The sequence below is a fragment of the Ptychodera flava genome, chromosome 4, assembly GCF_041260155.1.
Source record: "Ptychodera flava strain L36383 chromosome 4, AS_Pfla_20210202, whole genome shotgun sequence".
In the NCBI taxonomy this organism is placed as follows: domain Eukaryota; kingdom Metazoa; phylum Hemichordata; class Enteropneusta; family Ptychoderidae; genus Ptychodera; species Ptychodera flava.
Window position 1 is genome coordinate 45,505,576 of NC_091931.1, and position 72,089 is coordinate 45,577,664.

At 37.1% G+C, this 72,089-nt stretch overlaps 4 protein-coding genes, 1 long non-coding RNA gene and 1 other non-coding gene across 10 annotated transcripts; 5 read left to right on the top strand and 1 right to left on the bottom strand.

Moving 5' to 3' along the window:
• Positions 1–1,219: 1,219 nt before the first annotated feature.
• LOC139131942 (kinesin-like protein KIF3A) lies at positions 1,220–33,237 on the bottom strand. Of its 4 annotated transcripts, XR_011552217.1 has the most exons (17): positions 33,115–33,237; positions 30,745–31,009; positions 29,913–30,057; positions 26,352–26,436; positions 23,066–23,171; positions 20,428–20,567; positions 19,742–19,939; positions 19,140–19,314; positions 17,857–17,892; positions 16,662–16,766; positions 9,869–10,025; positions 8,875–9,055; positions 7,729–7,839; positions 6,757–6,936; positions 6,314–6,501; positions 3,762–3,881; positions 1,220–3,683 (listed from the first exon to the last, which is right to left on the bottom strand). XR_011552217.1 is itself a non-coding variant. In XM_070698268.1 (16 exons), exons 1-16 carry the CDS (start codon positions 33,115–33,117, stop codon positions 3,839–3,841), a joined length of 2,118 nt encoding a protein of 705 aa, XP_070554369.1. In that variant the 5' UTR covers positions 33,118–33,237; the 3' UTR covers positions 1,220–3,838. The 4 variants fall into 4 exon arrangements, 3 of the variants coding, with proteins under 3 accessions (XP_070554369.1, XP_070554370.1, XP_070554371.1); XM_070698268.1 differs by having other exon boundaries at positions 1,220–3,881; XM_070698269.1 differs by lacking the exon at positions 17,857–17,892 and having other exon boundaries at positions 1,220–3,881.
• Positions 9,985–20,501, top strand: LOC139131944 (uncharacterized). The gene is made up of 3 exons (XR_011552218.1): positions 9,985–10,129; positions 17,768–17,936; positions 18,382–20,501. It is a non-coding gene; the product is annotated as an uncharacterized lncRNA (long non-coding RNA).
• A 28-nt stretch (positions 33,238–33,265) lies between the features above and the next one.
• On the top strand, positions 33,266–39,607 carry LOC139131943 (uncharacterized). Its single transcript, XM_070698272.1, has 6 exons — positions 33,266–33,639; positions 34,429–34,813; positions 35,761–36,002; positions 36,367–36,566; positions 36,967–37,129; positions 37,826–39,607. Exons 1-6 carry the CDS (start codon positions 33,412–33,414, stop codon positions 37,970–37,972), a joined length of 1,365 nt encoding a protein of 454 aa, XP_070554373.1. The 5' UTR covers positions 33,266–33,411; the 3' UTR covers positions 37,973–39,607.
• Positions 39,608–39,679: 72 nt separating this feature from the next.
• Trnae-uuc (transfer RNA glutamic acid (anticodon UUC)) lies at positions 39,680–39,751 on the top strand. The gene has a single exon. It is a non-coding gene; the product is annotated as a tRNA-Glu (tRNA).
• A 2,193-nt stretch (positions 39,752–41,944) lies between these two features.
• Positions 41,945–52,868, top strand: LOC139131945 (N(4)-(Beta-N-acetylglucosaminyl)-L-asparaginase-like). Of its 2 annotated transcripts, XM_070698273.1 has the most exons (12): positions 41,945–42,204; positions 42,431–42,581; positions 48,078–48,189; positions 48,499–48,546; positions 48,881–48,993; positions 49,274–49,337; positions 49,911–49,962; positions 50,416–50,524; positions 50,930–51,005; positions 51,326–51,433; positions 51,795–51,928; positions 52,200–52,868. In XM_070698273.1, exons 2-12 carry the CDS (start codon positions 42,473–42,475, stop codon positions 52,385–52,387), a joined length of 1,113 nt encoding a protein of 370 aa, XP_070554374.1. In that variant the 5' UTR covers positions 41,945–42,204; positions 42,431–42,472; the 3' UTR covers positions 52,388–52,868. The 2 variants fall into 2 exon arrangements, with proteins under 2 accessions (XP_070554374.1, XP_070554375.1); XM_070698274.1 differs by lacking the exon at positions 41,945–42,204 and having other exon boundaries at positions 42,274–42,581.
• A 577-nt stretch (positions 52,869–53,445) lies between these two features.
• On the top strand, positions 53,446–57,475 carry LOC139131946 (uncharacterized). The gene is made up of 5 exons (XM_070698275.1): positions 53,446–53,785; positions 54,308–54,428; positions 55,958–56,141; positions 56,396–56,454; positions 56,988–57,475. Exons 1-5 carry the CDS (start codon positions 53,552–53,554, stop codon positions 57,041–57,043), a joined length of 654 nt encoding a protein of 217 aa, XP_070554376.1. The 5' UTR covers positions 53,446–53,551; the 3' UTR covers positions 57,044–57,475.
• Positions 57,476–72,089: the final 14,614 nt, after the last annotated feature.

The following is a 72,089-nucleotide window of genomic DNA, read 5'->3' on the forward strand; positions in this document are numbered from 1 at the left end:
TAATTTAATTGGTGTCCAGACTGACAGTCAGTTGTCAGTGATACAAATGTATGGTACACATACATAGGCTGTGATAGCAAGCTGAATACTAGACAATTCAACATGCTGTAGGGAGTAGAACAAGAACGCAGTTGTAAAACTGAACAAAAATATTGCCAAAATTATCAAAGTTAATACAGCTATACTGCCTATGGTAGTGTCACTATCATTAATGCTCTGCTACTGCAGTGTCACTGTCACTGCATACCTGAACAGGGCAGAGATAGCTCTGACTCTGATGTACATAGTAGTTGAAGAAGAGTTTGGGTCAAATGACGCTCATGACAGTGAAACATACTTGTACACAAGATCAGGCCCAGATAGTAACACATGGAAGAACACACAGACATTTTTGAATTCTGGCATATGAGAATAATCAAATATTAAAGAAAAAAGATGGGGTCACCATGCTTGATTTTCTAAATTTTCACATTCTTGTTATAAAATGATACAGAAGTAAAACTTTAAACAGTAAAGACTAAATGAAGAAATATGTGACCAAATGGAATTATTTATTTTTTAACCAAATTTGCAATTATTACACCCAAAATTTCAGAGATTAAAACATTTATTTGATGGAATAGTTTAACCTTCCAGTATTGTCAATTTGAGTAGCATCTAATTCATATATGTCTTGTAGTTTTGAAACGAATTTTTGGTAGGTCACTGTGCAATATGGCAATTAGCCAGAATTCACAATTTGCCTACTCTCTCATGATTGTCATTTTGTGTGCTCTTCAGCAGGAGCAATTGACCTGGCCAGAGTTGGATTAACTCAAGTTGGCTTTTAGACCAATAAATCTAAAAAATTCACTGATGCATTTAAAGAACTTGCCTTGTGAACTCAATCCATACAAACACCTACTGAAATATGGTATTATTCGAAAGGATCACGGTTTATGATAAACTGAAAGGATCCAGTAGTGTATGGGTCTCTGCAAACTCTAACTCCAAACACTACTCATGGCAGGAGTTGGACTTTGAGGCGAGACATACACAAAGATCTTTAAGTCTTGGTTTATCAGACACACCGCCATCTTTATCACTCATTTGTTGACTATATAATAATAAAACATATCGACACTTTTCAACTGGCAGAATTCTGGTGTCATTCTGGAAAGATTTGACATACACTTGCATTCACATCATACACAATTTCTAAATGAGACTATTGAAGATGTTAAACAGTGAGAATAATTTACTCCTGAATATCAAAAACCAAAATGTAATGCAACATTTTTTTGATCAATATGTACAAATACATAAAATCAGTAAGCCACTGATAACAATACTAGAGCATCTCTATTTTTTTACAGCAAAATTGACAAATATATTGATTCACATAAAGAGTGAATAGGTAGCAATGTACATTGGCCAGAATCAAATATGAACATCCAACCAGCTGCTTATCGGTGGTCATAATGCTCACATACAAAAAGAGCTGATTTCCCAAAACATGGTAAACAATGAATGGATACCCAGTTTACTTAATCCATCAAAATTTCCTTGATATGATATGGCCGACATTGACATGAAAATAAAAATCATACAAAAACTTGCACAAGATAATATTTTTTTTAATGTGAAATGGCTATTACTCTTCCATTGAAGCAGCACTGACATGTGTGTTTATATTGAACATACAGTTCTTTAGAAAGCATAATCAACACACACAATGTAAAGCTGCCTGGGTACTCAAGCTGGAGTACCTAGGCACCTTCCATGAAATAAAGCCTCTAGTGAATTATAGTTGTTTGCGTTGAACAGCTGGCGATACAAATACTAGACTTGTTTCTAAATTGACGAGTTGCAAACACTGTCAAGTGCAACTATCCTATCATCTAGCGGTTATGTCAGTCGATCGCAAAGAAATCAACTCTGAAGAAGTAAAAACATCGACTGAAAGGAAGTCAGACGCAGTCAAACAGCAACACTAGATCCACACACACACACACATCAATTCCGCATGTGTTCCCGACAGTTAGCGAAATGTTTGTGGATATGTACTGTTTTTTTGACAACGAGTGACCTCCCAGAGATAATAATTCAACTTTTGCAGAGTTGATTTCTGTGTTATTGACTAATATTACTACCTAGATGATAATTACACCTCACAGTGTTGGCAACTCATCGATTTAGACAGTATGTCCAGTTTCCATATTGCCAATGTTTCAATGAGAAACAACTGCGTGACAGACACCAGCGCCCTCAATGGCAATATCAGGAAAATGCCAAATGCAACATACATGAATTGCAAAAGATAATTTGATTTCTAGCCCTGATTGTTAACTTCTCACAAAAACGATGTATTCAAGAAAGTTCAAAATGGATGGAGGTATAACTAAATGGATGGATGGAGATAAAAAATAAGAGGAAAACTTTCTCTTTTATGAAAACCAAACATATTTGGTAATTGCTGAAAATTTGGATTTGGAAAGATAAAAATCATAACATCTTTAAATATAAATGTATGAAAAACCATGATGCAAGTCGATGTTAAATAAAGACACCTGGTTCTCAATTCAATAGAGTTCCTAAACAAGCCCCTATTGCAACATTACTATTCATAAAGGGTCAGCTCTTAAAGTGAACTCTTAATATTAACAAGAGGTCCCATTACACTTTGAAAGTGTATTGTACCTAGCTATGAAATACATTAATTCTCAAAACACTCAGTTACACACTGTTTCACACAGGGACATCCTCTTCAAATAATAAAAAAAATATTTTGACAAAAAAAAATAGTCAAATTCACTGTCACTTACCGGAAGTTACAGTTCTATGGTAAACTTTTACCTCAAACACCCCCCCCCAAAAAAATTGGTTTTAACACCATCATTGCTAATACGGTGAATTTGAAGTTTACTTATGTACATGAACCAGGGGGGATGGTAATTTTATTTTTAAATACAAAGAATATTGGATCTCTGGCAACACTATGATGTAAATAATTTCACTGAAACAGCTTTTCTGTCGTGAAGCAATGATTGGAAACCATTCCTGATACTCTGTAACATGCAATGGAAATGTTATTCATTCACACATCCTTTTTATTCAAGTGTAATAACATCACTCTTAAAACCATAGCATAACCATTTCCTGTGGTGAAATGATTAAAATTTCCATTTAAACCTGATAACAAGCATCTATAATATCTACCTATCTCACAATACAATTTGGTCTAACCCTATTATGGTCTATAGTGCAGTTAAAATATTGTTTTTTGTCATATGGAAAGCTTTTAGTGGTTTTAACACCCCCACCCCTACCCCTATCCCCCAACTTATACAGGGTAAAATTGATAATAAAAAGATCACCAGCCGTACAGTTCCTAAAATATGCAGTGAAAATGTCTAACAATGTCTGCTGAAAAAAGACGTTTGTCCCAGAAACAGAAATAAGATGATTTCAAGCCAATGGTGATCACTGATTCATCATTGGGCAATCACTCAGAAATCACTGGGTCATCAGTTACAAATCACTGGGTCACCACTGGGTCATTACTGGATCATCACTTGGTCATCACTTAGAAATCACTGGGTCCGTTGCTAAGTCATCAATCAGAAATCACTGGGTCATTGCTGGGTCATCATTTGGAAATCACTGGGTCATCACTGGGTCATTGCTGGGTCATCACTTGGAAATCACTGGGTCATCACTTAGAAATCACTTGGTCATCACTTAGAAATCACTGAGTCCGTTGCTAGGTCATCAATCAGAATTCACTGGGTCATCACTGGGTCATCAATCGGAAATCACTTGGTCACCACTGGGTCATCACTGGGTCATTGCTGGGTCATCACTGGGCAATCACTGAATCAATGTCCATTGATTTCTTGTTTCTGAAAATGAAGCATAGAAATCATCAGAAATTCAATCTGCAATCCGTATTCCCAGTCAATGTCATAACCACTGCAGTACATCAGAAACTTCCTCACTTGAAGAATTGGTAATACATATTTTTTGGTAATACATAATTTTTTTCATTCCTTTTAAGAAACAAAAAAAATACTGCAATTATATGGTGTCGCTCAAATTTGTTCAGAATTGGTATATATACACCAGTATGGGTTACCAATGATCAACAATAAATGTTGTTTCAATCTGTTCAGTGGAGGAAAATTCTACATTGATGTTATGACAATGATTTCTGCACAGTACAACCAGAAAAACAACAAGAAATATTTAAACCAGAAAAACAAGAATGACAAAAGTAATTAAGGTCTCAAACTTTAGGTACTGGAGGTCAACTTAAGCAACATGCATAGCAGAAACAAGCCCCTCTTAGTTTGAGTATAGACAGTCTTCCCCCCTCTACTATCTATGGTTTCAGCAGGTCTGTTAATATGTAACAGTTCATAAACGATGACAGGAAATGACTCAAGATCAGTGGAGTTGGCCTGTTTCTTACTGGCCTGCATATTTGCAGGATTTCCCTTTTTCTTACCTCATTTGCACATTTTTGACACTGATGTGTTCATTTGAACAAATTCACATCTCAACCCCTTCATCTACCTGTACACCAAATACTGAGATGGTAGCTTTGGCGGTATGGGAGCCTTTGTGTGTGACGGACATACATCCGCACATACATACCCACAAATATACAGACATACAGACGCCACCGACTCATCATATAAGCTCTTTTTGGTATATATATACAAAACCAAATATGAGCTAAAAATGAACAGAAAAACGCACACAGAAAAAAAATGCAAAAAGAGTTACAGGAGAAGGAAAGAGCACAAGCTTAGCATATCCATTTCATTCAATGCAAACGTCAAAAGTTCAATGTACGATAAAAAAAACTTAATTCTTAAAGTTTTGCTCCAACCCCCAACCACCCCTTAGATCTTACAGTACATTTGTTGAATGTTGATCACAGGTTCCCATATTTCCTTGTTGTGATACTTCAAATAATACTTCAATATAGGCAGGATGGGTGTCATTGCAAATAACAACAACATTAAAGTGAAAAACATGTCTTTCTGTTTCAAAAACTTATTGGTATGACAACAATCTCTGTCTGATAGCAAAGTGTCTACTTTGAACAACAACATCAACTTTTCTAGTTATAATAACAGCAAGGTGTTTGGTATTGCCAATGCTTTGCCTACATCGTTGGGTATTGATGAGGAAATGATAATGGTTGTTGACATATCTCTCCCTATTGCTACGTTAAGTAACTTACAATGGACGATTTTGCCGTGACCTCTAGGCTTGCTCCAAAACTGTGTGATTAATTGTGTCAGAATATAAATATACTAGTAATAAGCAAATTTCTGCAAAATATATCTCAAGTGAATGTAGCACCAGAGAAGTGAATACATTCTGACTGATGTTATTGTGTAATAGCCGTGTGATCTCATAGCCAGCACTAACTTACACCTTGCCAAGGCAAACATACAAAATGTAGTGAAGGATAAGAATGGTTAATAGCAATAGAGGTGGGGTATAGTGAAATGGTTGAGAATCTTTATTGAACCATAAAAAAATTGCCAAGCAATAAGTGGGCACGTCTATAAGACCTTGTGAGTTACATGTAGGAGGCTGGCTAACAACTTTATATTACTTTTATATTTTGACTGCTAGAAATGATTGGCAACATCCTGCACTGTGGCGCGTGATTTTCCTATTTGTTGTTCAGATTTATATCCTGGACCTTATTTGTCAGATGATGGAAATTCATATAAGACAGATTTTATACATCATTTAAGAACCATGGTAAAATTTCAGTTGGTGTGCACCCACCTGACATGTCCCTTTTCGACCAACATGCTGTGTGCAACCAAGTAAAAAACTGCATGTGCGCTCTTTTGCCAATGACCTTGCTCCAGGTCTTGTTTACTGGTTGTTCTCGGTTTTGATCGACTTTGCCACGAATGGAGTAAAAATACTAATTACTGCGGCATTTTCAAGAAATCTTTACTAAACCAAAGTAGAATATCCTTTTTGCCCGATGGAAAACTTTTACATGTTAATTCCCCCCACCCCCTACACCTACCCAACACCCCATTTGAAGAATTAACATTTTATCTGACACTGATCTTTTGACGTGGTCCCTCAATCAGAAGATGTCAGTTATTCAGACCAAAGATTCTTTGTTGCATAGTTATTTTAGAGCACAGGTCAGGTGACACATGAACAAAACAATCAATGATTGGCCAACATTTCCACCTCCTCTGTACCAGATCTCTGTAACAAACTCTTGGTGTGAGGCTAAACACCATGAGAGATGATACAGAGCAACGTAAGGAGGACTTTAGCAACTCACTTTTTGCCAGTCTTTGGTCTTCCTGAAGTCCTAACCTTCCCCCGTGTTTGTTTTGGTTTTTGCATGCCGTCACCCATGTAGGATAAGTAGATGGCTGACAAGTCTGGCTCTCCATACTTTTTCTCCTTGTTGTTCTCCGGTAAGGGTGTTTGCTTCCTCATGTTGTTGCCAGTATAAGCCACACATTTCTGTGAAAGAAGAGTGACACCAGTTTAGACAATGAACCGCTCTGCTCTATACTGCCGTAGAGGGCGCTCTTGTCTGCTGATGATGAGAATCTTGGCACTCGGTCATCAACTTTTAAAATCAACCATGAAATATGGCTGAGAATATTGCTGCTTTCAAGATAGGTGAAGAAACCTGAGAAGCAGGAAAGGAAGTTGTTTTGTGCCCAACTTACTGATTTTATTTAAAGAGAAAGAAAAATTCAAACTCCAACTTGCCAGCTGCCATTCACCAATATCTTCATTCCAATGGACATACTGTTCAATCATCTCCTGAAATTCTGGTGGAATAAAACTGTCTATGATAAGCATCTGAAGACGCAGTTCCCGACTCAGCTGCCGTACATTCTCCAGCAATCCCTCCATCTCTCTCTGATGCTCCTGTTGTAAATCAGCCATCTGAGTTTCAGGGAAAAGACACAAAAATCGCCATATTAAATGTGAAAGCATTGACAAAATATACATATTTCTTGGTGAAAAATAATTGCACCACCATAGTGCTGACAGGGACAATGCACTTTACGATTTTCAGAAAAATAATATTTTGATGACACGATAGTATGATCTAATCACTGGGACAGGGGATGGAAGTGCTTTTTAACCCTTTCAACCGCCTGGTTTGTCCCAAATCCATTGTTTTCTATGGTAAAGTTGGACCTGTATACAGGGAACTGGGGGTGAAAGGGTTAAGGGATGCACTGGTTTAAAAAACATGAAGGTATAATTGATTTTTTAAGGGACAAAGTCGGCCATTTTTCATGGATTTTGTTTGATGCAAGATACTACTTATATTGTTTGACATGTTGAAAGATACTGAATAAATGGGTGACCATGCATATATTCAACCCCAGTTTTCGGCAAATTAAATGAACCATCGCGAAAATGAATTAATGATCATGACCATTAATTCATTTTCACGATGGTTTCATGTATCGTGTCTAAAACTCGGGTTGAATATGTGCATTGTTACCCATTTATTCAGTATCATTCAACATGTCAAACAATATAAGTAGTATCTCGTATCAAACAAAATTCACTAAAAATGGCAGACTTTGTCCCTTTAAAAATCAAATAATTAGGAGGCATCAACACAAGTCTGATCATTTCCGCAATATTTTTGCAGGCTGGTTTTGTATGACAACCATTTTATACTTTTGAAACACAACTCTGAGAGACAGTGAAGTAACTCACCTCAGACTTTGCACTCATGAGCATTGTCCAGACTTTTTTCAATTTCTTAGTTTTACCAGCTGCCTCTTCCTGAAGATTGGAATACTTCTCCTCAATGTCCAGTCTTTCAGCCTGTTAAGTACATGAGTGAATGGAAAAGACTCTAAATTACAAGATTGCAAAAACTGGTACTGGTACAACTTTAAAAACTTTCAAGTCATCATTTACCCTTTACCTGCCAAGTTCATATTTCACCATCAGGTCAAGTTGGTTACAACTAGTAAAGCAAAACATGTCCCATATGGTGTATTATAACAAAGACTTGAAGATTTGAAGGTCTCTGAAGACAGAGATACTGTAAACATGATTTTTACAGATTAAGGCTGCTATAACATACTGACTTGGCAGATGGGGAAGTGATACTGTCTAGCAGGTAAAGAGTTAACTATAGACTGCTAGATTTAACAATCAGTGGAGCCAATTTGCAATAACATCAGAGCTTAACAGACAAATTTTCAGTTCCTGTAAGCTTTCAAACATAAATGCATGTTTCCATATTGTGAAAAACTATGTGAAATCTTACAGGAAATGAAAATATTGTGTGTTTTGCTCTCATGTTATCTCAAATTGCCATTACAAAACAAATCCCAAATAATCTTAAAGTTCAGATTTTCCTGCACAACTATAGAGTGCATAAAACTGTAGTACCCACGTACAATTTCAATGGACAGTGGTAGAGAGATACTCTCAACTCATACATGTAACATCCTTTCTAATTTGCCAAATTTACAAAGCTACCTTTAAATGTCAGTAACAAGCGCAATACTTTCCCAGTGTGGTAAAGAAGTCAACAACACCCTTCTATTGAGTAAAAACTAACATTTAAAAGTAAGGTGACTCTGCGCTTCAAGTTTTCGCACACCACATTTCCCAAACCATTCTATGTTGTTGGTGTTGTGTTTATGCATGAGTGAAAACAAAAAATACATCCAAACATGCATAGGGCATGGTAGTATATACAACCCTACATAAATAGACCACTGTAAGCCATAATTTACAGAGTGTGAACAAATGAAGCAGGGTGGGCTGGACCAATGTCTGATGAATGAACACCAAATGACTGGTATTCCAAACAATATATGTACATAATCTGTGATTGAAACACACCTCTTTCTCTTCCAGCTGTTTCCTCAATTCTTCTTCTTTACTCCTCCTTTGTGCCAGTTCCAATGCTGACTCTTCAAGCAATCTCTCCTGTTCTTCAGCTTTCTGCAGCAGATCAACACCGCCGACAATCACCTTCTTCTCAATGGCTTTGAGCTTGTCCACCAATATATCATGTTCTTGACTGTTAAGAAACAGTGAAAGAAGTTTTACTGTGTCCATCTTGTTTCTCAAACTGCTTTTGACATGTCATAAAGTTCAACCTGATCATCATCTCTTCCATGGCATGTTGATCAAACCCCACAACATACTGGTAGTTTGGTAGTGATAGCTTTTCAAAGTACAGAGACATACACGTACTACATCTGTCAGGTAACTGATTCATAATATATATGATTATCTGTCAACAAGAGAAACTAACCTCTTAAGGATGTACGAGCGGTACGCGCGCGTGGAATTTGTCACTTCCCATAGGATTACATTGAAATTTGCTGGAAAATCAATTTCTACTATTGTCATTTTCATGAAAATTGGCACAAAGCTCAGTCTAGAGAAATAAATAATAGTGATCAAATAAAATGATATGGTCACCGCGCTTAATTTTTGAATAAACAGCATTGAATTATTTCCTCCATAGAAAAAGCATCGGTGAAAAAATGCTGACTCGGCATTTTTCTCATAAATGGCAAATTCATGGTCATGTATCTCAAAAACGAGCGCGGTGACCCCTATATTTTATCACACATTTTGATAATACTTACAAAGGAGAATCCAAAAATCGACAATTTAGAGAAATGACATTACTTTTAATTTTACCGATTGTACATCCTTAAGAAAGAAGTCTCAAAGGTTAATGTACACAAACAGATTTGTATGCGTTCATGTTAAGGCAAGTATTGGTAAATTTATAAGATGAACAGTTTCAATGATGTCATAGAAAATCACATACCCTAAAACAGACTAAAATTGATAGCATTTCTCTCTCTCTCTCACTTACTGAGCTTTATGTAGCTCTGCTTCTCTCTTCTCAAGTTCTGCCTGTGCTCGGTTTTTCTCTTCTTCCTCCATATCCTTGGTCTGTTCCAGTGCTTTCCTTTGCTCATCAATTTTTCTCTGCATCTCTTCCATCTTTTCCGGCGACAAATTCTTTTTTCCTGAAATGGAATATGCTAGCGCTCATCAAGTATACTGAAAGATGCTACAGCTCTCCATGTGCTCAGACGAATGTGAGAAGATAGGCACATGTAAATAAGATGTGGTAAGAAAATGCTTACAATCATTCTTTGGAGTCAACAGAGAAGTTTATAATGAATACTTTCAGCCCATTTATATACTTTAAAGTTGCAATATGGATCAAAACTGTCGATTTTTTTTCGTAAAACTAAAGCAAATAGACCATACTACGTTGAAGTACTCTTCTTAGCTAAGCCTCTTACCAATCCCGGCACACAAACACGTTCATTTTGATATGTTGCGGCCGCCTAGAAAAGCTGTTTTGTAAACAAACTTTCAAAACAAAAAGTCATCGTTGATGACACAGTCCCCACTTGTTAATGGGTACTTTGATTACAGGTCCTCAGAGAGGATAGAGTCCTCTTCATTAGGTCTGTGATAAAAATACTTTTGAATAAATTCGCTTGATACATGTGTGAGTTGTAGTTCAGAACATGGAAAAATCGTAATAAAATGGCCACACGGTGGCCATATTGGATCGTATCACAAAACAAATAAATGTGCATATGTATGACATAGGTCAATGTCCTTGTAGCAAATTTGATTAAATTGGTTGAGATATGCCTGAGTTATGGCTTGTACATGAAAAAATCATAACAAAATGGCCGCACAGCAGCCATATTGGATTGTATCACAAAACAAATTAATGTGCATATGTATGACATTGGTCAATCTCCTTGTACCAACTTTGAATAAATTCACTTGATACATGTCTGAGTTATGGTTCTGGACATGAAAAAATGTAATAAAATGGCCACACGGTGGCCATATTGGATCGTATCACAAAACAAATCAATGTGCATGTGCATGACATAGGTCAATATCCTTGTACCAAGTTTGAATAAAATCGGTTGAGTTATGCCTGAGTTATGGCTCTGTACATGAAAAAATCGTAACAAAATGGCTGCACGGTGGCCATATTGGATCGTATCACAAAAAAATTGACGTGCATATCTATGACATTGGTCAATGTCCTTGTACCAACTTTGAATAAAATCTGTTGAAACATGCCTGAGTAATGGCTCTGTACATGAAAAAATCGTAACAAAATGGCTGCACGGCGGCCATATTGGATCGTATCACACAAAAACTTGACGTGCATATCTATGACATTGGTCAATGTCCTTGGACCAACTTTGAATAAAATCAGTTGAAACATGCCTGAGTTATGGCTCTGTACATGAAAAAATCGTAATAAAATGGCCGCCTGGCAGCCATATTGGATCGTATCACAAAACAAATCGACGTGCATCTGTATGACATATGAAGTAATCCTTGTACCAAGTTTGAATGAAATCGCTCCAGGCATCTCTGAGATATCTGCGTGAACGGACGGACGGACGCACGCACGGACGCACGCACGCACGCACGGACATGACCAAACCTATAAGTCCCCCCGACGGTGTCCGCGGGGACTAAAAACATTGGCGTTTCTGCTGTGCACGTGACAAGTACAACCAAGAGTGATGACGTCTCAATAGAGTGCACGTTGGAGGGGCGATGTTGACACGATGACAGAATTTGACATACATAATGATAATTTATTGTAAATTTTGCGTTTGCCTAACTTTGGTAGCATCACAATGTTTCAGAAATATAAGTATATCGATATGATAAAGTACAGGTCGACAAAAGATTGTGTGATTAATTTTTCTCACCCATATACATGTATGTCAGTGCCGCGCCGTGTGCACCTACTGCTGTGTACGTTCGATCGATCGAGCGTCCAGACCACGTACACCGATCTGGTTGTGTTCACCGCGTGCCTGACAGCGTTTCTGCAATCCTCTCCCCGTTGCATGTTGTTACGTTTTTTTGCTCATGTGTTCACACACGTGAGCATATGGTTTAGCGATGTCTGTGTGTGTGTGTGTGTGTGTGTGTGTCTGTCTGTATACCAGATATCTCAAGAACTGCTGAAGTGATGTCAACCAAATTTGGTACACAGCTTTAGGATCTAAATGGCAAGAACTGAAAAGGTTTTGGTTGGCGTGGCTTGGATATTTATGAAGTTATGAAAGTTTTAATTTTTCTGTTACATGGTTGTCTATGAGAGAGCTTTTGCTAACGCAGCGTATGACAAGTGAAAACGATCGACTGTTTGAGGGCGCTGTGAAATGAGCTGGTCCAGGTTGGCTGCAGCTGGATAGCTCTGGTTTCAACCACAGTTCCTCTGTGTTTCAACCTCGTATTGAACGTTAAAAATATGATATTTTATGACTCATTCAACTCACTATTCAAGATAAAATATCATTTAGCAAATTAGCTTTACCCTTGGTGATTGATTGTTTCTCTCACTGCCCGATCGCCAGAAATGACTACATACGTTCTCCACCTAGCCTCATGGCATGGCATTATCACTCGCCCCGATCCCTAAATATGGAAGTGCTGATGAATAATAACTTTGGGTCAAAGGTATCGAAGTGTCCGATCAGGTTCGTGCACAGAGTCCAAGGCCGTGACCTACTTCATGTACTTCTGCCGTCTTTTGATTTTGCTTCGTCAAGAAACGTGCTCGCCATTGTCCATAAAAGTATGTTTGCTCTCCTTTGTAAGCATTTTTAAATTCTAACTGTGTCAGATTAAAAAGGTGAGGTTGTTCGTGAAACAAATTCCGGGATAGGCTTTGGTATGCATACGATCGGCAGTGCATGTAGCGTACCATGCTTGTGTAACTGCCAAGCTCAACCTGCATTCACAGTTGGTACTCATGTACAATCATGATGTGTTCAATTCCGATGAAGATTCATAAGTCTTACTTTTGCAGTCTTTTTTCCGTATGATAATCCCGACAATTTGTGTTACGATTAGACGTGGTGGCCATTTTATAAGTTTTCAATACTGCAAAGCTACATAGCGTCACTATCGCGTGATCAAGGTAGGCCTACAGCGTTGTTGAACGGGATACAGAAACTCTGCAGAGGGAGAAACGATCGTTGACATGAACAGTCAATGTACTTCAGCACGTAGTCTGCAGATTGCGGATTGAGAAAATAAACATGTCCCACTAAATAACGGAATATTATTGTACATTAACTCGATATTAATCAAATTTCCAGCTCATCGCAAAAAATGTATTGCAAAGATTTGTCACTGTCAAATACTGCACTGTACGGAAAAAAACAGTCTGTAGAATAGTTCAAGTAGTACTACAACACTTGTGTTGTCAATTTTGATTTCATTTCACAAACTTCATACTTCATTGTGTATCGCGTATTTCAGCTTTTGTGAAGCCATTTTATTGATATTTTCAATTTTTGTCTTGGCTTTGTTGTGGAACATGTTGAATCGTCCGCGTGGACATGTAGGCACTAGGCCGTGGTGCAAACATTCAGTGGCCAAATTATCGTTTCGAAGCAAACAGTTCTATCACAGAAACACCATCAATTCTCTCTAGCAAAGTTGCGTTAAATATTCAGTAAAATGTCACATAACGTTAAAAGTGTGACGGGGTCGAAGTGACTTGGGTACCGGGGTCGACCAAAACCAGTGTGAATTACTGGGGTCGAAGCGGACAGCGGTCGGGATGACGTGTTCCCCAAGCGAGCTACCTTCAGAAGTCTGTTTCGTCGCAAAAAACATCAACTTTTAAAACCCGTCATTTATTTACTGATGTTATTCTCAGCATCACAAACATATACGCCTCTGCTATGTATCACAGCAAATAGTTATATTTGAGCGCCCCGTAAATGGGATCCTCGTTTTTTTGCGAACCCGGAAGTGTGTCTTGCTCAATGCATTTCCTACCCATAGCAAGGGAAACTGCCCGCTTTCCCATGCACCTTTTTTCAATGCCAGTGCAACGCTATCTGTGCAAAATTTGTGGTGATATGCTCCCGTGTGATGGAAAACCTCTCTTATTCTAACAATGACGTAGTTGACTTTAGACTTCGATTTTGTAAATGTGATGTCCATGCAGTGAGTTTGGGTTAGCACGCTTATAATGCAATCTTCGCCCGCCTGCGGTCCGATATCCCGCATAAGGCATAAGACCACTAGAAAGATTGCAAGAAACCCGTATTTCAACTCTGTTGTCATTTTTAGTTGCCTTCACTGCTTATCGGAGAGGTTTTTCCAGGATTGGAAGCCGTGGGAATGTAAATCTATATCTTTCTCTGTACTACGCCCTTATAGATCGCCTCTAACTCCTGAAAACAACAGTAGAAATCAAAACCACGCGGTCCATTTGCAAGCAAAGAGTTCAAAGATCATTTTCCGCATGCGGGAAAATTTGGCCACCGATGAAATTTTTCGTCTCAAGCGTTAAAGTTGAGTATGCGAAATCTGTGTTGCTGGAAGCCTTTTTGTTTGCCAAGGACCTAAAGTGGGCCACCTGATTGGCCCAAACGATGGCATAGTGTACATACTATGATATAACGTTATTCGAAAGTCATTAACTAGTTTTATTTCAGCCAATTCCTTATTTGCATATGTAATGAACATTTCTAATTAGGGATATATATCTGAATTGACTCAACCAAAGTTGATGAATCTTGCTACATATATTTCAGATACTATAATACATGTTATTGAAATTCGTTAAGAATTTTTGCTTCAGCCAATTTCTAATTTACATATTTGATGAACTTTCTTAATTAGGGATAATTATCTGTATTGACTTGACCAAAGTCAACAAAACTTGCTATGTACATTAAAGATACTATGATACAAGATTATTGAAAGTCATTTGACATTTTTATTTCAGCCGATATTTGCATATTTAATGAACCTTCCTAATTAGGGATATATACTGGGATTTACTTGATAAAAGTTGGCGAAACATGCTGTGTACATTGATCATTATACCAGGTTATAACAGTATTGAAAGTCATTTTGCATTTTCATGTCAGCTAATTCATAATTTGCATAGCTAATGAGCTTTCATGGTTTGCATATAGGGCTTGAAGGACTTGACCAAAGGCAATTACACATGCTATATTGTGATACAATGACAGTACTCAAAGAAATTAATTATTTTTATTTCAGCTAATTACATATTTGAATACTTAATGACCTTTAGAATTGATCTTTGGTGAAATTCATTATGTTGATCATAACACTTTCAATGAAGTTGCAAACATGTAGCAAAGGTTCAAACTTGTACATAAATGCAATATATAATGAAACACATGAGCATTTTCAGTTCATATCTGGTCATGTTAAAGGCGAGGTATCTGCACGCTATATTTATTTGAAAGCTTTGCCCACTTCAGTATCATCCACCACTGCAGAAGTTCGGCAACTGTCTTGCCCCACAGTCTGGTCTTGCATGGCCATGTCAGCGCGTCGATCGACGCGTCATAAATGAGACCATGCCATTAATGATGGAGACTGCAGTTTTTCTTTGTTTCTGAAAAATGCACATTTGACCTGAAGGATATAGATTATCAATGAAAGCTAACAGATCTAAGTTATTTCCTTTCAGAGGGACTACGGCCCGTTTCACATTACAAATCGTGGGGTCTGCATGGTGTTGTTAGGTCAGTGTTGCCCGAGGAAACACCACTGGCTAGCGCAGTTTATCATCAGACAGTGGCGACGTTAGTGTTTTCGCGAGAAACTGTAAACACAGTCTGCCTCCTCGACGTGGAGCAGTAGTCGCGTGTCATTCTTTTTTCTGGTTCCATCTTTCGATCTGACCAAACAATGTTTATTTTGCCAACATTTTTGGCTAATTTCTTCCATTTTTACAAGGCTGAATCAGTCAGCAGAGACCCAGGGCGTGGGCAGAGACCTGACCGCTTGCCCTTGGGAAGGCTAGCTAGGCATGTTGACATGATGTTGCAATTTCGCAAACCTTTACCATGCACCAAATACGCATGCGTACATATTCAAATGGTAAAAATGACGTTTCAAATTCTGCGCTTTACTCTCGCACAACAGTATGTACCAAAACAGCAATTTATTCCGTAATTAAATCAGTTTACTCAAATTAGAGCCATCCCCGTGTTCCTGTTAATGGTTGAATCTGCAAATGAAATTGTTACGGATTTTTCTATAAAGTTAAATCTTCGAAATATGAAGGTCAATTCTGATCCATATTGCAACTTTAAATGGACTATTAAAGTCTAATTTTCACTTGAAAATGTAAAGTTGAACAACAATTTTGTAAGGGAATTGTAATATTACATTGAAAAATGAATATAGAGCAGTTGATTGCAGAAATGAAACAAAAGTGGTATCTTTCGCTGTCTCTCAGAGTAATAATGATGTGCCATTTTTGAAAATGGATTACAATGACTTAGAGAACATAAAGTAAGTATGCCAGGAATGAATTTTATTGTGTCTGTGAACGATTATACACCAACCTTTACAGTAACAGCAGCTGTATTATCTGACAATAGCATTTTCAGGCAGATATCGGTAGCACTTGTTAGACACAAAAGGCCTGGTTAATGCAATAACCATGGCCACAAATTTTTATTTACAAAATCTTACCCCTTTCACCCCGTTCATGATCATCTTTTGGTATAACCCCATTGTTAAGAGTGGTATAGTAAGAACTCTACACAGGAAAACAGGGTGGGATGGCTGCATGAAAGAAAGAGTTGCCTCACCTTTCTTTTTCCTCCTCCTCTTTTTCCTCTCGCCATCAGGACCAATTTCACCCTCTTCATCCTCTGTGTCTGTTTCATCACTTCCAGACCCTGAAAAGTATTCTCCTGAAGAGAAAAACATTTGACAATCCAAATTTTTAATGCACATTTTCTAGATTTTATCGCAGAAAATTTTGACTTTCATTCCTGTCATGCATATACATTATATTGATGAAACTTCTGTACTCAACGGACAAGACAACCGAGAAGTAAAAATTAATGCATTGACTTTTGCATATGACATCATCAATCTCATTAAAATGTGGTACAGTGCAGTGGCGTTTTGATATGTTACTTACTTGGAAACTCTTCATCCATCAATACTCAATCACATGTTGGTTACCATTTAAGGTCAAAAAGCCACTTCACTGTGCACCATTTCAATGAAATTATTCCCAGTGTCATACAGGCTACGTGTAGTGCATGCATTGTGTGAAGCAGCTAGCTGGCAATTTGAATTCTCCATTAAGTTACTCCAATGCTGACAGCTTGAATTCTCATTGGCTGAGTATATCATCACATGACACAATGGCACATCATTCATTGGCAAAGTATCGGGCATACTCAAAACTTCATTTTCAGAATGTCACAAATACAAACAGCTTGATTTAAGAATAAAGAAGACATGTAAATGTTAAACAAATTTACAAGTAAATACTAAAATTTATGCTGCAAGGCCAATTTTACATGAGATTTTGTTTGTTTTTGAATGACTGCGAGTAATTCATTAATGTTTTGCTATATATGCATGACAAGATGAGCATTAACATTAGCACATTATTTTTAATTGCAAAATAATTGTAAATGGAAGATCATGCAAATGCAGTATTCTTGTTATCTAAATATTTTGAGATGAAATTTGAAGTTAATTTGACCTACATGCTATACGGTAGATTCAGTTTACTGACTCTATCATGATAACGCATTACTTTGACTTTAATATGATGGAGTGTTCAAAGAGAAATTATATTCAAAGCTTTGTGTAAAAAATTTCATCGGTGAAAATTTCATTTACATGCTGCATAAGGTAATCTTCCACTTGCGTATACATAAATTGTTTTTCCCAGAAAACACAACATGGTTGACATAAAAAACACTTGCATGCAAGGACGACTGACAAGTTGTGGACAGAGCACGGCACAAGAGCTAATATTACCGGAACTATCTGAGCACTCAGATCCATCAGAGTCTTCTGAATAATGGAATAACGGGAAAGGAGTGGATAGAGAAAGAAAGGTAGAGAATGGGATGAGAATGGATTGAGAATAGCTGATAATTGATGAGAATAGGTTGATGTAGAAAAGATGTTATACTTTAAGTTCAAAGCATTGTAAGAAAACTACTGGACAGACAACAGGGTTTAATTCTATACACATGTACATATTTCTTCCTTTATATGCACATTTACGTTAATTTCTTATTTCTATGACATAGTGTGAGCAGATACACATCTAGTGAGTGGCAAAGAGCAAAACCCATACCGTCTGCGTCATATTACAGAGATCCGATATAGTATGTCATTCAGGAAGTTGAGAGAATAAAAAAACAGAACACCATGTTGAAAACTATGAGTTGTCATCTCAAGTAATCATGAAATCAAAGTGCATGGTTATTTTTATGCTGCATCAAACACATTGTCTAATTCTTCTCAAATTTACTTTGTGCTGCTGAATATGCAAAGATGTGATGCATTGGGGACAAGGAAAAGCATCTATGATATGATTGAGTCACTGTGTGTGGAGGAAGTAAATATCAAACATTACAAGTACATACAGGTAATGTATCATTCGTCACCTGTTTCAAAATCCTAGATGAGCATGCAAGAACACTTTGTTTTCACAAGAAATCATCATACATGTAGATTCATAAGAAAGCCATCCATACCATGCTTGGTGTGTAAACATTTTGGTGTAAAATAATACAAATATAATATTTTGTGTGTACCCTATCCAATTTTTCTTAACAATTAAAACATCATGAAGACTGTACATCTCTGTGGATGATCAATGTCTGATCAAAATTGCAAGCATGGTAGTATTTACAACCGGCAGTCAGGAGATTGCTGATTTCAAGGTAATCTGTAGACAATTGTAGTGAATATTTTGTTTTCTAGGCTTTTGGCCCAGATCTCAAAACTGTCTTTACCATGTGAATGATCGAAACACTCCAAAAGAAACAGATTTAAAGCCATACCACCTTGGCTTTATATTTACATGTACATTTTAACAATTAAATATCCTGAAGGCTGAACGTCTCTTTGGACGATCAATTTCTGATCAAGAAAAGGTCTACATATGGTAGTGTTTACAACGGGCAGTGGATGGAACTGCCAGCTGTGCAGGACCTCTTGTGACATAACACTAGATCATACACAAAATGCTATTTTGAATCACTTGCTGCTTCGACACAGGAAAATAAAACTAAAAACTAACACCTTACCTTCTTCAAGTTTTCTCTTGAGTTCTTCAATTTCTTTCTGGAACTGTCTGAGAAGAGCATCTTTTGGATCTTCATTGATCTTGGCCTTGTTCTTGATGTTCTTGGCACGGTTGGCATACCTCAGTGTGCTCATCGTCTCATCGTAGTTGTAGTCAGCTGGTCCAAAATTGGCACACTGAAAAAAAAATAAAGGTTGTGACACTAGTGTAAACAACAGAAACCGAGTTATCTACCATTGATCGATGAAACAATACAATTCATGAATGAAATAGGACAAGAATGAAAGATGTGAAACTAAATTCTGTCTACCCTTTCTATTCCATGGTTTGGCCAAACTCAATTTTTTACGGTGAGGTTGACCTGTGTACTGAACACTGAGGCTGAAGGACAATAACGCCGAATTGTAAATTTCTTCAGGTAAATTAGTGCATTTGAAAGTAATTCAAAAGAAATGGCAGAGGGCAGTTGAGAGATGCTTGCTTTACATGTAACATAAACCCATGGGTATTCCTGTCCAGGAAACGTAAAACTAAATTTCAACTGTCTGCACAGACAATCAACAAATTGAATAAACTTAATATTTGGATGTGTAATTCACTCACCATAACAGTCTTTGCATTTCCTCCTAAGGAATCCTGCAGAAGCCTTGTCAACTTGGAATTACGGTATGGTATGTGCGTACTCTTTCCATCGACCAATGCGGAGATGACGTTACCAAGTGTTGACAATGACAGGTTGATTTTTGTGGCTTCTTTAAGTCTTTGACCGGTGGCACCCGTCTTTGACTGCCTCTCAGAACCCTGCCATTTCAGGAAATAAAATTCAGTTGACGCAATTGAGATGCTGGGGAAATCTGAGTCAGATCCTTTGACTGTTATGTTTCCCACCAAAATTTTAGTGCAACATTCAACCAATTTTTATGAATTTTGCTGCAATATTTTTGATAATTTTGGATCAAATGGACATCACATTTCATTGGCTATAGTTTTTTATCAACATTTTGGCAAAAAATTAAAAAAAAATTGACTAGGATATATTTTGTAAAGGCAACAAAAATGACTTTGGCACTCAAGGGTTAATCACTGCTTTCACAAATAAATCATAACTTGAACATAAAAATAAATATCAAAAGTCTACACTAAGACTCAATCCAATAGACCTCATGAACTCCCACGAGAAGATACCTCAAATAAACTTTTACAAACTTTCTATTATCTACATCTTGTTAGTTGTTTTTTTTCATCTCACTCCCATACAGGTCATTTTGTGGTATTTGTTTTTAACTTACAGCCAAATCTACCAGATGGAGTTTGCCAACTCTGACATGGTGTTTTTTATCAGGACCTGGCTCACTGCACTCGATGGTGATAGAAAATATTGCATGGGAGCGTGAACTGTGTTCATTCATGTTGGTCGCCCCAGTAGATCCTGTGACAGACATGAAAAAAGAAGTTTTACTCCATGGTAAAAGATATTTAAGAATAAAAGGATAAACATACAGGGCCAAAGTCCCTGAAGCTGCTATAGACATGGATACAAAATTAAGTATTTCCTAACTGTATGAAATTATCTCACTAAGGTCATCGTTGGGACCTGTAAACCAAATATTAAAGCTGTCTGACTAGCGGTTTTGAAAAAACAAGCGACCCAACAGTCGACAGAGCTCTGCTGTGTTATGTAGAGATTAACTTTTTGTGACACATGTATTGATGAAGAAGGTGGATATCTTTGATAGCTCATTTCAGGATGGCCTGACCAAAAATGGAAAAATTAGCTGCAAAACTACAAAATTGATGATTTCATCATAATTTCAATATATTACATTAAGATAAAGCCTAGGAACCTGTATACCAAATATCAAAACTATCAGATGAGTAACTTTGAGAAACAAATATTTTGACCAAAAATGGCAAAAGTTTACCCAAAAATACAAAAATTGAAGATTTCATCAAATTTCGATATATCACACTAAGACAACCCCTAGGAACCTGTATAGAAAATATCAAAGTGATCAGACAAGTAGTTTTTGAGAAATACATATTTTGACCAAAAACGGCAAAAATTGCACTAAAAATACAAAATTGCAGATTTCATCATATATTCAATATATCATATTTAGTCCATCTGTAGGAACCTGTATATCAAAGCTGTCAAATGAGCGGTTTTGTTGAAATAAAGTTTTGATCAAAAATGACAAAAAAATTCCTTAAAAATACATATTTGCATATTTCATCACAATTTGAACAAATCTAAGTTGGGTTATCCCTAGGGACCTGTGTACCTAATAACAAAGCTGTCTGGCCAGCAGTTACGAAGAAGGAGATTTTTTACCCAAAACACCTTTTTTGGTGCTAATTTGCATATTTTCAACAATATCAAAAAATTAAAAACAAAAGTTTCTCATAATCATATTTTTCATCTACACAACAAATATCAAATCAGTAAGTACTGCGGTTCTCAAGATATTTGAGTGGACAGACGCCTCACAAACGGACATACATACATACATACATACATACATACATACATACATACATACATACATACATACACACACACACACACACACACACACACACACATACATACATACATACATACATACATACATACATACATACATACATACATACATACATACATACATACATACATACATACATGTACAAACATACAGACTGACGACGGACGCCGGACAGATACCCATCCCAATAGCTTCTATAGACTATAGTCTATAGTAGTTAATAAAAAGCATACAAAAAAACTCATGATTTGATGAAGTAATATGTGTCTCAAAAATGTTTACTTCACATTTTCCCAAGCATTCTTCCAGAAACTGTAAACCATTTCTTTCATAAGCAAGAATAAAAGAATAAAAATCAGGGGTTCACTTTGCAAAGTTTGTGATTAGAAAAACAAATTACTGAAAATGTACACATATTTGAAATAATTCAAACTGCATGCTACATCCTGTGTTACATGTAGCTCTACAGTTAAAAATAAATTTCATCAATTTTCACGAAACAAGACGACGAAAACTTAATTGATCCACTGGCTTGAAAATGAATCTACACAAGCAATAGACCAGAAAAGTAATGTAAAAATATCAAGTTTTTCAAAACAAATATCCGAAGTCTCATTGTACCCTTGAAAATATCAAAAATTTGCTCATTACAGAAAGTGTAAAATGAACTCTGTACTCATGTAACTTGGTTGTTACCACCGCTTTGCTAATTCACAGTTGTTGACTATTATTTTCAAATTGTAAAATATACTTGCATGTGCTTTTGAAATCTGGCCATAAATAGATTTAATATTGCCTGCGACGACATGCCTATCCATTCTACTTTCTGTTTTCATTCATGTCATATAATTATGCAATACACTCCACTGTGACATTGTGAATCATACAATGGATACAAATACACTGGTATGACAGCATGTGGCAATAAAAGATGACAGAATTGATTGATCGAAACAAAATATTTAGTACGCTAATTAGATTGATGATACAATAGATATCTACACTATAATAGTGAGTTGCAGTGTACATACATATCTGGGGACAAAGGTACAATGAATTGGTACAGTACAAAAAGGAAATATCACATTAGGTCTTAACACGTTAGATCCATTTAGGCCTTTCATTCATTTCATCATGATTTCAATTTGCAGTGGTTTGTAATTATTAATGTAAACAAATCAATGAAAGTTTTCCAAAAAAAATACCGCATAGGCAACTGTAGTTTACCACATTCATGCATTCATCAGGCCAGTGTAAATTGTGTGGGTGTGAATGCCTTATTGTTAGCAGTGTGTTTGCAAGAGTCATCGTGTGTGATTAGGCGATAAAAATGGTGTATGAACGTTCATTATCCGCTGTTAATCTGATTATAAAGGTGTTGGAAAAATGAAATAAGACTCACTGTTTTTATTTCCCAGTGTCATGATTCTGTCCATGTCATCAGCATTGTTCACAACGAAAGCTGACAAATCTTTGACATACACACCAACATCTGGACGCTCTTTGACCTGCAAGGTTAAAAACCGGGATTCAACCATTGATTGAATGACTTTTGATGCTTTCCTTTTGGCTTTGAAATGCAGCGGGCATGAAATGGATGTTAGCTCACTCTAAGTCATGAACATAAAGTGAACTATTCAAGTGAAGGCTTCTCCTACTTTACATTCATATGCACACTAAGTTTTTTTCTTTTCACACACAATTGATTTTGACTATCAAACCACAAGTAAATGCATTTTTGTTTTATGGTGAGATTTGGAAATGCTGATAGAAAGCATTGATGTATGACAATGGCCCAATGTGCATCACTTCACTCAAAGTAAGCGGTTTCAACCCTTTCCAACAGCGCATTGCTTGAATTCCATGATTGAACATGCAGTGCATCAGTTGAGATTTCAAAACACATGTACTGGAAGAGAGAAACTTTACCAATCACATTTGAGTTGTTTTACTTCATGAAATCACAACGATTAATATTGAAAACCAAAATTGCACTTTCACTTCCACAGGTTTCTTTATTTTTTAACATTTAAAAAAATGAAGTGAACTAAACCATAGACCCCAGAGAAAACTGTTTCTCTAGGGTCTATGACTAGACACGCAAAAAAATTAAGGTAGCTATTCATATTGTTCGATTATGCATCAAATTACTATAAACTAACTAACAGTTGAAATTCACATATAATCTCTGAGTAATCATCATTAGAAAACATTAATGATGCGTGTTGATTTCCACCATTTTTAATTAAAAGGTGATCTTGTAAAACAAATTACCTGTGTAAGATATGTTCATTAGATGCACCCTTGGGGAATGGTCAAGGTGTTGTTAATGGTGAGACAATGAAGAGGTAAATTTTATTCCAGTTGCAATTTTAGGGCTGAAGAATATGTTCGTAATTGAGCAATATTTGCCAAGGCGGATTACAACGTATTTGAAGGACATTCAACTTGAAATCTGCAGATGAAGAATTAATTTGAAAATCCTTTTCTTTCATGAAAAATCAAAGTGATATTTAATGACAATGTTCAAAACTGGAATTACTCTTCATTTACAAATTCATGACTGACTTTATCAACTTGCTTCATCTGTATTTCTTATCTTGCAACAACACTGTAATAGGGAGTCAAACCCACGGTTGAAACCTTGACTGCTGTGCTGCCATAATTTCAGATTGGCAAGGATGAAACTAGAATTGAAATTGGCTGCAGTTATTTTCAGGTATGTCACATAATGACTGCAACACAACATCTAAAATGTCACAGCAATCAAACATGTAGAAAAAATTATCTTGTCTGAAACATGAAAAATGATGTATCAAGTATGTAAATTGCATTTTTGAAAATTAGAGAAAATAGGAATTGATCTTATAAAACCAACAAACATGATAATTATCAAGGCAAGATATGCAGTAATATCATCTGGTTTCTGTAATACCTGGGGAAACAGCACTTTCTAGTAATTGATTTATAAAACCACAAGCTCATTAAACAGCTAATAATATCATAAAGGGAGAAAATTGAGTGAAAATTGATATCACTTGACAGTACTGGGTGTCTCAGAGGGCAAGCAATCCTACACCAAGGCGGTTCATCATTTCATTGAAGATAAAGTGAGCACAGGAATATGGAACGGTGATGTAATGTATGTACAGAACAAAGAGATAAATAGGACACCTGCGTCTACATAAATCATATTACTTCTGATATCAAAATGATCAATAATGAAAATAGAAACAATTCCCTTGTAGAAACAATGTTAGTATATTATGATTTGCTAACTTTTACTCAAGCAGGCAATTGATTATTTTTTTGCAAGAATTAGAAAACACAAATTTGATACTAAATTTGTGATACAACACATTCATTTCAATCATATACAGCTAGTACATGATATAGTACATATGATGCCAACATTCAACATTAAAGTGGAATGCAATTGACCTACTTTTGACATAATTAGGTCAGTTTCAATATTTAAACAACAAAATGATGTAGAATTTTTTTTCAGTGACAGATTAACCACCTGGTATGTATGAAGCTTTAATATTCAATATTCGACCTGCCAATTATTTCTAATCAAAGTAACAATTTACAGGATAAATTGCATGTATCTGTGTCAAAGGATCATCAGACACCATACTTTCCTCCCAGCCACCATGGCGATGACTCACCACTCACCAATCCAGTGTTTCTATAATCACAGACTAGAGGAGCTAATCAGGTTTCTGAACAGAGCATTATTGAGCATGGCTGACTCACAACAACAGATAATGAAATGTCACCAAACCAGTGGCAGTCACTTAGGCTATCCCTGAAAGGCATTCCAGACCAATTTCTATCAATTTGATATGCAAATAACTCTGCCAGTTATGTGTCAAATTGACAGCTCATATATCAAAGTTACTGAAATAAATTGCCACGGGTCTGTTTAATTTTTACAGCCTGGTGATAAATGTGACTGCTCTTATGTGTGATATTCCAAAAATGCGTGTATCTTTTTTAGTAAATCATATCTCTATATTTTGATATGATCAGCCTGTGTGCTCTGAAGAGAGTCTCTATACTGGTAAATCACTCTATACTTTCCACAATAGTACCTGGCTCACGTACATTTATCATGAAATCTAATCATCTGGGCACAAAATACTCTTTTGCGTTTGATCAGATTACATATTATCCTGTACTTATTGACTAAATTCTGTTTCATTTTTTCTCATTTTCTGTGTCCTGATGGAGAGGACAACCTTAAATCTCAATTTAGGAAAACAATGGAAAGACATACAAATGACAGCAATTATAATAATATACAGAAATATTAAAGTACTAATTATGAAATTAATAATTTAGTGTAAAGACTTCTAGAGAACTTAATACATTCTATAATATTATAATATTTGTACTTGCGTAAGGAGATATATATAGTAAGGTTATTCTCATAAAACTTAGCATTGTCCAATTTATAATTGTAAATTGTGCATATGGTAGAGTGGCTTAAAAGTGTTGTGATGTACATGTGGATGTACGTGTAGATCAGTGTGACTCTCTGTCATGTTACTTAACAACTTAACAACACAACATGGATAAAGTGAACTTCATCACGTGCACCAACATCAAAGTTTATCACTTATTCCACTAGCATATGATGACAAGGATGTGACAATTTCTACAAATTCCAAATATTTTCTTACCTCAAGCCTCTGAAATTGATCCTTTCCTAATAAATCTCTGACTTCTTCATTGTAAATTTCAAGATATGACACTCTTACTAAAAACCTGAGGAAGGAAAAAAGATGTACAACACCAAAGGTCAAAGGTGAACTACTGAAAGCTCAGGGAAAGCAAGATGAGTACATAAATTACGGAGATTATGACAATTGTAAGTGCCATTACAATACAGGAGTTGCTATGTTAATCAAGACATCTATCTTTTACAGAGATTTTCAGTCTGCTTAGGGTTTTACATTCTCTGTATCATGCAAAATAGTAGACAGTAACGAGGAGATCAGTCTAATTCTTCATATTATCTAGGGTATCTAGGAGGTTTCAATTGTAAAATATCTTCTCTCATTGACACTATGTTGATGTCTGATGCCTGAAATGCACAGAATGTTGAAGACAACAAGTCCACACATAGAATAAATTATTTTAATTCCTATCAGCTTATTAATGACATTTGTACAAAAATACCTGTATCTTTCCTCATAAATTAAGAATGCATTACCAAGTAAAATTCTCCAAATGTACTCATGATTGGCCTTTAGGGTGAATATAAGAAATGTAAGTAGCCCTTATGGCTTTTATTTACAATAATCAATATTCGTAGAATAAAGGGCCCTGGATCTTCCATGCATATCAAAACGGGAAAGGTTGTGGCAGTTTAAAGCAAAACTTGAGGAATGAAGTTTCTATCCAACACATAACTTTTGTCCAAAACTTTAAAGACAGCCTGACAATGATATGGTTAATACCCTGGTAAGACCCAATGTTCATCATGTCTTAAAGGTTGTAAGCGAAGAAAATGGAAGAAAATGAAAAAAAGCAACTTGCAAAAACTTACAACCTTACAAATCTGTATCAGCTGGAAGTACATATCTGATGAACAATAAATGATTGACGAGAGAACGTTTCTATTGCATAATGAATATGATCTGTGGGCAGTCTGATGATTAATAGATACAATGTAGCTAATTTCCCGGCAGAATGTTTTCCTTTATCCGTAATAATTCCATACTTTGTGCATTAGCCACCAATCTGAACCAGGTCTTATCTATTTACACAGAAAACACTATTATTATTCATGCCAAAATATTACCAACACCAGTGATCTCAATATGGCAGTAGATGTGTGATGCAGATGGCAAGCAAAGCTCTATGAAGTTCATGTGAAATGGAATAAACTTCCCTGAAAGTAATTTACGTGTATGACCCTATCTAGCCCTGTAAATCTATGGTACAAACAACCTACCATAAATTTGCAATCATGAATTTTGCAGAAATTGAAGGGATGATAGCTGTATTATTACATTTACAACCAATTTTTTATGATAATAATTTTACAAATGTAATCCCTGTGACAACAGGTATTAGGTTTGTGATGTGAAGTGAAAATGGTTCTTTATATATTTTTGTTTTAGAGAACATATTATGTTGTAGTTATTTGGTACACAAGATACAGCTAAATAGTGGTCTTCCATGAAAAGCACAATACCATTGATAGGAAAGCCTTAGAAATGCCATGCAAATGTATCTGAGCATCTCTTTTGTTAGTGTGTACATGTACATTTCAATTATTATCTTACATCTATAGTTTCTATTTTCACTGATGTGTTTTTGAAATGCTCACTCAGTGTGTCACAATAGGGTCAGGCAAACCTGACAAGTGCCCCATCCCTCAAAACATGCTGTCACTACAACTGGGAATTCAGATGTCTTTTTAAGGATGTGCATTTTTGTTTTAAATTTTACAAAATGTATCTCTTGCCTACATGAGTGTCTCCCATGCATGGCATCGATTGCCAGAATGCAATACCAGTCCAGGAGCTTGCTGGTTCATGGATGATACAAGCAGAGTACAAGTCCTGACTTCATGGTATGAACTTCAAAATTGATGGTTCTTCCTAATGTCCTCACATTACATGGTAAAAAAATGCTGGTATGAACTTTTACGGTTTCCATCATACAAAGGGATGCATTGAAATTTCCTAGGGAGTTTCTAATGGCTAAACTATCATGTCCTCATCCACATTGTCTGGTGTACAATTCATCTGGATTTCCACCAAGGTCAGATAAGGTCATACCATTAGGGGTAATGGGGGATGACAGGTAGAGTCATGAATCAATAAACACCAAAAATGTATGACATATGCAGTCCTTGACAAAACATGATGCAGAAGAAATATGAAATGTTGTTTTGGTTTTGATATTGATATGTTTATGTTGAAAACCATGCAAGATTAACAATGGGCTTGTCACTTACATAATACCACTAAACGATGCCAGAACAAAATAAAAGGATTGACATGAGTATCAAATAAACAAAGTACCAGTACATGATGAAACGAAATGTTTTCTTCTCAACAACAACATTTAACATGATATCCAGGCTTGTGAAGTCTGCTGATCGTGCAATATTTTTATCTGTTATGGTTTAGCAAAGTTACTTGAACTGATACTAAATATAGGATATTTTTAACATGATGTCCAGACATGTGAAGGTGCTGTGAAGTCACAGCACAATAAAAGATACTTGCTGCAAGGATTTTTGAATGATAGAATAAATTACTTTGCAATTGTGGGTGGCATTTGGAAAATTAAGTTTATCTTCAATTTGACATTAATTTTCCTCATAATGTGATCATCAAAGGTGATTCGACAAAACATATTCCAAATAGCCCAGACCATAATAGAATTTGTTTGGATTTCAGTTATGCATGTGTCGGATCAATACAAGGAGATTATTTTCTATAAAATATATTTTTAGTGACATCAATTATTAAAATTCAAAGACTACTGTATATGTAATATTCCAACAGTGTACATCTTTAGGAGCATGAACATTTTTCTGCATGGTGATAAAATTACCTCTTTATTGCTACCCAACTTCATATAAAGGAGTTAATTAATTCAGACAGACTGATTGCATGCTTAATTGTGCCACAAGTAATGAGTAATCTGTATTAAAATTGACATGATGAATGTCCATTACAGTACAATTGACACCATGTTGAGACGACAGGAAGGCCTCACTGAAATGTCCTTGCATGGGCCTGTATATGGGAAATGTACACTGTACATACAGCCTTGGTTACTGTGTGTATTTGAACAAATGAAAATTGTACAGGAAAGCAGATAAATTACACCCTGCAGTATGAGTAGTTTTCTGTAGCATTATATTTTACATCAGTAGCGAACACAATCAGCTCATTCATAATCAGTGTCATTATCTTTATTCTCTCCGGCTGTAGCTGTTAGTTTTCCATTCAATCACTCCTGTCCCAATTTTGCAAAGAAAACCACAATGGCAGCGATTTACATGGAAATACAGAAACTCTTGAAAAGTCACAAAAAACGAATAATCTTTATATTAGTTTGCTGTAGATGACTGGATCATTTCATGGAAATAATGACAAATAATGGCTCAATCAAACGTCTAAGTTGGTTGACATCACATCCTTGAAATGTGATGCACAATGACACATATTTATAATTCAGTGTTAAAAGGATGGTATTCGTATCGTGACTTGTCTTACCGAACATCCTCAGCAGCTTTTGCTATATGTCCAAATATATGAGCAAATGAATTGGGAATGATTCCTCTAAGTTCCGGTTGTGATCTCACACCTTCCATGGTAAACGTCTTGCCGGTACCTGTCTGTCCATATGCAAATATTGTTCCTGAAAGAAAGGAGGTAAATCCCTTTCATTTGCAATCGGCATAACAAGAAAAGTACATACATTTTAAAAGATCACTGTAGCACACATGTTGTTGTGGTATACACATCAATATCAGGTTAAGTCAGGAAAAATCACCATCTTCATGTACATCTTGGTGAAACAAATCTGACTCTGTCAAAATCATGTTTATATGTAATTTAGGCATCTTCATACGGTGGGGTCCGTCTCTATTAAAAATACACAAGGTAATATTGTATTTTACTGGTTTTAACTCTATTGATGTATAGCAACAGATGAAAGTGATAGGAAAAACATTATATACACGTGGATTATGCACTGCCTATACAACTTGTGCATCACCGATTACTCATGATGTAAAAAATAGCAAGTACGCATTCTACTTCTGTGCACTTTATGTGGTAAAATTTGCAAATGGCTAGTACTATTCTACTATGGACTAGAGGCACTGTTGCATGCTTCAAAAATAAAAAAAAATTAAGCACCCTATTTAACCCTAACTGGCATTTTGAAAAGTAACACTGAGGTTCTATGAAGGTTAAAATAAAGCTAACAATTCAAAAGAGCTGCTGACAAATGTACCAAATTTCAGTAAAACATATACATTTGTACTCACAACAGATGAGAAATCTGAGATGACAAACAGTAGAAACTCATCAACTAACTTACCATTGTAACCCTCTAAGACGGCTTCAACGATGGGTCTGGCTGTTTCATTGTACACATCAACCTGTTTGCTATCTGACGGGAAAACTGTATCAAATGTAAATGTCTTTGGAGGCTCTCCATGTCCATGGTGTGGATTCACAACCCTCACCTGACCAGACACCCTGTCCACTTTCACTGTTGTGTTGCAGCCTTGGGCAATTTCCTTTTCGTTCATTGGTCGACATCTGACCACCACTCGGACATTGTCATCTTTATCTTTTCCTCCCTGTTGTGAAAAGGTACATGTTTCAGTTTGTGGACAAGAAATGAAAATATCAGACAAAAGACATTGACAGAGGGTCATCTGATTCAATTGGTTTAATTATCCTGAAAAAGCTTGGAACAGTCTAACTTCATGGAAGATCAAATCCTATAGCCAAAGCTCACAGGTTAGAGTAGTAGCGTTTATGGCTGAGCAAGTAGTTTTTTCTTCTTTTCACTTGTCCAATGAACAGATGAATAATTCAGCTGGTTTATAAACTCATTTGTGGACTTTGAAAAGAGTGAAAACAGTGGGTGTGCGGGTGATACTGTTTGGCTACAAGCCAGTGTGCTGGTGGGTCTGAAAATGATATGCTCACTCCTACATGTATGTACAATATGCTGTATGTGTACTTAAAAACTATCTACTGTTGATTGACCAATCAGAGTGCTCAATTCAGGGTGTTTTATTTACTCGTAAAGCCTTGGTCACCAAATTCCAGAAACGAATGACAGCGCCGTAGTAAAGTACTGTCCAATCAAAAGTGAACAGGTCATATTCTGTAGACATCTGGTACGTTTTAATATTCAAATTTTGTAACACAGCGGAAACCAGCTGCAACACAAAATCTGCTGTGCCCTAGGGCATTTATATAATGTGCCCTAGGGCATTTATAGGATGTTCCATTACATTGGAAGGCTATTTCACAAATAAAAGTTTCAATTCATATTCTAAACATGTTACATTGACAAAGGGGGCGGTTGACGTAAACACATTGAAAACGAAAATATATCAGTTAGGGGCGATAGTTTTTAAGTCGGATAAAACCCTCGTACTCGGGCTCTTCTGGTATATAAAGTCCAACCCTACGATAAAATGTCTCGGCCTGCGGCCTCGACATTTCATCGTTGGGTTGGACTTTATATACCAGAAGAGCCCTCGTACTCGGCTTTATCCTATACATCTCTTACAAAGTAATTATACTGTGAGTGGAAATCAGCTCACCCATAGAAGTGTGTCATATCATACATGATATCTTTGCCAAAGTTTACCTTTATTGCATAACAACACACTTTTGGAAGTGTGGTAGAGCATAGACAGTAGGGGTGGAGCAATCACAAAAATCATATATTACGAGGTGTGATTTGTTGTGTTAGAAATTCATATTTAAGGAGGAATTTTGTCGTCAAAACTCGTTGTGTACAGAAACTTTTTGCTGTCACTCAAATGTTTGAAATTCTGAAAAGGTAACTTCATAGCTGAGAAGAGAGCTCATCTATATTTCCAATATTTATCTATCAAATGATATAATGAAATTCATCTTCTTCTTCCTACAAAAATTACAAAAATTACAAAATCTCTGATCAAATACAATTTTTGGGACTGATCTTTTCCAACTCTATTTGCAGATTATAATCTGAAATTCAAAATTTGGTTATCACGTTCCTGCTATTTACATTCTTGACATCCATCCTCAAGCAATCTTCAAAAGAAAAACAAGTTTTAAATTGTCTGTATGTTCTAAGTCTATTTTTGTTTGTGGTATACGGTGCTCTCACATTATTATGTAATTCATCACCACAAACCACCGCTTTACCACCCCCAGCCCCCCAAGCCATAATCAGATTGCTGTCTGATGGTGATTCGTCTTGTGTGTAGGACACTAATAGTATACCGGGCATTATTCTCCCATTTTATACACTGTCTGACAAGCAATATTCGAACAACGACATAAATAGGACACACTGTGTGTGGCCTGTATCCTCTTGACAACATTGTCAGTCGTGCTTAAACTGAACATTTATTCAAATCCTGATATGGCTTCTGTATTTATCTTACACTATTGAAAATCTGTATTTCTTGTATATCCGTGCTGTATAATTACCTGACACGTTGACGCATCCAGGATTGGACGCATAGATGTGTACGACGGATGTTGGCCGACATTGACACAGCGTAAACTGAACACAGTCAGCGGTAACATTGGATATCGAGGAGGTCGTCCCGAACGTTGAGCATCTTTCTGATGTCATGATCCATGGTTGTCTCCAATGAGACTTGTAAATCATCATACCCTCAAAAATATATTCATGACCACGACAACATGTTATAGTAAAGGTTCTACTTACCATATTGAAGCGAAATATCGGGGAGACTCTGAAATATACACACTCTGTGAACGGAGTCGCCGGTCATTGAAAATATGCCAGCTTAGCGCATGCGTACAGTGTTGATGACGTTTTTCGCCTCGATAATTGACCTCGCCCGGGAGGATAAAGGCGAAAGGTCAGTTCTCACCAGACGGATTTTAATTGGGTATAAAGTTTCCTTCCTGTGATCAAATCAAACGCTTACGACAAAAACAGTGAGTAAGGCAGTTAAACTTGTTTAGTTCAAGTTCGAAACGGCGCCCTTCTCTTCGCACAATGCACCGAGAAGTTTTGATCATCTTCGCTGCCGTGGCACTGTATTACCTAACAAGACCGAGACCTCCCCTCAGGTACGACATCGTTGATGATACTACTAGTGCTAACAACGCCTATGGAAACGATAACATAATGCTGCCGGTGTATTACAGTCATGTTGGTTATGCAACATCGCCGAAGACAACGAAACAACACTTCGATATGTTAAAGAAGGTTTTTATGATGAATGTGAGTTGAAAACTTGAAGAAAAGTTTTTGATGCCTTATAATTTGTAGTTTAAGGGAAATATTATTAAATCGTACTTAACTAAATTTGTCGTCAATTAGCATTGGCAGTTGCAGTAAGTCTTCAATCTCACAGGCCTTATGATCTTGAGTTAACAGCTGAGTTTGCACCTTGATACGAAAGATTGAACTTTAACCTTGCTTACCTTGAAAAAATACACGATGATATTTTAGCAATCTATGGTCTCCCTGCATCTTATATCTGTGGTGTAAAAGACTTTGAGATTCGCACTTCATTCTACCATATAAATCAATACACCAATAAGAATAATGTAAAATGAATTCACCGGATATCAATAAAGTCCCTATCAATAGTTATTTTAGCATTGTTCTTAAGTATATATATATATATATATATATATATATATATTATATATATATATATATATATATATATAAGTATACAGATGTCCTCATGGGAAATTTCAGTGCTCGATGCTAAGCAGAGCATTATAAATAAATAAACAAATTACTTCAAGTACAAAGTAATGAAATCTACGGTATTACTTAAGTTTCATGCATCTTGCAATCCTCAGATAGAAGTGCTGAGGATTGCAAGATGCATGAAACTTAAGAAATAGATTTCATTACTTTGTACTTGAAGTAATTTGTTTATATATATATATATATATATATATATATATATATATATATATATATATATATATATGTATATAATTATTATTGATATTATTATTTATTTAATTCAACACTTCATTCAACACTTGATAGGTAGCTGACTATGGCGGAGTGCATTTTCCACCACCACCGAAATATACTCAGTATTTGGTGCACCCAGTGGTACAGACACTCCTAAGAAAGGTGTTCTATGCCTTCAGAAAATACATGAGTCAAACCCCCCTGACATTTCTATCACGTGACCCAAGGGAACATCATCAGCTGGCTCTTAGCCACAACAGACCAGACACGGTGGAGTTTAATGAGTTGAACTACTATGCATTCAGAGTGGACAGTTTGACAACTCTTCAAAGGATGGCAGGAATGTTAAAGGTTGAGTCAGCTGTGAAAAGTATGCGAGGTGTCAATGAGTGTGACATGTGGGCATTGTACATCAAGGATAACAATAATGACACAATTAAAGTGTACGTTGAATCAGGTAATCTCATCCAAAAATTGTTGCCGTAAAATCAGTCCTAATTTTTGTAATTGTTAATTTAATGAAATTAAACCATTCTTAATACAAAAATTAATTAGACTGAACACCACTCTTAACACAAAATTTACTCATTTTATTTCGAAATTATACATTCTGACTTCTAAAATGCCGGAAACATTGATCACTCAGCAAACAGGGTAAAGCAATAGCGTATATTGATGTGATTTTACATTCAAATTTAATCACCTAGCTTCAACCTAATGGATATTAAGAAACGATCAATAATGAATATGAAATACAAATCACTGACATACATCTCATTGTTGGAATGGACGTTCATTTCAGAGTTTCTTTTGTGACTCAGGTATTCATTTAATAATAGATTTCCATGTTTCACCACCACAATAGAATCAAAACTTTTTATAGCTTACACAAATGAGCAGTGCTACAAAAGTTAATGAGTGTCATTCAATATAAATGACATTGTCCTTTGTTTTTCTCCTTTGAGATATGTCACTAGATGCAGTTTTTAGAATCTATCAAATTGAATGAATGAGCATGAAAGGAGGATTAAATATACAGTGATACATTTCATTGCTATGTGTACCTACAGACAAAGAATTGATATTATTTTCATAGGAATTGGATGTAACAAATGATCTGATAGATGCTGATAGAGTTGAAATCAATAAGCTATGAAATTAAGGATAATTGTCAAGCATTGCAACCAGTAATGTTCCTATTGTGCTTTATGTGGGGTTCTTGAATTTTGGCACTGTAATCCCAACAATCATTATTTCACTTGTAAATGTTGAAAGATTGATCAAACAGAGGAAGATGGACACCTTTAATTGGGTCGTTAGACTCTTGAAGAATAAACAGAGTTTTTGTTCGTTAACTCTGGACTTTAAATAGATGCTGACACATTTCATTTGCTCTTTATCAAGGTCATCATGTCCAAGATTTTGTCCAAATGCCTCTTGATCTTGACTCCAAGGACGTCAAAGAAAACACTTCCCTGATCTGTTCCTCACTGCCTGGCTTTCAGTCAAAGGAAAACTGGCTTCTTTCACTAAAACAGAGTCATCCAGAGTTGGAAAGAATGGACAGGCCAGGCAAGTTCTGGTCTGCCTCTCATAGCAATGATCCATGGAACAGAAATATCAGCTTCAGCCACATCAGTGTTAAGGTAGGCTACAAATAGTAAAATCATCACAACACACACACACAAATATATTTTTACCCAACAACCATCATTTCTGGTTAAAAGGTCACATGTATATTTATTCACATGATACTTTATGTAAGCTTTTGATGAATGAAAAAAAACTCCCCTAAGTTGTCAGTTTATATTGTCATACAGATACATGGCTAACATGTTATCATCCATTGAATTAAAATTTAATGAATCACCAGCCAGCAAATCATAAGTGTTTAATAATAACGAGTTTAACAACTCTTCAAGTTGGTGATTGACTCACTGACCTCTCCATGACCTTCAAGTTAAGTTACCAATGGCAAGGTCATGACCTTCCTTTCACCTTTGAACTCAGGCTCATAACATTGATGGTATGGTGAGTTTCTACTCCAGAGTGATGGGACTTTTCCCTGTGAAACAAGGTTACCTTGGCAACAATAGAGTTGTTAGGATGATGGGCAGGGACTATCGACTGTTTGAGTTTGTCGACGGACGGTCTGCCTCAGCTCTTGACTTGGAATTCCCAGTGACCCACCAATTTGCATTCAGAATGGAGTGAGTGGCACACATAATAGTGATTAAATATACTGAACACGAGAGTATCCGTGTTATGTAAATTTCTACATTTATGTCCATAACATTTAAATCTTCAGTAATTTTGCATTTTTCAAAATATTTTTTCAAATAATGCAAACTATATGGAAAAAGAAACATCTGCCAGGATAAATACTCTAGCCTTCTACAAAATGTGATGCAATAGTATGGCTATTTTTCAAAGTTGTATATTAAATAAGATGATATATAATGATATGTATTATGTAATTATGAAAGCTATCATTATTAAATACCAAGCACAGATTGATTTTGAAACATCATACATGCACTGTATATGCCAAACGTAAAAACCTTTGAATACTACAAATTAATTTAAGTTCACTTCTGGCTAAATGAACAGATCTCTGGAAGACCTGAGGGAATTCAGAGACATCTTGCTCCATGAACCAATCCATTCCTTGGCCTTTGTAACTCATGGAAACTGTTGGTCCATTTACTTCTGTGATCCTGAGAACAATCGCATTGAGGTCTTTGTTGATGGTCCAAATCATGTGAAACAACCAGTAAGTATTTAGAAACATAAATGAATGGAGGATGGGTCCTTTCATTTGAGGTTGTTTGAAAAATAAGACAGTTTTGAAGTTTGTCATTATACTGCAGCTGCAGAAGTAACTGTACTAAAAAGTTGAGTCATATAGAATCTTTGTTTTTTTAAAGCTTATACACCTTCAGCCACAGTCCCCCCACCAACTCTCCTTCCTTGTGCATTCAAGGAATATTGTCACATGTAACACTACCTATGGAATCCAATCATTGATGTTCAATTGATGAGGACCTTGTTTATAATGTGCACCACCAAATCTGTGTTGTGCTATCAGTTCTAATATGGCTGACACACCTTTATTACCATATATCTATATGCAATAATCCAAATATGTGATTGACAGATTGACTTGTATTGTAAATGGTTCTCTTTTTCTGATTATTCGGAGCATTCTCAAAAAATGATATTTTTCAAAATTGAATGAATGTCACATGTACAGTCTGTGAAGATATAGATATGTTTTTAGAGGTGTTGTTAGCAATTTGTTCATATGGGAACAAGTATTTAGTGTTGGCAAAACAAGAAAGAAGTATCTAAAAGTACTTTAGGCATCATGATATCAAATTAATTGGAATCACAGCATAAAACCTCATTTACAGTCTCAAGTAAATTGGCATTTTCCATAGTCTAATTTCTTCTTATATCTTCCCACTAGGTGATTGAAGACTATAATCTTGATTTATCTGATGAAGAGCTGACTCAACATGAAGTGTTGTCCTGGCAACATCATTCATCATTTCAGTCAGTCAAAGAGTACAGGATGAAGAATGCCAGAAAATGGGGTTTAACAGAGAAGAAATAGATTAGTTACCAAGAGTGACTATAGAGTTAGTGGCAGCAAATACCTCCATGCTCTCATAGAGAGAAATGATACTGAGTAATAAACAACTAACAGTACTGTTCATAGGACACTCAGGACACTCACTGCCTTTATTTTGATGTTGAACTCAATATGTCTAGCATGCCACAGTCTAGGTGGATATCGCCCCAAAACACCTCAGTACTTTTAATTCAAACTTATGGCACCAAGAGGTAGTCTACCCACTGGAAAGTCTCCCATGACACTAAACATTTGATGAAAATCTATCAGGATATTGTAATTTAGAATTACTGTCAGGCAGGGTATTTTATCTGTTTATTTTCACAAGATATTCAAAATTTACTCAAGTACTTTCTGTAATTTTCATAGTCATATTAATAGTGAATCTGGCAATATAAAACATGTCAACTTCTCCAAAAGTAAACAAGTTAAAAAAAACAAATTGAACAAGCAAGCCAATAAACGACTGACAGATCAATTGTGAGACTTCCATGAAACAAACTAGATTAACCTTGCTTATATGGCATGGTCCAGAGGACCATTCCATTGCAAGGTGAATTAAGTCTCTTTTATGGAATCTCACGATTGATCCATCAGTCATTTGTTTGTTTGCTTGTTTACTTGTCTTTGTTTACTTGTTTTTGTTTATCTTATTTACCTGTTTGTTTTTGTTTATTGTCTACTTTTTCCTTTTTTGATCGTTTTTCTTTTTTCTTTTTCTATATTTTGTTTACTTATTTTACTGTTATTCAGTCAGTGTACTGTGTGGTCCTCTCTTTAACCTACAGGCACTCATCGTATGTACTAGATCATGAGAATTGCTGGAGTATCATGAACGCCAATGCTATACCCTTTGGACCTAAGGATCATAATGCATGCCATAGATTTTTTTTTGAAACTAGCTAATAAAAATATAATATTTCGGTCAACATCATATACTTCTATAAATACCAAACTGCGGTGGATTTCTAAATGATGTTCAGAATCTATACCAAATGATTCTCCTAGTTAGAATTGCACATAAAGTGTATGACAATGTGTGTTCACGGTGTTGCCTTCACATGTACGTCTGTTTACTGTGAATAATACACTGTTTAGAGGGAGAAAGTCACACTTTGAACGCGTGATGCTGTACACATTGTGTGCAATATAACAACTGCGCGAATTTGGCGCTAATTCTGAACATCAAATCCAGAGCAGTTATATTTTAGAAGTGTATTATGGTGACGGAAATATAAAATTTGCTTATCGCCAATATATAATTTCCACCTTTATTGATATCATATTCATAACATAAACAATTTAAACTTTTGTTTTGAGTAATTATGCCTTATGACCCTTTTGCATGAACTTCAAGGCATGAGTCCACATTCTATTCCGCAGCTCGATCTCTCAACACAATACCTACTCCGACGACGCCGCGCTGGTGTAAAAACAATAGGAAAACTATTGTACTATTGGTGGCGCTATAACTATAGCCTCGTTTTGAAGATTTTTTAAGGACTGTCCAGAACAGCGAATGTACGATACCAGAGTATGAATACTCACCCCTATTTTCTTGCTCCTTTGTCAGAAACTGGTCTTGGTAAGAAATAAAGACATATTTCTATAAATGACAAAAATACTACGGTCCCTCTTAATTATTTTTGTAAGAATATATTGGTAATGTTCTTCCCTCATTGTCAGGACTCCCTAGTGGTCTAGTGGCTAGGATATGTGGCTTTCACCCACAAGGCCCGGGTTCGATTCCCGGCTAGGGAACTTCGTATTTTTTTTGTTTCTCACAACGGAATTGTATGCTTATCTTATAATCACAGTAATCCTTACAACGCGCTCTTCCCTTCTTTTTCGTGTTTTAGGACATACTAATAGTATTAGTGATAGCCCAGTAACATGGAGCCAACGCAATTTTTTTCTTTTCGTATCGTTTTGTTGTTTTCGCCAGACAGGCCCACGGCAGGCCTATTGAGAACTCGGAATGAACAACAGGATTACCATCCCTGACTATCCGCTGTATTCAGGCAGGAAACTCCCTTAAAATGGCGTTGGTTAGGGAGACTGCACAATGGCCACAGGCACACCGCCGTGATTGATAGCGTCTATACTGTAAAAGCGCTGTGGCGATCTAACCAAGGCGGGCGGACGTGGACCGGACGGTGCTATTCCATTGTACAACTCTGTCTTTCGCTGCCAGAAGTAGATTTATGCATAATTGTGTAGCTTAATATTTAATTTTGCTTAATGAAAGAAACTTGAGCTTTAAAGGGCCAGACGCATTTTACCAAATAGTGAAAGGTACCGTTGAATATAATTCCTGATTAGTAAGCTTATGTACTGTATCATACCGATAGTCTGTAAAGCCCGCACTTCAGAAAGTGGATATTCCTCTCATCCCTCCTCTTAAAATTCTTCCGGCGGCAGACCGGTCAATTCTTCGTACAGCCAGATTACAGAGCTTGAAGACAGAAACACTTTCTAAAGTAATTGGAATTAGATAAAAGCAAAACCAATTAAATCGCAAATCTTGATATACAGTTCAGATTAGTTTCCTTTGACCCTATAGGCCCCTATTAGCCGATACATTTTCATACTATTAGAATTTAGGGAGCGTTCAGTTTTTACGGCCTGGGGGGGCGGCAAAATCTTGTCGCCGGTGTTCAAAAAAATATAGACCCCCCCTGCATTTTTTGTGAAAAAAAGATGACCCCCCTTTGTCAGACGAAAAAAATTGATGCCCCCCCCTGAAAAATAACCAAAACCCATATGTCAAATTTACCCGCATGGTTTGGATTTGAACTCCGGTACGCGGCGCACTTTATTCGTGTAGCAGAGATGCCAGTGCACAAACTTCTCAGCCACATCCATTGAAACATCTGTTAATTAGGACGACTGTAAGGCAATTTTTAACTTCATTTCCAGAGACAACTCATGTCCATGGACATTGTATAAAGTAAACTTTATTGGAGTGGTTCGCCAAAGGCAGCCCTCCGGTTAAGAGGGTCATGGGCCATTACGCAAAGTCAACTTTATTCTAGTGGGCCACCAAAGGTGGCACGCCGGTAAAGAGGGTCGATCATGGCTATCGCATAAAGTAGACTTTACTGGACAGGGCCGCTGAAGGCGCGCGGCCATTACCATTATTCAATGCGTGATCCCAGGGGTCCCTCAAAAATGTTTCTAATACAAGCCGCGGCTTCAATTGGGAATTTCATGGTAAGATTGCCGTGGGGTATTACATAAAGTCAATTTATTGTAGTAGGCCGCCGCAGGCGGCCCGCCGGTAAAGAGGGTCAATCATGGCCATTGCATGAAGTAAACCTAATTGGAGTGGGCCACCAAAGGCGTCTGCCCATTAAGAGGGTCATGGGTAATACATAATGTATATTTATTGTAGTGGGCCGCCAAAGGCGGCCTGCCGGTAAAGAGGGTCGATCATGGCCATGGCATAAAGTGAACTTTATTGTTGGTATTATGTTTTTGAAAATGTGGTGACCCCCCTTTCCTACCAGTGAAAAAGCGATGACCCCCCCCCCCTTTGCGGATTCCAAAATTACGATGACCCCCCCCCCCCCTGGATTTTGCCGGCCCCCCGCCGTAAAAACTGAACGGTCCCTTATTTCGAGGATTTCAACTTCATTTTTAGCGATTTTGTCCCATGGCTATATACATATAAGCTTACATTGAATAGATGTTGTAGTATGTTACCTAAATAATCGATGAACCAATTTCAATCAACTAATCAAAATTAAATGCATTCTTTTGCTTTTGTTCAATGTAACGTGAGACTCGTTGCTGTAAACTTAGGGACGATTTTCGTCGTCAATCATCCTATAAACACTGTATAAAAGAGATAAAACGACTTATTTTCGATTGTCTATTGTTACAACGACCGATGGGAATGATGACGTTACGATCTGATGGCCTGCGATTGGTTTATCTGGCACAGTGGTCTACAGTGGTCTACAGTGCAGAAATGTTGACAAATCGCCAGACATAGCTCTGCCTCATTTTGAGAGATAACGATGCTACGCTGTAACTAGTCTTATCTCTATTTTCGACATAGACGCCCTTCTAACCCCGGAGGTAAGCACGAACAGAAGAGAAAATGCGTTTACTTTCAGTTTACTTCATTTCCATGCATCTCATCGCAGGGGAAGGAGTCAATCTGCCACTCGTGATCGTCACGTGGGAATATCCGAACGCTACTGATAAAGGTGAGCTATGTTTACTTCTATCAGTCAGTGTAAACGCACTCTCTTATCGATACGAACTGATGTTGCTGTATATAACGACCTTTCATGGCGATTGGTTTATCTGGCACAGTGGTCAACAGTGGTCTACAGTGCAGAAATGTTGACAAATCGCCAGACATAGCTCTGCCTCATTTTGAGAGATAACGATGCTACGCTGTAACTAGTCTTATCTCTATTTTCGACATAGACGCCCTTCTAACCCCGGAGGTAAGCACGAACAGAAGAGAAAATGCGTTTACTTTCAGTTTACTTCATTTTCATGCATCTCATCGCAGGGGAAGGAGTCAATCTGCCACTCGTGATCGTCACGTGGGAATATCCGAACGCTACTGATAAAGGTGAGCTATGTTTACTTCTATCAGTCAGTGTAAACGCACTCTCTTATCGATACGAACTTTTAACCCTCTGATGTTGCTGTATATAACGACCTTTCATGACCGACATACATGGAACTCGTCATGTCCATTGCTGATTTATTAGCTATTTTGGAATTAGCGGATTTGTCGGTGCAGGAACGAAGGCATGGTTTTAAAATCAGTAATAAATGTGAAAATGTTTAAGTGGGTGTTGGAAATTTTTCATTATACGGAATGGGTGGTGATGTTTAGCAGGCCTGAGTTTGGCTTCTGCTCGACTCCTGCAGTCTGCAGCATATGCCGAAATGAATAAATGTATGTATGTATGTATGTATGTACGTATCTATGTATGTATGTATGTATGTATGTATGTATGTATGTATGTATGTATGTATGTATGTATGTATTTCAAATTATTTTAGGCATTTTGACAACACCCGCGCGCGTGTGTGTTCACGATCAACAAAGCTCATGAAATTTGTTCAAAAGAGACGGTGGCAGCCAGGGACGGGAAAACAGGTTGTGTGTTGACGCGGCAACGAAAGATGAAGTAACAAACAAATACACAAAACATACGCACTCCCTGTTACTCACATGTTAAAGCTTTGAACAATGGTGCACGGATGGTTTCACAATCCGTGCAATTTTTCCTCTCCTCGACATAGGTATTCAGTTTTATACTTTTATGCAACTTGAGTGAAATTTCACCTGGAAATATAGCGTACCCGTACTTAAGTAGCCTGGATGTTACTATAAACGTCGGTCAGTTTCTTCAGCCGGGGGGGGGCGGTGGATTCATGGGGGGGGGGGTCACCCTGTTTTTGACTTTGGTGATAGGGGGGTCACCATGTTTTTGAAATGCCCAATAGGGGGGGTCAGTGTGTTTTTGAATTTTGACACGGGCTCATCATTGCCTAAAATGCTAGTGACAGCCACAAAGTTCATCATTCAGTTGCATTTTTCGGCGCGCCCTTCGGGCGCGTAACTTTAATAATCAGTCATATTTTTCAGCACGCCCAACTTTAACATATCAAGCATACATACATCAGAGATATCTGTATGTTCAATATTTTTCAGCATGCTCTTCAAGCTCATTACTTTAATATATCATACATTTTTCAGCATCCCTTCAGGTGCATGACTTTAATATACAAGGCATATATATCAGAGATATCAGGATGTTTTATATTTTTCGGCGCGCCCTTCGGGCGCCATACTTTATTAAATCAGAGATATCTTGATGTTTGCTAAGTGAAAGTGTACCATCATGAAATCTGCATTTCATATGAAAAGGATGACAAATTCCTGATACTTTTCTGTTCTCTCTATGAGAATTCAGTATGAGAAAGCAACATGCACAAATATTTCACAATATATTTGATACAGTGACTTATTTTAGAGATAGAAAAATGACAAGATATCTTTCCTTCTCATTGATGCAATTATTTTCCTTTGTGTCACAGGTTTCCTGTAGAAAGATGCTTTTTTATGAACAAAATAACAGTTAAAAAAGGCAGTTTTTGTAATTATTAGCTGTGCTTTTATGGTTTCAATGTTACAAGAAAAGGTCCTCTCAGACACTGTACACATCAGATTTGGCTAAAAAAGCTCTCTATGGCTCCTCAAGAGATTTAATTATATGGTTGGCATTAGTCTTAACACCCATCAAAGTTTTTGATTCACTGCTTTTTCCTCTTTGATATTAATGATTGACATCCATTTCTGTACAACAGTTCAGGACATCTGGTTAAGCATAGAAAGTGTGAATACATTCACAGCTCATTCAAAATACAGCTCATTCAAAATGTACTGTATTCAGACTTTAAGATTGACACTTTGAAATTCCTATCTTACAACTGACATGTCAACAATTTCATTAAAACATAGAATGACTATTTAAAATATAAATATATGTAAAATGTAAAATATAATATATATATATATATATATATATATATATAATATATATATATATATATAATTTATGTCCACCTTTGTTTTACCTATGTCGCGTGCCGGGGGGGGGGGGTCACCCTGTTTTCGAAATTTGGAATAGGGGGGGTCACCCTGTTTTCAAATTTGGAATAGGGGGTATCAGCCACTTTTTGATGTCGGCAAAAAATAATCCACCGCCCCCCCCCCCAGGCCGAAGAAACTGACCAGTCCCTAAACGTCGGTTATTCGTGCATTATTAATTGTAAAATTTTGACATAGTCAATATTGCACTCTTAACAGCTAACGGACATTATATGAGCACTAAAAATTATACACGCAACCTTTAAGAGAGGAAGTGCCGTCTTAAGTCATTTATTCTGTATTCTGCCTTATCATATTTTCACCATTCGGGAAGAATTGTTGACTGACATAACCACGAATCGCACTAACTGAGCGGTTGACAAAACATTATCTATGACCCCGTGCGTGAGCAGGCTGAGCACACTGAACAGATAAAGATAGGATTGACGTAATTCCTAGTAATTATCAAAAATACTAGCTCATACTTATAAGGCAATGGATGATCCCAGAATAGAAACTATCTACTTGTGCTCACTGCAAAGCGAGTCTTTTATTTTTCACCGTACACATGTTTAAGCTTATGGTTGATTTTAAGATTTCACTCAGGTAAATTCATAGAATCGCATGACACCAAAACAACTTCCACTTTGTCCCTTTGATTCTGTACAGTCAAGACTGAGTCGGAGTAAACGTTATGAACCGAAAACACGCCACAACGCTGTTCATATTTCTAGGCAGGTATATTTCGTTCTCGTTAGATTTTGGAGGGTCGGGTTTGTCCTGAGTGACATTATTATTAGATATTCAGACCCGCACTTTTCAAACTATTCAAATGAGTCCAAAGAGGTAAATGTGTTATAAATGTGTCATTTGATTTAATTACATCCCAGGAGCTAGTGCTCCCTCTAGCAACCTTAAACGTCTAGCCTAGCCCTCCAGTGTTACTCAGATCGTTTATATCCTTGCTTCGGTCACATGTTTTTCCAGCTGCTCCCATTTCAATAATAGAATCTCACACCCCCAAGGACCTGGGATCAGATTTCTCACACGAGTTGGGGATATTTTGTCTCACACGAGCCGCAGGCGAGTGTGAGACAAAATATCCCCAACGAGTGTGAGAAATCTGATCCCAGGTCCTTGGTGTGTGAGATTCTTTTTCTCACATGACCACAAAATGCGTTAAATTCACATTGGACACGTACAATATTATCAAAACTCGTGACAACTCTGTCGTCTGCCACTGTACTCTGACCTGCTTACTTTGTAGTATCGGCCCGTGTGTTACTCGTCGTGCCATTGGATAACATTTTGCGCGTGGAACGAAATCGACTCTTCATCATCCAATCAGAGCTCGTGTAGTATTTACTGCAGAGTGTGGGACGATTTCTGAGAGTGTGGGATCGATTTTTCCCACACCGTCGATCCCGCACTCCCAGCGGCCAGGAATGTGAGAATGTTCTTTCCCACCCTCCTCTCCCACTTCTCCTGGAATACTTGTATTTTGTTCCATTTAAAGAGGCACTCCCACTTGGTAACATTTTTAAAACACATTTTTTTAATGCCAACGGTCGATATTTGACGTGGCGACTGCGCGCGGATCGCGAGATATCGATAAAAACATGTCATTTCCCGAGCGTATTTTTCACATCCCGAAGTTTTACGATCGTTTCTGATTTTGACCCGAAATCCCCGGAAGGTTTGTTGTTGTGCTGATTGACGATATTCTAGGGAGTCTACAATAAGTTCGAACGACGCAATTAATTTACTTCCCACTGGAAAGATTTTATATACAGCATGATGTCATTACCTCAGGTACATGTAAGTTTTGTAAAACTTCTCCTTAGTTTTTGTCGTTTTCATTATTGTAAATCAGTTGTACTATATTTTTAACCAATACCACATAAAACATCAGTTTTTACTGTCAAATATTAGCCGCCTCCGATGACTACATTTTGTCGTCTGCCACACAGTACGCCGCGCGCGTGGTATGCGTCTATGCTTAAACTTTGTTTTCCGTTTTTTCTCAGAGTCAGTAAGACTAGGCTTTCCCCCAGGGGGCATGACCGATCACCGATGCGAGTGGTACTGTGGCATACAGCAGCGTAAGCGTAGACTCGTACTCCATAGCTTAGTTGACAATGGCCCCAGTGCCGAACGTTCGATGTTCGGAAGCTGAATGTAGGCGGACCACCGGAATTCAAATTTTTCCTTTTTCAGGACATGTTTTTATCGATATCTCGTGGCGCAGTCGCCACGTCAAATATCGACCGTTGGCATTAAAAAAACGTGCTTTAAAAATGTTACCAAGTGGGAGTGCCACTTTAACTGCCTTGTTGTATTCTGTAGTTTTTGGAATGCTTTGATCGTTGATGGTTTTGTCTTGTTTACTTTTCTTACCATTTTCAAGTCTGATTGTGACGCAGCTTCATTATTCGTTTTACATGTTCTTTGTTATGTGCCTTTTTACTGTAGTGGAGTCTTAATAAAGAACTTCCAAATTTACCGCCAGAAAATTGTTTTGTCCTTTTGTGAAAGCGATGGGTGTAATTGATATATATTATATATATATATATATATATATATATATATATATATATATATATATATATATATATACTCGTTTGTAGGATATTAAACACGTACCAATCTGCTGGCTCAAATAATTACATCTGCACAACGTTTCATCCTAAAAGTAGGACTTCCTCAGGTGCTACAGATCAAAAAGTTTCAACACGGAGTGAGTTACAGTGGTATTTTTGTACAAAAGTTACATGTCAGAGAAAATACTAAGTGACAGTATGGTGAAAATACAGGAGCTGTTTCTTATTTATTTGAATGGCTCAGATGTTGAATGGCAATTGAGAGAATGTTTGAATGTATTTATAGTGTGGCTGGAAGGGCGCTAGTGATGGAATTTGAATAAAGCAATAGGAGCAGCTAGCTGTGAATATTTAGGCCGTCAGGTGTTAATGTCTTTAATTTGGAAATCCACAAGGGTTCAACATCTGAGATATATCTCTCAATGTAGTAAACACAAGACGAACACAACTGAAAAAAATTAGACATCCAAGCTTCCAGAATGAAAAAAACACACTTCCAGTGGGACAACATAGAAATACATACCATCTGCCCGTGAAGAGGCGACTGATGAAGAAAGTCTGGCAAACTTTCTAAACGTAGTGTTAAAAGATCGTAGTGTCGTACGCAGTCTCTCCACTCTGGAGCACAGTCTGCACTGACACGCAGATCACAACCGCTGTGTCTCGACGTGCCTAATCGGTTCTATATACAAGACAGTGAAACAAAAAATACACACTACTATACATTAACCGCAAACCACCAATATATGAATGATGTGTGGAGTTGCTTACCCTTTACTAAGTATCACTTACGTATTTGAAGTAATGTCATTATTTATAAGGCTCTGGCGTTACTTCATCGGCTGTCTTTCTCTCTTATAAGCATACGGGATTCTAACGAGCGGAGGCAGTTCCGTCGACGCTGTTGAAGAGGGGTGTACATTCTGTGAGGATTACCCTTCTAAATGTCGGTACAGTGTCGGCTTTGAGGGCAAGTAAGTGTACCAAGATGTACGATATAATGCAACTAAACCGACGTATGCAAGCAAATTGTGAACATGGAAAATAGCCTGTATTTTAGGATTTTTTGCTTTTGTTTTTGTTTGACTGAAGGAATCAGGAGAGAAAAGCGATGATAAATGTCCTTCCATTTGGAAAAATGGAACACACATTCATTTGAAAAAAATGAATTAATATTTTGTTTCTCCCATTCGTAATTTCTGTGTCAACTAGTCGTAATATAATTTCTCTCTCTCTCTCTCTCTCTCTCTCTCTCTCTCTCTCTCTCTCTCTCTCTCTCACAGAGTGGATGAAAATGGCGAGGCAACTCTTGATGCTATGATTATGGATGGGTTAGTTGTTCCTGAAATGTTTGGATGAAATTAACTTGTTTATTGAAGGAATAAATAATGAAAGCCGGCCTTCAGAGGGTGCCCAAATGGTGTCAACTCACGTGGGGAAACTTCATGGAAAAATATTATTGTATTCTTACCGGTAAAACTCAGACTAAGGGGAACAAAGCTTTTTCCTCGATACAGTTGTATTGTTTAGTTAATGCATGTCTTCAGGTTTCTTCTGAAATATTATCTACTGAATTCATAGTTTGATTTCGTTTGCTCTCTTGCTGGATTTTAGGTTTTTTGCTTTTGTTTTTGTTTTACTTTTCTCTGTAATTTCTTTTCCAAGGACAACACTGAACGTTGGTGCTGTTGGAGGAATTCGACGGATTAAAAGAGCGACTACTGTGGCGAGACATGTTTTGGATTACACAAGGCATTCATTGCTGGTCGGTGATCAAGGTAAAACGCATCTCTCACAACAATCAATGCTTGCGTGTACGCTTCTGTCAACACTTGTCAACGATTAAACATATAATAGTACATTCGCCATTGAAAATGTATAAATCTGTGCTTACAAATCAAAACTAACCGATAATGCATTGTCTGACCAATGATACTCGATCGGAAAGTTCGTAGTTTCACTCAAAACTAAATAAATGTGGTTCGGTATACTCTTGACCATCTTTTTAACTTTCTTTTCATTCATTTGTATTTGTCATCGTGTTTCTTGTCTCTAAAGCAACTGATTTTGCCAAGGACTTTGTTGGGCTACCCGAGGAAGATTTAAACACGGATTACAACAGGTACCACGAAGACTACAGAGGGAGATTTTTTCGTTACGTAGCTTGCCAGCCTTTTACATGCAGTCCCGTTTAGTATGATCTTGTTGGGCGAAATTCATCAGGTTTATCATTTCATTTCATTTTATTTCTCATGGATTTTCTTTCGTTGAATATCCTAGACTTATATTTTGGCTTTCTGAAGTGGCCGATGATGTAATCTAATATTTAGATGACAAGCAAACATCGAGAGGTTCAGTAACTGCCAAAGTCTCGCTTACCCAGACTCCTCTGCGGAGCTCATCCTCCTGCTGGATGAGAGCCCCGCAGAGCAGTCTGGGTAACCAAAACGACAACTGCCAGAGTGATTTGGAGGCAAAAACTGAAACGTCATCAATGACTAAACCGAACCATACGACAGTTAGCGGAAATATATTATTTGCTCTGTTTTTTCGGAAATTATCCATAATGATGAAAAATGGCAAGCGAACAATTGTTTCAAAGATGCTTTATATCTTACGTTTTACTGTGCTTTCAATTTGCAATTTTGCTTCCCAGTACACGACAAATATAATATTCGACCGGTATATTTTGCAGGGAGGTCTTCGAGTCTTGGAAGGATGAAAATTGCCAACCGAATTTCTGGATGGTCAGTATCAGCATCTTTCATCGGTTCTTGTTTGTAATTCTAAAATCACTGTTCCTGAATTTCGTCTGGTGCTTTACATTTGGCCAATGCTTCGTCATTTATTTAATTCATGCATAATTGAGTTCTTACCGCATCAACTTTTCATGAACGCACTGTTTACTTTTTGGACCGATGGTAAAGCCGATAAGATGATTTTTTTCTCACGTGGTCGATAAGATGATTAGTTGAGACAGGGGTTCTCATACTAAGATTTTTTTCTTATGAATTGTCTAGCTACTGGTGGAAACCAGTATACAGCCCATTCAATGTGACTCAAGATCATTCGCAAAGCCGATATATCCACCTTCTAGTGACGAGGTAAACCTCCAGTAGCTGTTGGCAATCGTTATCCTAAGTCTTGTTCACAGATATATTCTTAGGTTGTTTTATTTCTTTTCATTTTGTCTTTTACAGAATGTGCAGCCTGATCCGACCGAGAACTGCGGTCCCTACTCACCGTCAGACCAAGATAAGGTTGTCAATTTGAAGGAAACCAGCAGTCCAAGTAACCATGACACTATTGGTAGGTATGCAAAAATGCTACAAATGGACAAACAGACTGTAGAACATAACAAAAGGGATGCCCCCTCTCTCTCTCTCTCTCTCTCTCTCTCTCTCTCTCTCTCTCTCTCTCTCTCTCTCTCTCTCTCTCTCTCTCTCTCTCTCTCTCTCTCTCTCTCTCTCATTTATATATATATATACATATATATATATATTTATATATATATATATATATATATATATATATATATATATATATATATATATATATATATATATATATATATATATATGCAATCCATTATATTGATAGCAGTCATACATGCATGCATATCATTGACACTAAACTTAGCTTGACTCAACGACAAAGCAAACAAATCGAAATAGTTCAACCTAGCCACATCTAACAATGTTCTGACTCTGATAGGTATCGTAGCTGTTGACAGTGTTGGTAATGTTGCATCTGCCGCATCAACTAATGGACTAAATCACAAAATACCAGGGTAAGATTGATTTTCAGGTCATGTTCAGAGAACAATCCTCTCCTTCAAAAGGAGTGCATTCTTAATAGAATTTTAGAATGAACAAACGATAATCGATAACAGGCACGTTTCGCTGTGTCGGTTACAATATTCTTCATCATTTGCCCAGCCTTTTCGTTGAGCTTGTATATTGTTCATAATCATTTTTTTATCTATGTCTTCACGTAAGAAATTTCAGTCCCAGTTCTATCTCAATTTAATTTATGGTACAAAAATATTACGATCTATTTGCAATAACGCGACTTTCTTGCATATTTTGTTTTTTTACGTTTGTAAAAAAGACGTGTTGGAGATTCTCCAATCCCGGGAGCGGGTTCCTACGCTGATAACGACGTTGGTGGCGCTGCAGCTACCGGTGATGGAGATGTCATGATTCGATTTCTGCCGAGGTAGAATTTCCCAGCGACCTGTAATATCCAAGTTACTGGATGAAAAGTGTACAAGAATAGATAAGAAATTCACAATACTTCACTTGTTACTGCACTGTCGGAGATTCTTCAAATCTCCATCATCAAATCGCACATATGTATGTTTTTGAGAGCAAATCATTGCATGCTTCGATATTATAAATACCTATAGAACTTCTAACTGACAGAAGATTCCCGTGTCATCATTGATCGATTCATTCGTAACTGTTATTTATAAAATGCTTGTATAAAAGTTATTTGATTGTTTGTTTGTTTGTTTGTTTGTTTGTTTGTTCAATAATATTACATCTTCACAACGATATTACTCTGTTTTCGGTTACAGCTATCAAACGGTTGAGAATATGCGCAATGGAATGGACCCAAAAACAGCGGCGTCTGATGCTTTGCGGAGAATTGCTGTCAAATACCCACAATACATGGGTGCGGTCATTGGCGCCACCAACGACGGAGAGTACGGTAAATCCCGAGTTACGTTTACAAACTTAACTTGCTTGAATTGAATCTTACGAAGTGTTTTTTTCAGTTTTATCGAAAGCTTTGCAGACTCTACCTCTCGTTTTGCAGATTATCTTCTGTAAATATTGGAAGGAAATTACTGTCTGTGTTTGTGCTAAAAACTAAAAGCAAATTGTTGAACTCAGATGTGCCATGATGTGTTTATTTCATTCGTTGATGCAATCAATCTTATAGATTGACGTACATTTTTATATTTAACATTTAAAAATAGGCATCGCTTGCTATGGTTACGAGGAAGTTCAGTACTGTACTCAAGACCCCAAGAGTGGCGGACCTTACTGCCGTGACGTAACTTGTGACGTTACTACATCTACCTCAGCGTGCCTCCAAAGCATTGCTTTGTCATGGTGGATCTCTGTAGTTCTTATATCAGCTAGTCTGTCGGCGCATTTATTCTGAGCCAAGAAATCCTCGACCTGAAATTGCAGTTACTTTCAGGGAATGCATTGACCATACCCAAGTAATCGTACACTGCAGTATCCGCTGATAATTTTCCAATCTGTTGAGGCTTACATTTCAATCGATTCTCTGTCTCCTTACCCGCAACCTTTCTCAATGTGATACAGCAGCTCGCTCGTCAATCAGAGAAAATAGAATCGCACTTGTAAGTGAGAAAGAAGAGACAATCAATTGATTTTGCGAAATACAATTAACGGCATACGCTGAGAGGAAATGAAATTCGAAGATCAGTTGTGTAAGCAAATTTGAATGGATGAGTTATAACGCTGACTCTGTTAGTGTTCAATATGTGCGAATCATATATTGTACTCCAAATGAAGGCTTCTGTTCTAACCTTTTATAAACTTGTTGAACGTTTTATTGTGCGGCTAATTTTTATGTTAAAAAGGCAATAAACTGAGAGTACAGTAGTAACAGCGCATGCAAGTTTACTTCGTAAATTCCTTGAGTAGCCTAAATTACTGAAAAAATGCCTACATTGCAGCAAAACAAAGACAGTTATCTGATGTAATACCTTGGCCTGTGTGAAATGCCATCAAAATGTGTCAGGAAACATAGCGCCTTGAAAGTGAAATACTTAAACTTTTGCTCAAACTTTCAACAATGAAACCTTCAACCATTATCCCGGTCAAATCAAAAATAAAAGTTAAGGGTCACCGTGCAAAGTTTAGTACTCGAGAAACAAATTACCAAACATTTACCGATATATGAAATTCAAAATGGCAGCCACCCCTTTGTTAACTTTACTGGTATAGGGAAGAATAAAATTTTCGATTTTCAAATAGACGACGAAATTTTTTCTTACTCGAAGAGCTTTAAAATGAGCCCCCACAAGCGATAGACCAATAAAGTACTGAAAAATAATTGAGAGTCCGAATATCTGTCCCCGAGGCGAGTTCTACCTTGGGTTCCGCGCCATGGCGAACGGTTAGGCATTGCAGCATCGCGGAAACGACAAGCCTGCTCGAGATAGGCAGCGCGCGCTCTCGCTCGATTCGCGAATTTACCGTTCAATCTCTGGAGCTTGTTTTTTATTTGTTTGTTTGCGTTTGAGGAAAACGAAAAACACGTTACCGGTGTTAAAAGTAGTGAAAGTTCGAAGCGATGTACAGACGATGGAATAAGCCAGTTTCGACGTCCGAGTACCGTTATTTCCGTGAATTACTGACTTCGATTGGTCGCAGATCGAAGCAAGAAACAGGTTACTGTGTGACAAGGAGCCACAGTGACTGTACAAGAAACATCGAACCAGCCGATATGACATTCGAACGAAGACACAACATTCATGAGACGATCGATTTTAGTGAAGATATTGGAAAAACAGAAGGAATTAGACAGGTGTGAAGACCGGGTTACAGAGAACATCTATTCTTTTGTGCAAATTATCATTATTCCCGAATACTTTAAAATTTACATTTTTTAGCAAGGACGCAATTCGTGAAAAAGATATTACAGGCCTAAGTAAAATGAATAGTTTCTTGCGCCGGGGAGATGTAATTTATGTGGTGCTAGGTCTTAAACAGAAGGTATAGAGCAATAATAGTAAATTTAATTATTGTTAACTCTCAAAATAAGAGCTCTGAAGTCGTCTTGATCACTTCATACACCACGTTTATATATTTTCACATAGTATTTACGTATGAGTCACAGTGAACTGTCTACAAAACTCGTTGAAAACTGATTACATGTACTTGGAAAGCGATACCGATGCTTGAATAAGATTCATTTTCTATCGTTAGCATTTCGATAAAGGCTCTGTAGAATGATGATGAATTTTCATCTGTCGGGCAGCAAATTTCATTTTTTAAATAGTACTTTTTCCTTGTGTCTGTGTCTGTTTGCTGTTACAATGTTTGTCAGCTTGTGGAAAGTTTGAAACGAGATAAATACATAGCAGAAGCTCTTGGCTACCAGCAACAACTTTCACTGAAAGAAAACAATCGTGCGATCTGCCAACTCCAGGGACAAGTGAACAGACTAGGTATGAAATTCACACGATGTTGGACAAAAAGTGACATTGGACAATGATGGTGGCTTTTGGTACCGTGGTGGCGTCCTTTTCCTGACCTGTCACACAACAACTAACTTAGCAAAGGGAGCCGTCATTATTTACGGCCTGGGGGTCGGGGAAATTTCATCGGGTACTCTGAAATTTCGAGTAACCCCCCTCCCCTTACCAACCACGATGAATTTGAGTAACCCCCTCTCTAACTCAGAAATTTTAACTGATTCCCCCCTTAGAAAAGTAAATACCGATACATCATGATGTATTCATTAAATTGATATAAAATACGGCAATAGTAAAGACCTTTCAAATCCTGATGTACCTTGCTAGATTATTTAAGCAATAAAGCACACCCAGCGACGGTATACCACGAGATTTTGACCAGTCGACGACATATATGCACGAGCGATAGCGAGTGCATATATGAAGTGAACTGGTCAAAATCGAGTGGTATACAGTCGCTTTGTGTGACTTATTGCTATTAAATCATAACAGTATATTGAAATTCTGGCGTGGAACTTCATAAGAGGACTTTTACTCAAGCTGAGAGCTCGCGCGCATGCCAGCCGTGGTATATCGCCAATATACCACGGTTGTTTTCGCGTCTCGACCAATGAGATCGCTGTATTTGCACCATCAATATACTGGTATGATATATTATCGGTTATAAGATATAATATCGGCTATCTCATGACGGTTGAAAAAGGTGAAACCAACAAAATGAAATTTGAAGTGACATCAAAATACAGATATAGAAGCTCACGCTATGACCAGTATCAAACCATATAGTATTGTTTAATTTGGATGGGATTCATGACAGTTTTCACTAGCCTAGGGTATCTGACTTGGCAGAATTTGAAAGTACAGGGAGAACACGGGAGAGGCTGAGGGGGAAAGTATCAGAGGGACTGTCCCTTATCTTGCATGGAAAATTTTGAGAAATTGATGTATGCAATGCTGCAGTCTGGTGCAATCTGAGATGTGTTTTTGATTTGTCTTTTACTGGTAAAACTGTTAGAATACCTCACGGGGAGTGCACGAGAGGGGAGTGTCCCCCTTTCGCATCGGAAATTTTGAGAAATTGATGTGGAATGGTGCAATCTGAGAGGTGTTTCAATTTATTTCGCACTAAAAATTGAGTAACCCCCTCTTCTTCCTCTCCACATTTGAACAACCCCCTTTAAGTTTTCAATTTGTTGAGTGACCCCCCTCACATTCCTCCGACCCCCAGGCCGTAAATAATTACGGCTCTCTAAACTTAGTACAACTACTACTACTTTTAAGAATTAATGATCGGTCGATGACGCTTGAGCATGACCAAACGAAATTTTCTTCACCGGCTGATAATTAACATAATGTGTGCGATTTAACGGAAAGATGAAGATTGTTGTCTGAGAGACGACATACCAAGATAAAAATTGTAAGTCATATCGGCAAAAGCTTGGGCTACTTCATTTAGGAATGGTTCAACATAATTTTCTTTTTCGTGATATTTGTTTGCACAGAAGCTAGGGTCAAGAACGCAGAAAGGAACACCTTACTGACTTATGAATACGTCGATAATTTGAGCGTCACGTCCGGTTGTGCGTACGTCGACTGCGGGAACAACTGCCCGACATGTGCTGGTGTTGACTGTCGGAACGCCTATCATCGAGGAAAATGGTTTCATCTATTGTTGACATCACAAAGGTAATAAATGTAAAGCAGTCACTTCTAAACAATATACTTATAACACTGGAACGATAACAGATTCTAAAACATCGACAGTATGGACAGTGACGATGATAATGATACATGGCTGGTCATCATTATCAGACGATGGCCGTTATCATGATGATAATAATCGGATGTCTGCATCAACACTGCTGTTTTTGTCACTGCTGCGTGCTTTGAATAATATCTTACAGCGCTGTACATGTGTACTTTATTTTCTTACTCATCAGAGACGGTAAGACGGACTATTTGCCGACGGGGGTCGTTTTATGTTCCTTGGAGTGTGTAGGTCTGTACATTCCTCTTAACTTTAAGATTTGAAGTCTATGCGACTATCACATCGGTTTTTGTTACAATGCAATGCTGATCACAATAGCGTAACTTTGTGTGTGGTGAGGACGTCAACAAGTGAAGACAAAAATGCCATTTTCCCGGATGAATCGCTTGAGTTTCGATAGTATTAAATCAAGTGAAAGATTTTCAGTTGCATTTATCTCGAAAATCGTCTGTCTATAAAAAGCTAAACATTTTGAAGGGTGGTGTCATTTAGATTCTTTGTTTCGTGTCTTCCCGTTTTTCTTTCATCTCAACCAGGGTAAAGAAAACACCCATTTGCCACCCTTCATTGTAATCACCAATTATATAAAAAAACAAAACAAAACATATAAACGTCACTCTTACAGACTGATTCAACTGCATGAGACTGAGAGATGCTCCTCACAACTAAATTACTGTAATGAAGCAATAGCGGAACGCCCTCATTCGGCAACTTTATTGCAGCTCAGTGATCTCGCTGCCTAAATTTGTGCACTTTTTTTTCAGCACACTATATAGAGACGGCAATAATGAGGACACACAGACAGGACACAGACGGCTAACACGTTCGTTTATGACGTCAGAGATCAGAGAGTCTGATGGGCATGCGCAATATTTCGAAAACATTTACGACTATTAAAAACGAAGGCCCGTACCTATCGAACCTAAGACATGTAACTATTAAACGGGCAGCTGTATCGGATGGAAGACAATCACATTTTACAGAAGGAAACAGAATACTTTGTAACCCTGGAACCGGAAAAAGATACACATTTTATGTCTACGTAAATCCTGTTATATATATATCGATAAATATATTTTAATCACCTTTAAGAACGTTTAGCCGATATATCCGATATTTTAACCATCATGCTCATGTTAGATGTTTTACCGACAATACCATTTATATTGCGATACAGCCGTCATACAACTATACCGTGCATGAAGTGGCGACATCGCTAGGCCTCGGTTCATGCGATTAAATTAAAATGGACAAAATCGCTGTCTGTGGAAATTATTCTTGTCAACTTCAAAAGTTTTACGGAGTAGAGTGTATTGATGAGAACTTGTAAAAAATGCTGATAGTCAGATCAGGAAGGCGTACCTTACGCTCCGCTCACAGACAAAACAGGTAAGGAAAATGGTTAACTGAGCGGAGTTCAAGTCTTTGCAAGAAATATGCACCAATGAACTGACTGATTCTTTGCAAATCATCGCTCAGACTAGAGTCAAGTTGGATGATGTTTGGCACACGTGATGTATGTTCTGTATTATTTGAATTTATTGTTGCATATTTATGAGTAATTTGACGGAAAACAAACCAATATCAAGCACTCTCTCTCGTCAAAGTTTTCTCAAACCTTCACAGGGAGAAGTAGTTTGATTTTCCAAACAGAGAAACTGCTGCATCAGCTGCAGCTGCTCTTGGTCAGATTTGCCATGCACCATGTGTACAAGGAGAGTAAGGATATTTTTGGTGCCAATGTAGTGACAAATAGTCAAGAAACTAGTAAGCCGCTAAAAAAGTTAGATGTGGAGCGGTAGAATTGATTTTCACGACGTTGCGCCTTACTGAGATAAATAGCGCCACAAATTGTGACATACGCTTTGATTCTCTGGCGAATCTACAATATCAATGTAAAACAGACTGACAGGCTTGGCAGTGGCATTACTCACCGATGTAATTGGATATTATTTTTCAGCAAATGTGGTCTTCTAACGGCGATGTTACGTCTTTCCTATCTCTTGAACCATTAGTAAAATGTGAAAATTGGTGTGTCCACCGAACAAACCAGTGCCCCCTCTAACCACGTTCCATGCCAATTGATCAGCGGTTTAGCCTACTTACGAAAGCGATCCTTGCTACGACCGCTGATCACGCGACGAGAACGAGAGCTGCTGTTCAGTAAATGACAGTCACGGTCACAACCATAACTAGAACGAGCACCGGTATCGGTACTCTTGTCTCACATCTCTCAAGACACGGAGGATGGTAAACTTATATGTCAGTCTCACTGTCTGCTTTATCATGGGCTTTACATGAATACAAAGAAAGTGGTGTTAACATTTGAGAAACTATAATTAAGAAGAGACATTAACACGTTCTTCGGTCAGCAGAATGGATTTTACAAAAACGATGCAAAGGGCTTACCATGCAATGAAACAATGCTATCACGATTCACGACAAAGAGGAGTTACGATCGTTTGAATTGATGAAATATAAATGAGAAAAAAATGGTCAAATAAATTTAAATTATTAATTCGTTCTCTGTTCACACCATGTACTGTTCGGAATGTATCACATTTTTCAACTTTGATCGTCACGTACGTTTTGAAATTTCAACACCTGCTTGTGACAGTAGAGTGGCGTTTCTTGCAATAGATATCTTAAAAGTCGAAAATTAATATTGAATTTGCACGCGCCTGTCATATAAATCACCTTTAAGCCTTTCCCTTACAGAATTCTTCTCATCGTTAGTTTTGTGGTCTTTTATTTTGTTGGAAGTTGGGGGGGGGGGTAATTTTTTCGTGGTTTGATGAAAAGGATGTAAAGTAGCTTGTTCCTTCCTTGATGGAATGAACACATGTCAGACGTCGATGCTAATGCGCTATGTTCAAACGTGACGATATTGAGAGCGCCGCCATTGTTCAATGCAGAGGGTACACTTTATTACTTCAACATGATAAAGAACAACATTTAGCATGCGTACAGTGCTGTTGATGATACTGGAAATTCTCTTGACACTATGTCACGAACTGTTGCATTGGCAGAGTATTGCATTTTGTGATTTCGGTCATTAAGCTCATCGTCGAATTGAGTTTTGAATCATTCATAAGAAAAGGTTCTGAGGCCGAATGAAATGAAACAATTGAGTTGTCCGCCTATGAAATTGTAAACCCAACACTGAAATGGAAGCATGATTGAAAAATTTCCCCTTCCCATATATTTTCCAGGTCAGTGACTATTCCCATAAAATGAACAAGACTAGTAAAGCTGATTAGTAATTGACTTCTATATTTTATGTTTTCCCATGAAAATAATGGCAATGGAAAAATACAAGTTGTCGATTAATTACGCATAAAGCAATAAATCATTGGCTGTTAAAGGCGTGAAGACGAAAACTGTGCAAGAATAATCAGCCGAGCAAAAGCCAAGTGGAAAGGGGAAGTGTGCGGCGTTGTATTGTAGAATGTTATTATCGCTCAGTTCCGTAACAGAGTCCCGTCATCCTGGTTGAAATGTGCACAATCATGCTCCCTACGAAGGGCAGAGGCACATTTGCTCTGTATCTGATGAGATCTGAAGTTCAAATGACTTCTACAAGAACTCAAATTAAACTCATTAACTCATCAGTAACTCCACACAATATATCAGCCCTCAGAGCTCGGCGTTCCATTGACAAGCAGATGAGGATCCGTTGATCAATCGATCCGATCGGATAGAGCTAAGCTTGGGTTCATCGGTCACTTTAGGTCAGCGTCAATAAGGAAACTAGTCGCCCCTCTACCCAGGCGATGAGATATCAGCGGATATACAGTTGGTGTCTAAATGTCTAAATGGGTAACTTACACTCAGTTGTCATTCAGGACGCGAGGCAATTACGCTGCAAAAGAAGTACTGGGCTTTCTCTTCATCAGAAAAAATCGAATAATCCATTTATTATTAAAAGTTGCTAGGGCGATATCATCTCACTGTTGAAGGTAAAAATTGCCCATTATGTTTTAAGGTTTCTCAAGGTAAGTAATTTACGGTACATTTTATTTCTGGTAGATGAAATAAAATGAAGCCGTCATTTTTCTATCAGGCTGAGCATAGAGGCTGAAGAAGAATTCGGAAAAGTTTTCCGATTTCTCAAAGTTATCTGGCTACCGGTTATAATGATATACTAGCAAAATGCAGCCTCAGACAACCCTCAAGCCGAGTAGGGGAAACAGAGCGACAAATACATATTGACAGACAGACAGAAACATCGAGAGAGACAAAGAGAGAGAGAGAGAGAGACAGAGATAGACAGGCAGGCAGACAGACAGACAGACCGCAACAGAAACGTAAACAGACAGAGATGGAGAGATACAGAGACAGGCAGAGGTAAAAGAATGAAAGGGAAGACCAAGGATGACGAAGCTTATATTTTTGAATATAGATGTAACTCTTCAGTGCATAATTACATACCGAATATATTTCTTTTGAAGCCATCGACACATGTTAATATTCAATATGATAAGCCAAATGACGTCATCTGAAATGTCGAATCATTCAAGCGTAATATTGTCTCTGCTTCGTTTGAGGTCTATACACAGTTATTAAGTACAAATTGACCGCCTGTATTAGATTGTTCACGTATTATATCGCATTTGTGTTCAGTTACAATCGCTGAGAGAGAGAGAGAGAGAGAGAGAGAGAGAGAAACAGAAAGAGAGATGGGATAAAGATGTAAAGATGGGATGAACGAAAAATTGCGACCCACAAATTGTGTCGTGAACAAAGGAAGTAAAGTGAACCATACTGGGTAAAACGGAATTACAACCAAAACTGAGCGAACTTTTGGAGGCAAAATGGAAAACTCAAAGAATGCCAATAAAAATATAAGTGGATTATTCTCCAAGCATAACATACATATAATTCCTGACTCTCTCGTTTCAGGAAATTCCTCTCGCAACAGGAAATATCAAAATAAATATATCATAAAAATATTAAAACCCAAAAGGGGTGAAGACATACGCACAAAGACATACGCATAAAACACGCCATATTTGCAACAGATTTTGACTACTGATACAACCTACTACAGTAAGCGGTTGGGTAAACTAGATTGTACGGTACATTGTTAAGTTTGGATCGACCATTTCCTAAATAACTTGGTCCATGTCTCCGACAAAGTTTCTTGGAGGACAAAGGCAAGGACTGGAAATGCTTTATAATATTTGAAGATTTATATAACACTCTTATTACACACATAGCTGGCATATTCAAGTTCAAGTCCTGTATGAGAACAGTTTGTGATAGTTGTTTATATCGTTGTTATATCTCCAAACTGAAAAACTAAGGAGACATGCTGTCAGGTTACCGTCAGGTTAAGCTGTTTTTATCAACTCGACTTTCATGATCGTTGACACATTCACTGTCTTCATTAATTCTACTATTCGCCTTAAGAGTCTTTTTTTTGTGAATTTACTTATTCATTGTGTTTTGATTTTTTTAAGTTACGAACTTCAAGGACCACAGCTTCCATCTGGCGGTTTATCCAAGGACATTCCACAACCCGAGAGTAATTGCCCATTTTTATTTCTTTGTCTTTCCGGTGTTCATTTCTAAATGACTCTAATCAAACCAAAGTATTAGATGCTGCACCTGGCTTTCAAAGTATTTTAATAAGTTTAGTAATCTCCCAAGTGATGCACTGTCGGCATATTTGACCATGCTCACAGTTTGAATTTGCAATACGAGGATGCACGATGTCCACGACACATGCATACAGATGACCCAACCGATTGACAATCATTTCGCTCTGTCACCAGTTGTCATGAAATCTAATTAGGACAGCATGATAGAATCCACGTACACTTTATTAATCTCTGACAAGTGGCCGTGCAGTATTTAAAAGTTAAATGAAGTGTTTATTCAACAAATTAAATACGAACACGCGAGTCTTTCTGCGCGATATATGTTAGCAGGAGCGAGTAAAAACTACAGCGACATCCTTCACAATTGGACCTTGATTCGACTCCTCTGGTCACAATACGTGTGAGCAGAAAAAAAGAATAGTTAAATCAGTAGGTTAGCTGGACTAAAAAGTCGGAGAAATTTTACAATTATTGGTACCTTCTGTCTTTCCCACTCTTCATTTTGTTATGACGATTGAATAAAATAGCTAGGTATTCTAATTTTAAGTCAAAGACTGGCATGTGAAAACAGAGACACTGTCCCTCCGCAGATGTAGGGTGACACTGTAGCAGTCTTGAGCAGACGGAGTCCGATACCGACGCATGCGCAACTGAAACTCTCAAATGAAAAAAACTTTCAACGTTAGGCTGCATTCACAAACATCTCTCAGTGGAGGGGTGGTGACAGAATTGACGGGGGAGGGGGATTTGAAAATATCAAGGGTATGTTGGGAGCATTTGAAGAGATTTTGGGACCTAAAAGGGGTAACTCCAAACAAAATTGTCTAACATAGATATGTGTTGGATTGTCATTTTATAGCTTTAACGTTTGGCGAATATTTGGGAGGTTTTGTTTTGTATATAGACCTATACAGAAATTTCTTGTTCTACTCCCTGAAGCGTGATGAAAAGTCCAGTTTTTTAAACTTATTATCACAGCACAGCCATATGTGTACAGTCAGCATTGTTATTGATTACAATTGAATTCAAGTCCAGACTAGAATTCATTTGTCATCAATAATAATGATTACAATCTTTATACATATACAGAGTATTTGCCAAACAGAATATTTGTTATGTCACCAGGGAAAATACTTAATAGTTTACCCATCGACTTCCTTGAGATGTGAATTAATATTTTTGGGTGAAATTGAAATATAATATATATTGTCCACATCTGCACTTTCAAGTACCCTATTCTAATCAAGTATATTTGTATCACTTGTCAAACACTTATAAGCAGATTTAGCTAGGTTAGTGTTTAAAAAATCATTCATAGTTTTCTCATAGAATGCCACATATAGTGAATCAACACTTTCGATGAAATTCCAAAATCAAATTTCTTGTGAACATGTGCTCTTGTAACCATCCTATTCTAATCACTTACATTTATATCAATTATCAAACGTATATAAGTGTAAATATATTGATAGTTCTATATTGGTGAAAAATTGTTCATTGTTATCTCATAGGCTACCATGTATGATGGATTAGTAGTGTATGATTTTCGGTGAAATTCCAAAATCAAATTACTTTGCACTCGACACCACCCTATTCCAATGAAGTACATTTGTGTCAGTTTTCAAATGTCTATAAATGCACAGATATTGCTAGTTTTATATTGGAAAAATATTGTTGATAGTTTCCTCACAGACTGTCACGTATGAAATCCTAAATCAAATTTCCTGTATTACACATACACTTTTTACCTCCTACTTCAAGCCAAATACATCATCAACCATATATAAATGCACAGATATAGCTTGTTTTTAGGTGGCAATCGTTAATAGTTTGCCCACTGGACTCCCATGTATTATGATTTGATACTTTTGGATGAAGCACAATATCGACCTCATTTTCCCTTCGTAATAAATGGTGACCCCTTACCAATGCATGCGTGACATTTTATGAACCTTTAAAACTGCTTGCGCAAAAAAAAAGAATTGCGACCCCCCCCCCCACCTTACCCCACACCAAAAACGCTGGCATTCCCCACCTGGAATTTTTGTCCAGTCCCTTGGAGGGGGATTTCATAATTATAGCAAGTCAGAAAGGGCATTTGAACGCATTTTGAGTTTGTTACGGGGGCGTTTGAAAAACATCAGAAAACGTTTTTTGGATCTCCTCTCCAGAGGTGTTTGTGAATGCAACATAGTCAAATAAAGATCACTTTCAGATTCCGCTCATACATAAAGACGCCATTGGGTGCAAAAATATTCAAAACTAGCATCGATTTAGCAGTAAATGGGTAAATGTTCATTGCGGCTATTAATTTTCACGTAGGCCTACTGTGTCTTTATGCCATGGAAAGCTTGTGCTCTAATTAATCTTTCGATTTTGTTCCCCAAATTCATTTTCGGTGCGTGACACTGTAGTGTCTAATTAGGTCGATATTGCGAGACGCCACATGCATATACTGAATGGCCGAGTTGCTGACAGATGCAAGATTTACTGAACTCCATCACGAATGATACGGCTGCCTTTACAGCTGAACAGAATCTACGTAAAAGTCATATCTAAAGTGACTGTCGCACGTAGACGAGCCATATCAGTATCACAAATAATCCATAGACTTTGAAAGAAAATGGACCCCGAAAATATTGGCATGTCTAATCTATCATTGTAGCTATATCTCTAACTGCCTCCCTGCCCAATCGATCGAAGTGAGATCAATCGATCCCGTATGTATGTATGTATGTATGTATGTATGTATGTATGTATGTATGTATGTATGTATGTATGTATGTATGTATGTATGTATGTATGTATGTATGTATGTATGTATGTATGTATGTATGTATGTATGTATGTATGTATGTATGTATGTATGTATGTATGTATGTATGTATGTATGTATGTATGTATGTATGTATGTACGTACGTACGTATGTATGTATGTATGCATGCATGCATGCATGTATGTGTGTATCTATCTATCTTCTATTTATCTATCTATCTATCTATCTAGCTATCTAGCTATCTAGCTATCTAGCTATCAAGCTATCTAGCTATCAAGCTATCTATGTTTAGCTATGTTTCCATGTATCTATGTAAGCATGTTTGTTTGTATGTGTGTAACTATGTATTATGAATCTATGTATGCATCTATATACTTATTGTAACATGTAATATGCATTTTACACCGCAATTGATGAATGCATTTTGTTATCTCTGTGATGATCTCAGTGGTTGCTTTAGTTCGGTAGAATACCAAGAGGAGTGTGAAATATCCATAATGATACCAAACACACAGCTGCCCACGTGTTTCAACTCTATCCCATGGGTTGAAGATATCGATAATTTTATGTAAAATACCTTGTAATGCAACTCATTTTAACTCAAATGATGCAAACATACTCCACCATGGAAGAGATTCCACTCGAACTTTCAATCCGTCCAGGCGCCATGCAAATGATATGCAAATCCCTGCATCTCTTTACAGTCACAAGGTTATGCTCGTTAAAATGAATTTTGAATCGCGTAAGGAAGTGTTGTAAATGGATAGTTTCATCTCAACCAACAAATGTTGTTATCCTACTAAGACCACATCAACATAATCGAGAGTGAACAGATATAAAGGTACAAAAAATGCATTTTTAATTACTTTATATTATATTATATTATATTATATTATATTATATTATATTATATTATATCATATCATATTATATTATATTATATTATATTATATTATATTATATTATATTATATTATATTATATTATATGATATGATATGATATTATATTATATTATATTATATTATATTATATTATATTATATTATATTATATTATATTATATTATATTATATTATATTATATTATATTATAATATATTATATTATATTATATTATATTATATTATATTATATTATATTATATTATATTATAGATTAGATTAGATTAGATTAGATTAGATTAGATTAGAATCCCTTCCTGAGAAACACACTGATATCATGATTGCATTTAACATATTTTGTACAATCTTTGATGGCCTAAGTCCGGAATGAATGTATTTTAATAATATATCTCAACATATATTATTTCATTTTTATTCATTTACGGCGCTAACTGAATTGAAGTATTTATATTAGAGAGCTCTGTTGAACCTACAAGAATGCGCGAGCTTCCTGTACGTACGTCATCCAAACATTGACATAAATTCTACCAAGTTATGGGAGCTGTGTGTTTAACTTTGATTGTTGTCTTCAAGGTCATCGTAATGCTGTTCAGCTGTTTTGAATTCACTTGATTGGTTGGTTGGTTGAGATCCGAACACCTTCGTAATGCAACAAATTCCTGATAATGTCGTTTAGCAGATTTTTATTCTTCTAGGAATTAAAGTTTTTGCCTTGTCTCGGCTGTGTTATTTCGATTTTTAGTCAAAAGATTGTTCCAAAAATGAATATAAGATGAAAACTGATACGGATGATAATGATATGATCATACGGACATAAAATTATACTATTTTCAGATTGTGCGCATCACTCGAGACCTGGCACGCGCTCTTTCTGATTTCCCCTCCATCGATGAATTCATCAAAACCTTTGGCATAATACTCAGTAACTCAGTTTACACACAAAATCGATGTCAAGTAGTTCTTCGCTATCGGCAATATTTTTTGGATTAGATAATATAAGTTACTTGTGTCATTTGACAAATATCAAATCGTAACTTCGTCAGAGTGTTGAGTATTTTTCCTAGCATTTTAGCCGGGCGTAATGTTTACTCGGCTATTTCAGGGTAATTCCCTGTCGGGGGACACACAGTGCAAACACACTTAGGGTGTTGCACTCTTTGCGTGGAACAAATCATGGACAGTAGACTACTGTCTATGATCAAATGTAAGCCATAAACGCTTAATGCATTACCCTTGTGTTCGGGAATGACACAAGTCATTATACAATTTGAGCAGGACGCAGTCGCAATGCACTATTTCCTTAGGGTGGGTCGGAAAGAAAGAACGTTTAAATGCGGTAAATCTTTCAAATTAGTAAGAACGAAACATCGAAGGCGTGACTCATAAGTCAGTATTTTTGGAGAGATGTCCATATATATTAATTGAGCAGATGGAATATGAGCTCTTCAGTTGCATACTTTAATGGATCTCATCAAAACTCTATTTACTTTCCGTTTGTTACAGTTCATTGGCGTCTGTACTGATATTCAGCAGAACATACAATGTCTTGGCTAAGTAAACCCGCATGCGCATTATCGTCTAGCCAGATCTTTTCCGCCCGGGCGACAAGAATTCGACGTTCCTGACCGAGGAGTTTAATTTCTGGAGTGTGCCCGCCGACAAAAACCAGGAAGAGTGTGATCAACCGGAGTTGGCGAATTCGGTAAATCACAAAAGCTGAAGTACGCGGGTTGTTGCTCTGACGTCAAAAAAGAAGTTCTGTCTTCGCTACGCTTTTGGACTGGATGTTGCCGGCCTAGAATTGTGAGTAATAATTCTCTTTCTTCGCATGTCTTCGTCGCTAGGGCTTCGCGTCACGTTGGCACACACAGTAGCGCTGCGCTTTTATGCAGAATGTAAAGGTTTATTGATTAGAGAGCACTGAAGCTTGACAGGAAATTTTAGCGGCCAGTCATACACTTTAATGTTCAAAGTGATTTCCGTAACCGCAAAATGCCGTGCTTTCGCCACAAGTTCACGAATGACAAATGAAGCTACCATAATTGTCAGTTTCCACGTAAAGCGTTTGTATGACCTTACACTGTATTACTTTTTAATATTCTGGTGAAATCCTATTTAAGTATTCTAGTATATTAATACTCTAATGTAAATATTGATTTTGAACATAGTGATCCAATATAAAAAAGTTCTAACGTCTGTTTTAAGCCGTCGATTTTTTTTCTATTTCATTAATGTGGCTAAATCAGCCGAGGTAACATGCATCCATAGCGACAGGACAAATAAGCACTTTCTCGAGTAATAGAGCCCCGTTGCTATGTCAACGTCGAAATCATGTCAGAAAATCGCCAACCAATCTCTACATTGTTGCATTCGTTCTGTATGTCTAAACGAGGAAACTAACATAGCAGCCCATGTTCTTGGGATTATGGGGTTTGATGTAGACTTCAAAGACACCGCTGCCTTGATGTATAGATATTGTTTTCCGTAACTTCGTGATATTTAGTAATCTCATCTTGAGGTTCTCCACATCCTCATTCTTAATGGATGGTCCAGTGAGTTTGAACATCATGCTCTGGAAGTAAATAATATCTGTAACACTCTGTAACAACTGTGCAAAGTGTACACCTTGAATTTACTCACGCTCACCAACAACAACATGTCCGTAACTGAGGCTGGGTTGACAAGCTTAGTGGTTGATCTTTCAAAAAAGTTTTAGATGGCACAAAAAGAAAGCTTGGATGACATTCATTCTCGAAGCTATCAAAAAGTGAATCAGATCCATAAACTTCTATAAAAACAAGATAGGAGGATTTCGTTATTTGTCTAATCCATCACCCAACAAGCGGAAGTCAAAATAGAGGAACAATTACCAGATGAAACAATGAGGAGAACATTAACGTCCTCAATGGCTCAAAACAACGATCCAATTTCTAATTTACCCTCCTCCAGTAGCTGTCCGCCACTCCGGACTTCCTTAGGCCTCGAACTCATAATCCTCCGACAATGAGTCCGATAACCTACCCTCTGCACCTCGATGCATGTGATGAATACAGCCGGCTATGTCGACGGGTTGATTGGAATAAAGCACCGCTCTCTCGAAATAATGAACTGAAAATGAGGGCACTAAATGCGTCCATCGCCCTCCTCCCTAAAAATACAAACGGTCTTGTTATTGCATGTTTCTTCTAATTTAGAACCCCTATCGAATATGCAAACGAATTAAGGAAATGTGTGTTTTCTGTTGATTCTAAGCATTGACCTAGACACTTTAGGCTGCTTTATGTAAGTTTACATTTACTTAAGACCGTTCGTTATGTGTGAGTTTTTCACATTGATTATTGTGGTTCAGAAATTTCTATTATTGTTCAAACAGAGTGATCGTTTCAAGGATGCCTTACGTTTGTGATGAAATATTGTTATGTTGTCCCTGATCATTCACATTATCACGTGATCGACAAATAAATGTCTCTCTGCGTGCTTGAGTTCTTTATAAGAGCTTATTTTGTGCGGTTTGAAGTTTTTAACTAACGCCTGAACAGGATGTGAAGGCTATCTTTATGGCCTACGTGAACGATAAATGTGCTGGTTTGTACAGTTGTTGCAGACAATCAAAGAAATTGAATAATAAAATTATGATTAAGTGTCGTAAAGTGTAAAGACCTCTGGTACAAGGCGCGGCGTGGACTATGTTGAAAATATTTTATCTTATTAAGGCTCCTGACCATTTCGTAACCGTTGAAAGACTGAATACAACTTAACATCAGGGTAAGAAAAGTCTTGCTCCTGTCCACGAGCGTAAGAAATTGCCGGTATGTGGATGTCCTGTCCTTTGTAGACAAAAATACTTTCTAACGTTAATAAGAAGATATCAATGACAGATTCCAAATTGACCGTATAGACAATAAGGGACGTTGCACGAGGTCAATCCATGTCATCTTCTAATTGGAGAAACTTCATAACCTGAGCGTGACTTTACCGACCACTGTTTAATTCATCTGCTGTATCATTTATTCAGGGCAGTTCATGAATTACGTAAAAATGATATCTGCCATACTGTAACCACCAACTCAATACACTTCCAATTACCCGAATACCTTATTTCTTCAGTCATTCAGAAAGAAAAATTTCCCTGTGTCCCTTTTGAACCTTCTCGATTCCATGGTTTCATTAGTGCTTTGGAAGGGGGAATCTACTCGATATACAAATGCACAGTAGCCCGAACAATCTTCAAGTGCGTCATGCGTCGCGGGAAGAAGATATGATCGAAAACTAAATACCAATGATGTCCATGATAAACAATACAGGAGGCGGACATGATGCCGATGGAATCTTGTAGTTATCAGGAAAGAAAGATCATACTTACAGGGCTTCAATACATCCAGGGTTTGTCTCAGAGAATGCATGGTAGAAAATGCAGCGCAGGTTGTAATATGGGTCTTTGTTTAAAGTTAACGTGCTGGGTAAAAAGCCAAGTGACCTCATTGTGTAAATTTCAGTTTTCTTGTCTGATTATACCATTTATAGCGATTTGAAATTTGAAGTCAGAGATGACGCATTACGATGGACGAAAGATGATGATAATAATCGAGTAACCGCTGGCCGATCAGATCGAAAAGAAACCCTGATCAGTGACTTGCTGTCTATCATGAACTTTAACAATCGATTTCTCGAAACGAATGTCTGCGGGAATAAGGATCATATATGCCGATGGAATCTTGCAATTATCAGGAAAGAAAGCTCATACAAATAGAGCTTCAACATTTTGAGGGTTCGTCCGAGAGAAGGGAAGAGAATATAGTGTCAACATTAATATTATATATATATATATATATATATATATATATATACATACATATATATATACATATATATAATTAAACGTCTATGTCTGTCTTTATATATTTGCATAAATTTAAAAATATAGACAGAGGATAGGTAGGTAGGTAGGTAGGTCGGTAGACAGACAGACAGAGGTGATCAGTGTCACATGACATATTATCTGTCGTCTTCATTGAAATTTCTGGCAAACTAATTTGGAATTGATCAATTCAGCTTCTCATCAAATCAATTTCACCTATTCATCGGTCGATTATATTATGTCTATTTTTAAAATGTCACACATAATAAAAGGTTAAACATTCGAGCTGGGTAAATAGCGCTGATAGTGGACCGCATTGTTGGATATCACTTGAATATTGTTGTTGTCGATAAGCAGTTTTTTAATTAGATAAAGTAAACAAACCGTCATGTTCCATCCTCAAAGATTAAATTCTTTCTGTGCCGCTATTTACGCACGTAAAGTCGCGTTTAACACCTTGAAAGATCGTTCTCTTACTCATGTGATGCCGTAAGAGAGAGTACTCGAGACTTGGCGAGACCCAAGAGGCTTTTCCATTCCAAAGCTCTTTGCTTGTCGGAGTGAGATCTGAAAAGCAGTAACTGTGTAACATCCGGTATTTGTTTTCCTAAGGCCGCGTTCAAAAAAATTGGTATGGGGGCGAATCGCGATTGAAATCTTATTTTTTTCAGATCCCCCCCCTCAATACCCTCAAAAATTTTCAAGTTCCCACCTCAATACCCTTCAAAAATTTTCAAATGGAATTTTAAAATGGAATTACCATATAGCCGCATATTTATTAGGAATGCACGCAGAGTAAAAATAAAAATGTAATGTGTCGTTCTGCATGCAGATGTTCAACACTACCTCTTATCAGCAGGTTGTATAGCCATATACCTAGGGCAAGTTCTTAAATTGATTCATTTTTAAATGCATCAGTGGACTTTTTGGATTTCTCAGTCTAAGCCGACTTGAGTTTATCCAACTCTGGCCAGGTCAATGGCACCAGCTGAAAAGCACACAAAATGACAATCATGAGAGAGTATGAAAATTGTGTATTCCTGGCTACGTTTAACCAAATTGTGAAAAAATGAGCACAGTGACCTACCGAATTTTTTTTAAAGCACAAGACACATACCGGTATACAACTTAGATGCCACTTATAAATGTCTTACAAAATTGACAATACTGGAAGGTTAAAATATTCCATGAAATTAATTGTTTTAATCTCAGAAATTCTGGGTGTAATAATGGCAAATTTGATAAAATATAAACGATTCCATTTCGTTCCACATTTTTTTTACTGTTCAAAGTTTTACTTTTTGTATTTTTGTACAATGAGATGTGAAAATTCATTCACTGCATAAACTTGAAATGAATGGTTTTATATATTGATTTTAAGTGATTGTAGAAGAACTGACTTTTCATCGTACATTTGTATAAGATCAATTATGGTGACCCCATTTTTTTTCTCTAATATTTCATTGTTCTCATATGCCAGAATTCAAAACTCCATGGTAACTGTTAGTCGCCTAGTCTTCTATGTGTTGCTCTCTGGCTGGATCTTTTGTACAATTAGATGTATGTTTCACTGTCTATTGAGTGTCCTATGACCGAAACTTTTCTCAACTACATCAGAGTCAGAGCTACATGTATCACTATCACTGCCAGTATGTAGTAGCAGGGCAGTAGTTGTATTAACTTTTTATTTTAACAATATTTTTGTTCAGTTTATACAATTGCGTTCT

Coding starts and splice junctions, on each gene's coding strand:
- LOC139131945 (XM_070698273.1), top strand. CDS start 42,473: ATGCGTTTACTTTCAGTTTACTTCATTTTCATGCATCTCATCGCAGGG. Junction 49,963..50,415: donor GCCAACCGAATTTCTGGATG/GTCAGTATCAGC, acceptor TGTCTTTTACAG/AATGTGCAGCCTGATCCGAC. Junction 51,929..52,199: donor CACCAACGACGGAGAGTACG/GTAAATCCCGAG, acceptor ATTTAAAAATAG/GCATCGCTTGCTATGGTTAC.
- LOC139131943 (XM_070698272.1), top strand. CDS start 33,412: ATGCACCGAGAAGTTTTGATCATCTTCGCTGCCGTGGCACTGTATTAC. Junction 33,640..34,428: donor AGAAGGTTTTTATGATGAAT/GTGAGTTGAAAA, acceptor AACACTTGATAG/GTAGCTGACTATGGCGGAGT. Junction 34,814..35,760: donor TAAAGTGTACGTTGAATCAG/GTAATCTCATCC, acceptor CTCTTTATCAAG/GTCATCATGTCCAAGATTTT.
- LOC139131946 (XM_070698275.1), top strand. CDS start 53,552: ATGTACAGACGATGGAATAAGCCAGTTTCGACGTCCGAGTACCGTTAT. Junction 54,429..55,957: donor GGGACAAGTGAACAGACTAG/GTATGAAATTCA, acceptor TTGTTTGCACAG/AAGCTAGGGTCAAGAACGCA. Junction 56,455..56,987: donor ATGTTCCTTGGAGTGTGTAG/GTCTGTACATTC, acceptor CTTTTTTTTCAG/CACACTATATAGAGACGGCA.
- LOC139131942 (XM_070698268.1), bottom strand. Junction 20,568..23,065: donor GACACTGGGAAATAAAAACA/GTGAGTCTTATT, acceptor TGTCTGTCACAG/GATCTACTGGGGCGACCAAC. Junction 7,840..8,874: donor AACAGCTGGAAGAGAAAGAG/GTGTGTTTCAAT, acceptor TGTACTTAACAG/GCTGAAAGACTGGACATTGA.